General features: G+C 38.8%; 2 protein-coding genes across 2 annotated transcripts; both read left to right on the forward strand.

Annotated features, from left to right (window-relative positions):
* Positions 1 to 11,701: 11,701 nt before the first annotated feature.
* LOC140787174 (aspartate--tRNA ligase, chloroplastic/mitochondrial) lies at positions 11,702 to 41,248 on the forward strand. The gene is made up of 15 exons (XM_073135960.1): positions 11,702 to 12,129; positions 12,212 to 12,355; positions 13,176 to 13,285; positions 14,532 to 14,643; positions 15,365 to 15,436; positions 18,216 to 18,307; positions 18,511 to 18,631; positions 19,430 to 19,552; positions 20,865 to 21,060; positions 21,157 to 21,344; positions 23,455 to 23,526; positions 24,260 to 24,358; positions 29,271 to 29,351; positions 39,850 to 39,907; positions 40,712 to 41,248. Exons 1-15 carry the CDS (start codon positions 11,749 to 11,751, stop codon positions 40,879 to 40,881), a joined length of 2,019 nt encoding a protein of 672 aa, XP_072992061.1. The 5' UTR covers positions 11,702 to 11,748; the 3' UTR covers positions 40,882 to 41,248.
* A 5,856-nt stretch (positions 41,249 to 47,104) lies between these two features.
* LOC140785536 (uncharacterized) lies at positions 47,105 to 47,536 on the forward strand. Its single transcript, XM_073133411.1, has one exon. The coding sequence runs from the start codon at positions 47,105 to 47,107 to the stop codon at positions 47,534 to 47,536; it is 432 nt and encodes a 143-aa protein (XP_072989512.1).
* The last annotated feature ends 24,553 nt before the right edge of the window (positions 47,537 to 72,089 follow it).

Genomic DNA, 72,089 nt, shown 5'->3' on the forward strand with positions numbered 1-72,089 from the left:
GAGCACGTGCACACCCATGCGCCCACGCGTCCACACGGCACGTGCGGCTCACACGATAGCATAGACTGGGACCATCACACACAGATACACTCTTGTGCACATATAATCATCACATCATCAAACAATATCTGCTAACATATTCATGCTCACATAATCCAACAATAAATAAATTATATTATCAATCAAATAAACTTGTTAACATATGAATATCTAAGTCCACAATAATATATATTAAACCACTACATAATTTGGCAGGACCCACACAGGCCACGACAAACCATCAAGATACAACTAAACAACTGATACACAAGTACACTATAATCTGACATGTACTATACAAATTATCATTTGATATAATAAAGTATAAATATAACAAACAACAATACAACTCAAATTATATAGAAATTATCATCTATACCATCTCGCACCTATAGCTCACCTCATCAATTTAAAATATATTCTCGGGATATCTCAAGTCGCTATCATGTACCACAGATCTAAGAGGGTTAGAAAAAAGAATAAAGAGAGTCATGAGCAAAAGGCTCAGTGAATAGACCTTACCTTGAATCAGTGATGCTAAATAGAGATTAAATCATGTACTCGATAATATGAATCAGAAATAGCATCATGTTATGAATGAGTATATGAATGTATTCTCAATAATATATAAATGAAAAGTAGATAACATGTCATAACTGATAAAAGTATATAATCCTCGACAATGAATAAATAAATCTCCATATTATACTATTATCACAACTCTTTCTCAAATATAACATATGATGCATGCCGATCATGACCATGCTATGATATCAAATGCAACTATATGTGATGTATATTGATCACTTGATAATCAAGTAATCAGAAGATAATGAAATCATACGCATTCCTCAACATCTCAATCATTAACGTCATCTTTATATGTCATCATACTAGACCACTATGTATAGTCAACACCCCGTACTTGATCTCAACATTATGCCTAAAGGCTCACAGCATACTCTACCACTCACAAGGAGTATCTCAAATATAACTATACCCTGCCACCCACTAGGGTATCAATATCCATCCAAACCGGGCACCCTTCTAGCTAAAAGAAACCTCGTGAGGATAACTCGCCACATATGCCCTAGCGAACGGCATATGTCCGAATGTCTGCTGCGCACATAGATTAATGACCTCGGACATAAGGCCAACACAATTAAGACTATGTCGAGCAATCAATCATTCACCAAGCGTGTCCTAACCCTCGCACCCACTTGGATATCCTCACGCTTTCCATCAACTATCCTATTAATCATATTTCATGCTTTCCTTCTAAATGACAGATTATATACATATATCTAGTATAATAACAAGTCAATGCATAACAAGAATTTAGGTGGAATAGGAATCAAGAGAAAAATGATGCAATATAGTCTCCAAGCATGTAGTCAACACATGTATACACATGCTAATCTATCACAACATGCATACTCATGCTATAGATCACCTGGACATAAAATTATAATATTATAATCATCTCTAATCATCTCTATATATCATCATCATACTCATATCTAAGATCAGCCTAATTGCATGCATGATAAAATATGGTCAACTTTAATCATCTTTAGATAAAGTATTATAATCGTGCTAGAAGTCAAAACATGCATATACATAATATATAATTATAACGCCCCTGCCCGGCATGGCCATGTGCACGCCCACACGGCACGCGCAACAAGTTGGGCGTAGCCCGTCACGCACAGATACTCTCCAGTGCACATATAATCATGACATCATCAAATAAAACCTACTAACATATCCATGATCACACAATCCATCACCAGATAAATTCTACTATTAACCAAATAAACCTGTTAACATATGAATATCCCAGTCCACAAAAATTTATACTAGACCACTACATAATCTGCCATGACCAACATAGGCTATAACAAACCATCAAGATACAACTAAACAACTAATAGAAAAATACGCCATGATTCGACCTGTATCATACAAATCATCATTTAATACAAAAGAGTACAAATATCAAAATACTAGTGCAACTCAATTTCTATATAAACTACCATCTATATCGTCACGCATCTATAGCTTACCTCATCTTTGCTCTAAAATATCTCATCAGGTTATCTCAAGGCAGTATCACGTACCATAATATCTGTGGGGGTTAAAAAAAAAGAAATAAAGAGAGTCATGAGCAAAAGACTTAGTGAATTACCCCGAATCAGTGATGCCAAATAGAGAGTAAATCATGTACTCGATAATATGAATCAGCAAGAGCATCATGTCATGAATGAATATATGGATGTATCATCAATAATATATAAATAAAAAGTAGATAATATGTCATAACTGATAAAATTATATAATCCTCGACAATGAGTAAACAGATCTCCATATTATACTATCATCACAACTCTCTCTCAAATATGACACATGATGCATGCCGACCATGACCATGCTATGATATCAAATGCAACCATATATGATGTATATTGATCACTCGATAATCAGGTAATCAAATGATAATGAAATCATATGCATTTCTCAACATTACAGTCATCACCAACATCTCGGTATAATATCATCATACTAGACTACTATGCATAGTCAACACCCGGTACCCGGTCTCAACATTATGTCCGAAAGCTCAGAGCATACTCCGCGACCCCAAGAGTATTTCAAATATAATCATATCCCGCCATCCGCTAGGGTATCAACATCCATTCAGACCGGGCACCCACATAGTTGATAGAAACCTCGTGAGGATAACTCGCCAAATATGCCCTAGCGAATGGCATGTGTCTGATTGTCTATGCGCACAGACTCAATTGACCTCGAACATGGACCACGAGATATCGCATATCAGCGACCATAATCATCACTCCAGACACCCCTAACCCTAGCGCCTACTCAAGTATTTTCACGCTTCCTATCAACTATCCTATCAATCACATTTCATGCTTTCATTCTAAATGCCAGATCACATGTATATATCTAGTACAATAACGAGTCAATGCATAATAGAAATTTAGGTGGTAAGTAAGTCAAGAGGAAAATAATGTAATGTAGTCTCCAACCATATATCTAACACATGCATACTCTTGCTAGTCTGTAACATTCACACTCATACTAGAAGATCATCTTCATATAAAATCATAATAATATAGTCATCTCTAATCATTTGTATTTATCATTATCATACTCATATCCAAGATCAGCCTAATTCTATGCATGATAAAAATATGCTCGACTGTAATCATCTCTAGATAAAGTCATATAATCATGCTAGAGACCAAAGCATGCATGTATATAATATATAATATAACCAAATTTGAGAAAGACGTCTATAGGATAATATATAATACTACTCACATCTAATCAGAAGACACCACTCATGTATCCCTCACATCCGACAACCCAGCGACAACTCGTCTTAACAAGGTCCACAGGGCCTCACATAAGGGGTTCGGGATCTAAAAATATTTAAGTAGTATGAAGTTAGCCGTTCATCTAATTAAAATCTATTCATGTAATATATGATGATTTAGTAGGTTTTAGAATTTCTATTTATCTTTATAACTAGCTAGATTTTTAATTATAAATATAAATATAAATATAGATAAAAAAACTATTTATAATCATATCTTGATTAATTAGGGACAATGTAATCATTACTTTATAAAATAATAAATAAATACATAAGCCTAGTATTTTATTTGTTACAAAATAATAATGTATAACAAATTATTAGAATTACTTAAAATGTATCTCATAAGAATATTAGTATATAAATTTGATAATTATAATTTACAAATCTATATATTAATCTAATAGAGATATAAATAATAAATATAAGTATTACCTATATTTATACCTAATTAATCATTAATTATACAAATTATAATTAATAATAATCATATTGGAGAATATATAATATTATTAAAATAGTTGTCTAAATAATCTATTTGCATTAATTAAGAAGGAAATACCTAAATAAATAACATAACATAAATAAATAATAAATCACTACCATTAGTGCTGGGCTCGACCCAGCACTGCCTGCTACAGTGTTGGGCCGAGCCCAACACTGTGCAGAAAGAGAAGGAGAAGAAGCCGAAGGAGAAGAAGAAGAAAGGAAAAAAAGGAAAAGAAAGAAGAAGAAGAAGAAGAAGAAGTAGAAGAAGAAGAAGAGGAGAAGAAGCGAGGAGAGGACCCGACGGCGGGGAGGGGCTTAGCCGCTGTTGGCCAGCCAGCGGCTAGCCCCTTGCCGACGACTCTATTCTGACGAACCCGAGAGAGAGAGAAAGAGAGAGAGAGAGAGAGAGAGAGAGAGAGAGATTGGGAGAGAGAGATAGAGGGAGAGAAGAGAAGGAGGGGATGAGGGAGCACCGATCGCTTCTCAGCGACAGGTCGAGTGATCGAAGAAGATAGTAGTAGAGAAAAAGAGAGAGAGGGAGAGAAATAGATAGAAACAGAGAAAGAGAGAGGGAGAGAGAGAAGAAGGAAGAGGAGGAATGAGGAGGAGGAGGCTCACCAGTGATGGTAGCACGGCGGTGGAAACGACAGCGATGGTCCGAAGTGGCCGGCGTCAGCATACCGAGATGGGGAAGTTTAAGAGAGAGGAACGAGAGAGAGAGAGCATTTGAGAAGAAGAGAGAGAAGGAGAGAGAAATAAATAGAGAGAGAGAGAGGCGGTGGCGGAGACGAGCAGCGGCGACGGGGGGCCCCGCCTCGGCAAGCTGGCCGCAGCCGGGCACGAGGCCGGCCACATTGTGCCCAAAATTAATCATTAATTTTTTTAAGGTTGGGTTGTTACAATAATATAACCTAATTTGAGAAAGGCATCTAGGGGGATAAGACTACTCATATATGATTAGAAGACCCAAACCATGTATCCCTCACATCCGTTAATCAAACTTAACTCATCGATAGGGTCCACGGGGTTTCAAATAAGAGGGTTCGGGATCTAAAAATATTTAAATAGCATAAAGTTAGTCGTTTATCTATTTAGAATTAATTCGAGTAAAATATAAAGGTTTATTAGGTTCAGAATCACTTCTTTTTATTTTTGATTATATAACTAGATCAATATTATAGATACGATTCAAATACTATAATTATACTATTATCATAAAATGCTAATTATAGTATAAGGAGAAGATGTTTGTTTTCTTTTATATAAGAATATTTCTAAATATATATAATTATAAAATAACATAAAAGGCTAAATAACTATAAGTATAGACAAGGTATAATTATAATTAATTTTATAATTTATACTCTATCTTGATTAATTAGGGACTATGTAGTCTTTACTCGATAAAATAATAAATAAATAACTAAATAAGCCTAGTATTTTATTTGTTGCAGAATAATAATATATAAGAAATTAATAGAATTACTTAAAATGTATATCATAAGAATATTAGAATATAAATCTAATAATTATAATTTACAAATCTATCTATTAATCTAATAGACATATAAGTAAATAAATAAATAATTATAAGTATTACCTATATTTATGTGTAATAGTTTATAACCTAATTAATCATTAATTAATTATAATTAATAATAATCATATTGATGAATATATATTATTATTAAAATAATTAATGTCTAAATTTATGTGTACTAATTAAGAAAGAAATACCTAAATAAATAAATAATAAAATAAAAATAAGGAGTACTGGCACTAGTGCTTGGCTGGGCCTGGCACTAGTGCTTGGCTTACCCTAGCACTAGTGCTGGGCTTGGCCTAGGATTGTTGCATAAAAGAAAAGATAGAGGAGAAAGGTAGAAAAAGAAGAAAGGAAGAAGAAGAAGAAGAAGAAGAAGAAGAAGAAGAAGAAGAAGAAGAAGAAGAAGAAGGAGAGAGAGAGAGAGACAAGGAGTAGGAAAGAGGCTCACCGGTGTTAGTGGAGGTGGTGGCGATGGCGGCAAGTCGGCGGAGTGGCGACGATACTAGAGAGAGAGAGAAAAAGTGTTTGAGAGAGAGAGAGAGGAGAGTGAGAGAAAGACCGAAAGAGAGGAGGGAGGTCGCCGCGGCGGCGGGGCCCACTGCACCAGCCGGCCCGGCCAGGTTGGTCAGGCCGGTGGTTGGGGCGCGTGGCACCCTCCCCTCCTGCCACTACATGGTAGAGGCCGCCCACGTCGTGCCATGCAATAAATTAAGTTTTTTTTAAGGTTGGGTTGTTATATAAGCGATTTATTATCCGAACTGATCAAAGAAGCCTTCCATACTTTATGAGACAGCATATTCATACTCTAGCACAATAGAGATATGTCACAAAATAATACACCTTGTTAGAGTCTTTTTTTATTGCATTAGTTAATTATTTTTATTAAAATAAATTGTTTGAAGGTCAAGTTCGAACGCAGTTGGGGGCACGTTTGAATGGCTTTGCAAACGTCTACATTAGGTTTGCAAAAACAAAAAATGCAAAATTTGCATTTGAACGCGGTCGGGCACGTTCGAACGCCTGCATCGCGTTCGCATCAACAGAGAACGTCTTTTGTGCCTTCGAACGCGATCAGGCGCGTTCGAACATGATCCGTGGGAGTCCACTATAAAGGTGTGGATGGCAGCCAAAATTATTATGCTATTAGACTATTGGTTTCTTGCCTCTCTATCTTCTCTCTTCCCTAATATCTCTCCTCCCTCTTCACCAACCTACCACCTCTACAGTTTGCAAAGTCTCTCCTAACTTCTAATCTCCCTCATTTGTCGAGTCCTCCCTCTTCTTTGAGATCCCGACCACTTCTTTTCCGTCATCTTTATTCCTCAAACAACATCAATCATCCACCATCATTTCCATTATCATCCAAAACTCTAACATCTACTCCACTCGTCACCACCACCATCATCTGCATTATATCATGCTTTCGTCCTAGTTTTAGTTTGAATCTATGAAGAGTGTAAAAATAGAAAAGATCAGGGAGTTATGGATCGATTCCACTTAGTCTTGTAATTTTCTGATTACCGAAGAATATTTGGTGAATATTTTTCCTCGGTTGTGTAGACTTAGCTTTGATGGATAGAGATGCCAGATTGAGGAGGTTGCATGTCTATCTTAAACTTGCTCAAAATCTCATGAAGCAAGTTTATGATCACAACCATAGGGAGCAGGAGTTCAACATTGGCAGTTGGGTGTTAGTGAGTGTAACGCCCCCGCCCGGCATGGGCACGTGCACGCCCACGCACCCACATGGCACGCGCGGTGCATGCGTCAGGTCGGGCGAGGCCCATCACGCATAGATACACTCCTGTGCACATATAATCATCACATCATCAAATAATACCTACTAGCATATTCATGCTCACATAATCCAACACCAAATATATCATACTATCAACCAAATAAACATGTTAACATATGAATATCCAAGTCCACAATAATATACACTAGACCACTACCTAATCTCGCAAGACCCATATAGGCCACAACAAACCATCAAGATACAACTATACAACTGATACACGAGTGTACTATAATCTGACATGTACTATACAAATCATCATCTAATATAATAAAGTACAAATATAACAAACAACCATACAACTCAATTTCTATACAAACTATCCTTTATACCATCTCGCACATATAGCTCACCTCATCAATCTAAAATATATTTTCGAGATATCTCAAGTCGCTATCACATACCACATATCTGAGAGGGTTAGAAAAAAGAATAAAGAGAGTCATGAGCAAAAGGCTCACTGAATAAACCTTACCCCAAATTAGTGATGTCAAACAGAAAGTAAATCATATACTACATAATATAAATCGAAAAGAGCATCATGTCATGAATGAGTATATGAATGTGTCCTCAATAATACATAAATGAAAAGTAAATAATATGTCATAACTAATAAAAGTATATAATCCTCGACAATGAATAAATAAATCTTCATGTTATACTATCATCATAAGTCTCTCTCAAATATGACACATGATACATACCGACTACGACCATGTTATGATATCAAATGCAACCATATATGATGTATATTGACCATTCGATAATCAGGTAATTCGACGATAATAAAATCATATGCATTTCTCAACATCTCAATCATCAATGTCACCTCTATATGTCATCATCATACTAGATCACTATACATAGTCAACACCTAGTACCCGGTCCCAATATCATGCCCGAAGGCTCAGAGCATACTTTGCTACTCACAAGGAGTATCTTAAATATAACCATATCCTGCCACCCGCTAGGGTATCAACATCCATCCAGACCGGGCACCCTTCTAGCTGATAGAAACTTCGTGAGGATAACTCGCCACATATGCTTTAGCGAACGGCATGTGTCCGAATGTCTGCTGCATACACATACTAACGACTTTGGACGTAAGGCCAACAAAATCGCGACTATGTCAAGTGATCAATCATCCACCAAGCGCGTCCTAACCCTCACACCTACTTAGATATCCTCATGTTTTTTATCAACTATCCTATCAATCACATTTTATGCTTTTCTTCTAAATGACAGATCATATGCATATATCTAGTACAATAACAAGTCAATGCATAACATGAATTTAGGTGGAACATGAATCAAGAGAAAAATAATACAATATAGTCTCCAACCATATAGTCAACACATGCATACCCATGCTAATCTATTATATGCATACTCATACTACAGATCAATTAGACATAAAATTATAATAGTATAATAATCTCTCATCATCTCTATTTATCATCATCATACTCATATCTAAGATCAACCTAATTATATGCATGATAAAAATATGCTCAACTATAATCATCTCTATATAAAGTCATATAATCATGCTAGAGGCGTGCACGTCCGTCAGTCAAATTGAGAAAGGTGTATATAGGATAAGACTACTCATAGTCTGATCAGAAGACACGAACCATATATCTCTTACGTCCGTCAGTCAAATATCAACTCATCGTCAAGGTCAACGGGGTCTCACATAAGGAGGTTCGGGGTCTGAAAATACTTAAGTACCATGAAGTTAGTCGTTTATCTAATTAGAATTAATTCAAGTAAATATAACTGTTTATTAGGTTTAGAATCACTTCTCTTTTATTTTTGATTACATAACTAAATCTATATTATAGATACGGTTAAAATACTATAATTATATTATTATCATAAAATGCTAGTTATAACATAAGGAGAAAGATTTGTTTCTTTTATTTATAATATTTTAAATATATAATTATAAAGTAAAAGCTAAATAATTATAAATAAGATATAAATATAGATAAGATCTATTTTATAATAAATTTATAATTCTTAGTCTATTTTGATTAATCAGAAATTATATATAGTATTTACTTAATTATGCAAAATAATAAATAAATTAATTAATTAATTAACAAGACTAAGTATCTTATTCTACACACAATAGTATACAATAAGTTGTTAAAATTACTTAGAATGCATAAATCTAATATAAATAAATAAATATAAGTATTACCTATATTTATGCGCAATAGTTATAACCTAATTAATTATTAATTATACTAATTAATATTAATAGTCATAATGTTGAATATATATATATATTATTATGAACATAATTAATGTCTAAATAATTTATCTGCATTAAATAAGAAAGTAATACCTAATTAAATAAATGAACAAACATAAAATAAAGTAGATAATAAAAACAATGTCACCAGTGCTGGCCTGCTGGGCTGAGCCCAACACTATTGCAGAAGCAGAAGAAGAAGCTAAGAGAGAAGAAAAATGGAAGAAGCAGGAAGAAGAAGGAAGAAAGAAAAAGAAGAAAGAAAAAGAATAAAGAAGAAAGAAGTAAGAAGAGGAGAGGAAGAAAGGAAGGGAGGCAGAGGACTTGGCGCTGGTGGGAAGAGCACCAGCCGCTAGTGGCTAGCCCACGATCGGCCTCTCGCCAGCGGCTCGGCTCCAGTGAGCTTGAGCCCAAGGGTGCAAGCGAGCGAGCGAGAGAGAGAGAGAGAGAGGGAGAAAGGAGAAGGCCCATCGCGTTAGTGGAAGTGGCGACGGCGACGACTGCAGGCCGACGTTGGTAGGGGGAAAGAGATAGAGAGAGATCAAAAAAGAGAGAGAGAGAGAGGCGGTGGGGGTTGGTGGCGTCTACGGCGGCGCTAGGTCCACCGCGGCTAGCTGGCCGCAACCATCCCGGCTACGGCAATGCTAAGGGGTGCGTGGCACCCCCATGCTGCGCCTAGTTGCATGGGCACGAGGTCGGCCACGTCGTGCCCATAACAAAATTTAATTAATTAATTAATTAATTTTATATTTTATATTTTTTATTTTTTTAAGGATAGGTTGTTATAGTGAGCGTGCAACCGTATCGACAGGTGACCTTGCATTCGATGCGAAACCAAAAGTTAGCACATCACTACTTCGATCCGTTTCAGGTGTTAGAGCGTATTGGTCCGGTTGCATATTGTTTGGATCATGAGGTCGTTGGATCAATTTTACCAAAGCTATTGTAGGAGACAAAGATCGTAGAGCCAGTTCATGTACTTGCTAAGCGCCGATGACGTCATGGTACCAAATTAGAGATGGAGATTCCAGTCGAGTGACTTAGCAAGCCATCCGATGAGATGACATGGGAGTTGGAGACAGATATTTTGAGTGTTTTCCCAATTTTTCACCTTGAGAAGAAGGTGGGGGAAGCGTTAATACACTTAGTTAGAATCTTTTCTTATTGCATTGGTTATTTGTTTTCATTAAAATAAATTTTCTATAGATCGTGTTCGAACGCAGTTGGGGGCGTGTTTGAACACCTTTGTGAACGGCTGTATCATGTTCATAAAAATAGAGAATGTGAAATGCTTGTTCGAACGTGGTCGGCAGGAGTCCACTAGAATTAGGGTTAATAATTATTATTTTTGTTTGTTGGCTAATCTCTATAAAGGCGTGGATGGTAGCTAAAATTATTATACTATTAGACAATTAATTTCTTGCCTCTCTATCTTCTCTCTACCCTAATCTTTCTCCTCCCTCTTCACCAACTTACCACTTCTATCATTTGCAAGGTCTCTTCTAACTTCTAATCTCCCTCGTTTGTCAAGTCTTCCCTCTTCTTTGGGATCTCGACCACTTCTTCGCCATCGTCTTTATCCTTTAAACAACATCAACCATCCACCCTCATTTTTATTATCATTCATAACCCTAACATTCACTCCACCCATCACCACCACCATCATCTATAGTATATCGTGTTTTTGTTCCAGTTGCAGTACGAATTTGCGAAGGGCGTAAATATAAAAAACGTAGATCAGGGAGTTACATATCGATCTCATTTAGTTTCGTAAATTTTTAACTATGGGAGAATATTTAGAGAATATTTTTTCTCGATTGCGTGGACTGCTTTGTGCCATAAATTTAAATCTCGAAGGAATCATTCCGTAACCTATCAAAAGAATTTACTAAGTTTAGTTTTCTTCTAGGTTAGGGTTGGGATAGAGAGTGGGGAAGAGAGAGCGAGCATTTACTTCAGCCAGTATATTTTAGTCGTCAAAAGACATTAAAATATTCAACGTGTATAAAGACGTTGAAACATTCAGCTTCTCTAGTATCAAAATAATATTTTTATATTAAAATATTATTAAATAAAAAGTCAATCTTTGACATGCCAAGCCTCGTGCATTGCACGTGACTGAGTCATGTGCCCTTATAAACGTCTGCGGAACGAGACGCTACCACTCTGTCGCTTCCGACTACCGAGTGTACCGAGCTATCCACTTCGAAAGGCCGATGTCTTCGCTCCTTCGCGCCTCTCCCCTCTTCCTCTCTCCTCGCCTTTCTCGTCTCGCTCGCTTCTCTCCCAAGTCCATTCCAAGATGTTCCAAACGCAATCATCTCTTCACCGCCTCCTCTTCTTCTCCTTCGATCTCGTCGTCTCCTTCTCCTTCTCCTCCTCCCCCTCCTCTCGAAACCCTAGCTCCCAACAATCCGGTACCGGTACCCGGAAATTCGAAGTCTCCCCTGAGATGGATCTCGAGAACCGCCTTCTGCGGAGATTTGGGGGTCGAGGACGTCGGTAGACGTGTTCGGCTCTGCGGCTGGGTCGCTCTACATAGGGTTCATGGCGGCCTCACCTTCCTCAACCTCCGGGATCAGTCTGGGATTGTGCAGGTGAGGGTTGGTTGGTAGCAGTGGTTAGATGGTGAAATTGGAGCTGATTGATTGTTTTATTTATGCTTTTGCTTTTGAGTAGATAACTACGCTGCCGGATGAATTCCCGGATGCGTATTCTGTTGTGAATAAGCTGAGGTTGGAGTATGTGGTCGCTGTGGAGGGGGTTGTCAGGTCTCGGCCAGGCGAATCTTTGAATGTGAAGATGAAGACTGGGGCTGTGGAGGTATGGAATCACCGCCACACATTTTAGTAGTTTTATGTGGGTTTGACAATATTGATTGTTTTTGGAATAAAGTTGCATTTTGGGCGTCGTTCTAAAAAGAAGAAAACTTGCTGTTTTGTACTGATTTGGGCTGGAAAGCCATAAAAGTTCAAAATTTGGTGATCCCCTGAACCAAAATGAGTGCAGCACGGCTCTGAGCTTGCTTTGGTTGGGCTCACTAAATTTTCTCAATTAAATAAGTCACTTTTGCTCGATTAAGGTTGAAAATGTAGAATATTAATGAACATTGCATATTTGCAGGCTGTTGCGATAATGTTCATTTGACTAAGTTCTTAGTCAAATGTCTATTTTGAAGAGAAAAGTAGGTACTCCTATAGTAGGTAACAGGAAATTGATGTTCTATCTTTTAATAGCTTTAGTACTAAATAGGCAGGTGATTGGTTTCCTTGCTGGGCTTCAGGAGACGTTGCTGTTGAGTCTATAAATCTAGAAGTACAAAAAATTATCTGAGGGACCCTCCTTGTTAACATGTAATTCCAAGATTCTAAGTATCGTTTTTGGGATCAGAATCGGATTCTTGAAAAATTGATATGCATTGATCATGTCAGCTGTATTGGCCTTCTGTTTCGGCGATATGAATCGGGATCGACCGATACTCCAATCCATGTGTAATTCAGTATGAAAAGATTTACTGAACTTTTGGAAACAAATATCACTGACAGTTTCATAAGATGTAGGAAAAGTCTTGGTTTTGTCAGTCAGGAAAATCAATTAGTCCTCACCCCCTAACTACAACTTTGTTCTATTGATGCAATTCTAGGTTGCTGCAGAGCATGTTGTAGTATTGAGTTCTGTAAATCGTCCGTTGCCTTTTCCTGTTACAACTGCTGATGATGTAAAAGACGTCGTTACAGAAGAGATACGTCTAAGGTGACATTTATGTTTTACATTTTTTGCATAAGAATTGTTCTTTTAGCATCAAATTTAATTTAATCACTTTTAATCACAATTCTTACTTTATTTAATCAAAATCAATGCCCATTTGTAATTTTGTATGTATCTATGTACTGTAACATGACAGTTAGGGGTGGGTTGTTCTGTTTTCTCTATTGCTCAGATTACAGTATACACATTTCTGATGCGAAATCTTTTGGAAGCTAAAAGAGTTGAAACATATAATTGTAGTTTTTAAATGTTCTGCTGCAAAACGTGTGAAGCTTGTCTATGCATCCTTTTGAACTTACAAAGTGTTAATTTTTAGACCTCTATTATAAAACTAGTGGATGATATATGTTCAATGAAAGTCTAGCTTAACTCAAGAATAAAGCATATGTTAATTTTTACCATATACTTGCACAGAAGTCGGATAACCATTAAAACTAAAACTAAAGGTCCTTCAGCAATATAACACTGAATAGAGAGCGAAAAGTTACTTCCGATGTATTATTTGTTAAGGATACGAAGTAAGATGAAATCTTGAATTTGCTGCATATTGGAGAAAGCAATGCTGAAGGAATTCTCCAAAACACGGATGATTGATGGGTGGCTCTTCAGGAAGTGCATTTTAGTTGATTTGGTTAGTTCAATAATTTCTACATGGAATGGTAATAACTTCTGACAAGTGACAACTTTGAGTAACCCTAAGAAAAGAAACCTTCCTAACTTTAGACGGGTACATGAGGCAACCTATGTCAGATGTGAAAACTTCTTGTGACATTCCGATCTGAAAACTAAGTAAAATTTGCGGAACTCCCCTTACAGTCCAGACTTTTTGATGTTAGATCTCTTAGTTACACTCAATCAAATTGAAAGCATATGCGTCTCAGCTAAAGAGTTATCTATTGTTTATGCACATACTTTTTAAATTTCAATTGTAGCACTTCAAATCATGCGCAATTAGAATTGATTGCCTCATCATTGTTTTGCACTTTTGATAATTAGACATGATCCTCTGGTTTATGACTTGAAATGGATCTTTTGAAAAGTTTAGCGCTACAACTAGATGTCAATTTCCAATTTTTAATACATAAAAGCTTCCACAATTGTTGCATTCTTCATATGTTGTGTCGAAGTTGGTTGCTTTTGCTGAGTTTATTGGATTTCATTTTAGCCTATTACTTAAGCAATGTACCATCTATCAGGGTTTTCAAAATTAAGACTTGTCAAAATGTTCTAGATTTCGAGTACTCGATTTACGGCGAGCTCAGATGCAATCAAACTTGAGGTTGCGTCATAGGGTGGTTAAGCTCATTCGGCGTTACTTAGAGGATAATCATGATTTTGTGGAGGTATGACTTTCTTAATCCATCTAACATCTATGTTCCATGGTCTTGTTCTCCTGAGTTTCCTATGCTAGGAAATAAACTGAGTAGGTGTTGTAATATGTTGCATTTTAGATTATATATCCATTTGATACAGAAGCTTGTCCTAGAAATGCACGGGTGTCAGATGCATCTTTGTGGATATCATGAGTATCAGATCCATCTTTGTGGATCTTTGTTGCCCTTCAATAGGATGTCATTTCTGGTTCAATAATTACATGTATTTTTTTCACTCTAATAAATGACAAATTCAATACTTTAATAACCTCTAAGAAGTAAGGAAAAATATCTGATTTCTGTTCTATTTAAAATCATATCCAAGACTTATTTTTTAATTCTGTTGTTTAGCTACTGTCTGATCATGGTTGAAGACCACCCATCATCATATTGATGATGATAAAACATTGATATAGTACGTGAAATCCCATGCAGTTGGCACACCCATCACAAGATTGTTGTCCATGTCGTTTGGCATGACTTTACTGAGTTATTGTTTGTCAATATGCCAATCACTTGTTGAGCTTTGATTTAATTTCTGGTCCTCTGCGATGGACCACATAGTTGTCATTGAGTGGCTAGCTATTATGCTGTCTCGTTCATGTTTTCTTGTTTATGTTCCTCATGTTTATTTTCTATGTATCTACTGTTTCTTGAATTTGATCAGAATTTATTATGCACCATAAGGTAGATTGAGACTCCAATATTATCTAAGTCTACACCAGAAGGTGCTCGAGACTATCTTGTGCCATCAAGAGTTCAGGTAATCAATCTTCTGTATATATACATAAAGTCATATACTTATTCACATGTCTGGGGCATTCATTGTTGTCTCATCATGTTTATCATATTGCTTAATTCCAGAATATGATTTTGTTTTTTATTTGTTGGCAGTTTACTGGCAAAAAGTGACTTAGTTAGTATGGAAAGGGTGAATTATTACAGAAATTAGCATTGCAAAAATTAAATATGGGTTTTGGAGTCAAAAGAGAAAATCAGTATATTTGCTCATAACTATGGGAGTATGGGTGTGAAGAAAATTTGTTTCATAGGCATGTAAGTATTCATATACTGGCCAAGCACAATATGTATGGCTACTAAAAGTAGATAGTCCGAGTTTAAGACTTTTTACAAGTTTAGCTATAACTCGGTGGTCTAATTTTGCACCATGGATCTCATGTCAATGCTGTTATAGATTTATAGGTACTTTTTTCTTGACCCTATGTGGGCATGTGGCTATGGTTGAAGATTCTTACATGCTTATTTGTGGATGTTGATTCACTATTCTTTCTAGGATAAATATATGTCTTATTTTACTGTGTGGGCGTGTGGGAATGAAATTGAGTAGCAACAAAATTCAATGATTTAAAGAAACATAAGGTTGAGACTTGAGAATTCTTTTCTTTTTTGAAAATGCTAATTAATCAATAAAGCTGGATTGAAGATGTTAAATGGGATAATCAGAGTCGGAACAATAACAAGTAAAAAATGAAAATGAAAGCAAAGCACAATGAAATAAGAAAATAAATGTGTGTACTACACGAGGCTCTCACCAGTGCGAACACTAGAAGACAAGATTTACATAGGAATATGCTATTGCTTGAGAGGTTCATCCCATGGATTGAATATGCCAACTACATGGGGCCAAGTGTCAACTTATATTAATAGACCAAGTACAATTTCTATCAATGTTTTGAAAGATGATTGCAGGTTACGGTTGGTCATCTTGTTGCATAGCGCCAAGGTAGAAGGTGGGTGCTAAGGCGATGTTACATTTTTAATATATAAATAATTATATATGATATGAAATAATACTAATATAGCATATGCAAAATTTTAATAATTTATAACCATAACAATAAAAGATCACAATTCAAAAATATGTATATATATCTATGTATATATGTTATACATACATACATATATATGCGTATGTATTTTATTAATGCATCTAAAATAAATTAATAATAGTGGGTGCATGTCAGCTAGTGAGGAGGTGAAGCGATGGTTCGCAAATAAAATAATAGAAGTGGTGGTCACTAATGTGAGAGAGAAACTAAAATTGTTACGAATTAGATCTGGATCGATTTGGATGAAGGAAATTATGAAAATTTATAAGGTGGTAGCCTAACGAGTTAGTGTTCCAATGGTTATGGTTTCACATGAATTCGACGTTGCGGTAGTTATTGGAGGGCGGCGGACGACTAAGAGTGGTGATGGACGGCTTTAGAGGTTCGACGGCTACGATCTACTCCTACGAAGATAAAGACGATCTAATGGCTATATTAAAAGATAAAAATGATAAAAAATATTTAGCTAAACTGAGATTCATTTAATGATAAACATATATCCACTTCTATTTATAGAAGTAAAAGCTCTAGCGGATCGGATCCACATAAGATGATTCGCTTTATTTAAAATTTCAAATAATAAGATAATTAACTAACTGACTCAATTTGACTTGACTCGACGCAACCGATTCGACTAACTTAATCCATGTGGTTGGATTGTAATAAAAATGAAGGCAGTGGTGGTTTCCAAAGAAAATAATGGAAATGGTGGTTTCTAGTACGAGAAAGATAAAGAAAAGGAGAAAAAGAAGAAGAGGAGGAGGAGAATAAGAAGAAGAGGAGGAGAAGAAGGAAGTTGGCCACCAATAGTCCTCCAAAGTGGGCTGTCAGCCCGCCAAGGCTGCCTTGTTGGCCTAACCACCTCCCTACTCCCTTTGAGGGGTGACCAGTGCTTTGCTCCCCCCAAGGCTGCTGCCTTTGTCGCTTTTCAAAACACTGTAAGAGAAGACATGATTGGTAAAAAATAAGGGTAAGGACTGGCAGCATGCCCATTGGGATACAAATTGTATGGACACCTCAATGAAAATCTGATTACTCTCCTTTCTTTGCCTTCCTTGCATATGGAAAAGGTACAACAGGTCTAAAGGTTGGCTGCATGCCCCTTAAGGACTGGCTACATGCTCTTTAAACTGCTCCACCTCATCCTCATAATAGGAGAAAGTTATTAGAAAGTGGGTTCCCCCACTTTACCATTAACCTCATAGCTTTCTTATTTTGCCCCAATCGTCTCCCTCCAAATGAGAGAATGCGATACTTATCAACCACATTTATAGTGCATGTGACAATAATTATTCATGACTACGTCCTGCCACACATTTTCAATTTCCACAAAACACTAAGAAGTAATAAAAATTTAATAGAAAGTAATTTCTCTAGAAACTCTCTTCAGAAGTTGAGGTTTTTTTTCCCACTTTTCAACCAAATACGCCTTAAAAAGGGAGCTCTTGCTAACTCATGCTGCACTATAAGTCTTGGTACTTGTCTTTGATTCTCCTCATAAGGACCAATATCATCACTCAATAATCTAACTTGACTCTCATTCTGCAATAGTTTTCTCACAAACATTATTTCTTATATGAAGTTACTTCAGCTAGATATTGTACCGTTAACAGCTCTTTACTGAAGATATGTAAGCTTCTTTCTTCTATAGCTTGCATAGTCTCTTGATTATCTTCGGTTTTGTTTTTGAAGGCAGGGACATTTTATGCTTTGCCTCAAAGCCCTCAATTGTTCAAGCAAATGCTGATGGTCTCTGGATTTGAGAAATATTATCAAATTGCAAGGTAAGGTTCTTTCATATATGTTTCATTTAGCATGCTTTGACTGGAAATTTTAATGATTGGATGCTTGGGCATTATTATCTTCGAGGAATAAATTTCGATCTGGATGTTTATCTAGCCATTTCTACACTGGATAGAGATATAATGGTGTCATATCATCATTTTTCTTTTTCATGTCAATTTGATATTTTTTTTGTATACCACAGGTGCTTTCGGGATGAAGATTTGAGAGCTGATAGGCAACCTGAGTTCACACAATTAGATATGGAATTAGCTTTTACACCATTGGAAGATATGCTGGAACTCAATGAAGACTTAGTGAGACATGTATGTTGTTTTTCATTTGATGGACATTTTTTATGGAGACCATTGGTTGCTACATATAAATGAACTTGGATTTTATTAATTGAAAAAAGAACATGAATCTTATGCTTAAATGGTTTTCTGTGCATACCCTTGAAATTTCTTATCTGCATGTCTACTTTTTAGAATGCTACATATGCATAGACCCCCTCCAAAACTCTGCTACTTCGGTAGTTCAATGCAGAAGTCTGGAACCTGCTTATATGCTCTTTAGTGTTTAAAATTACGAGCAGATGATAATGTCTATAATGTCTATATGGAAGAGCTTATATGTAACTTCCAATTTTGAGGATTAGATATGCGAATAAACAGTTTGTCAATTATATATGTAAAAAATAAATCTTTATTTATTAGGTATGACTATGAAGATTGGCGGAAGCTAAGTGCACATATCATGGGGCTTTTATACCTAAACCCCATTATGGCTTTATGGAAGGAAATCCCACATGCTTACCATTTGACATGTTTAATAAGCATACAACCAAGAGTTAGTGGACCTAGCTTTTTCTAGGCTTTGATTATTTTTTATTTCCAATCATCCCATTCCCCTTGATAGATATTAAATGAAAATGGTGCACCTGCAAATATTTTATTGTGATAATAAATTTCAGAAAGAAGAATGTAGATGATGACCAACTATTTGTTCCTGTTTTACATGATATGCTGTTGATATGTTCATCTTGATGGGTTCTAGACAATTGCAATTTTTAGTCATTTGAGTATATTTCAGCTGATTCTGATAAATGAACTGTCTTGTATCAGGTGTTTCAAGAGATTCTAGGCGTCCAGCTTCCTAACCCATTTCCAAGACTCACGTATGCTGAAGCAATGGTTCGTTATGGAACAGATAGACCAGATCTTCGGTTTGAGTTGGAATTGAAAGATGTGAGTGTCTTTTGTGGATATGCATGTGCACTTAGAAGAAACTTAATTTGTTGGCTGTCTTGTTTCTGTTTCCTTGTTAAATTAGTTGTTTAGAAGAAACATGCAGCATTTGCACCAAGATGATCCAAGTGTAGTGTTTGGTCATTACATCAATAATTTTTGGAAGAAATCAACTCTTCATACGATGCCAAATACATTAGAAAACTTGGCATTGTACAAAACTTTATTTATACACAACAAAGATAAGCACTTTTTTGTTTTCTTTGTTCTGCACATCTGTGATTATTTTGCTTGTGGATTATGATGCAGTTAATCTAGTTCTCTATTAGCTTGTTAGTCTTGTGTAAGTATGCTTTGCTGATAATTTTAACTTATTCACCTGTCTGAGAGGGTGCATAGTGTCGAGGATTGTCATGTGACAGGTGGGCTTCTTGGCCAGCACATTCCGTGCCAGTGAAGTGCCGGCATGTGGTATGGTGGTGCCCGCAGCACCTTCCCTTCCTTCTCCAAGCATCAATCTCCGGTGATGCAGAAGTTATTTGGAGGTGGAAGAGGGTTGAGGTAGCTATTTGGGGTGACATAGGGGTGTCAGAGATAGAATCATGCGTAGCAAAGAGAAGAGTTTTGGTTGCTAGGTTTGAGTAGTCAAATCACTGACGAAGAAGAACAAATGAAGTGGATTATTTTCTTTTTTTCCTTTTTTCTAAGAGTTAGATATTTGGAACCATTCATAGAGGATCTTTCACTTAAGTTAGATCTGGAATGATTTCTAGCGGATCTTTTACTTACGTTATATCTGCTAAGGAATATAAAGAATGTTTTAAACCTTGCCCTTCTCTTCCCCATAAGCAGAGTGTAGACAGCTACGATTTTGCAGTGCCGCTCCGATGATGGTTTGACTGCGACGATCTAGTAATCCGGAAGTGTTCTGTCTCTTCCTTTCTTTCCCTCCATCACTCTATATTACTCTCACCCATTGATTTGGCACTTTCTTAGTGTCGATACTATGTGTCGGTATGGTGCATTGGCATGAGGTGTGCGGCGATATGTGCCGTGTCATCAACATGTCAGCATGGTGCATGCCAACAGCAAGGAAATCCTTGTATAGCAAACTTTTATGTGGTTAGTTTCTCTATCCCAGAGCCTCAGGCCTCAAAAAATTAATTAGGTTGGTTAAACACAGAAAGATGTTAAATGTGCTTATTTTGTTCAATTTGTTAACTATCTGCGTTGATCGATCAGCACTGATATATTTCTGTCTTCACTGCTAGTTCTGTGTTAATGAGTGCATTTTATTGTTCTGTAATTACAGGTCAGTGATATATTTCTGGGATGTAGCTTCAAGGTTTTTGCAGATTCATTAGGAAATGGAGGGATCATAAAAGCCTTATGTGTGCCTTCAGGTGCCCAAAAGTTTTCCAATACTGCTCTTAAGAAAGGTGATATCTATAATGAGGCAATTAAAGCTGGAGCGAAGGGTTTGCCTTTTCTCAAGGTTCTGGAAATTGGTAAGCTACCTATCAAATTCTCTACTCAATCATCATTTCTTTATTCATCACATATGGATGCAATTATTTGCTCATTTCCTTTGCTGGAGAACATAGGGGAACTTGAAGGTATTCCTTCATTGGTATCTAGTCTGGAACCTGGAAAAAGGAAACATCTGCTGAATGCTCTTGGTGCAAAGGCAGGTGATCTTATCTTGTTTGCCCTTGGTCACCATGCAACTGTTAACAAGACTCTTGACAGACTCAGATTATTTACTGCCCATGAACTTGGGTTGATAAATCATGTAAGTTTTTTTGAACCTTTGAAGTCCATGACAATATATATACAATTCTAGAGACTAGAAATATTTTATTTAGGAGGACTTTCTATTGTTATTCATGGTCCTTAAGTCATCACGGAGAAAACCTGTGATAAACAAAAAATTGATTTGAAGGATTGACTAATCCAGGGACCTAATTATGAATTTAGATTGGCTGTTCACTTATGTTTCGTAATGCTGTTATTCTTCTTTAAGATTCATTCTTACCTTGAGCATGACTTCATTGAATTAATTTGCTTTGTGTTGTATATGTTGTTGAACTTTATGCACTTAATTTTGTGAGTTTGTTTTGAATGCTTTCACTTATTTGTTCGTAATGTGGACTTTTGTCTGTCTTAAGGCTCACGAGGTAGACTTATAATGGGGAATGTCCATATCAGATAAAAAGGATTATGTGATTTTCACACTTTTCGACTGACATTTGGATGTTATAATCTCGTCCACATATAGCTTGCATTATTCCGAAGTTGGTGTAAAAGGGATAGATAACTCTTGGGCAGGATTATTCTCTTTGGACTCCAATGATTTTATGCATGAACAAGTTTGACATTGCAACTGGTATATTTGGTAGACCTTGCATCAGATATTGTAAACAGTAAACGCCTGAATTCCACTACAAGATTTTTGTTGATCTATAGCCCCTATGATTTTGTTAAGATAATTTTGGATGCTAATGCCTGACTCAATCTCTCGGATCATTTCCACTATTATCTTTCTGTCTATTGCCTATTTAATTCTTTGGTGTATAAAGCAAAAAATAAATGTAGGTACTTCACCATTTGTAAGAAATAGGAAAGATCCGTTAAAATGTCATCAATTCATCATCTTTCAGTTGAGGTGAATTGAAGAAAAACACGATTAAGAATTGAAATCTTATTTTGTCAGTGCAAGGGAGAAATTGGATGAAAATTATGTGTAAATATTTGTAGAACATAATTTGGTTAATATTTCAAATTTTTTTGAGTAAACAATGATAGTTTATCCAATTGGCATAAAATGCTTCGTTTAAGCCATATGTTAGTGGGTTATCAATATTAGCTTGCCAATAGTATTGCATTTACCTTAACATTGTCACATTTTCTTTTGCTTAAGAATGGTAGTGTTAATCGACACCCCTTGTGCCGACCGGCACATGCCATGCTAGTAGTGACATGGCAATTGGCACGCACACCCTTGTGCCAAACCGTGTTGTGCTGGTCCGGCATGAGTGCGTGTTGATATGGAGCTAATTTTTTTTAACTATTTCTTATTTCCATTAATCACGTCAAACAACGTTAGTGTTATTTTTGTGTCAACAAATAAAGTCATCATTATCAATATGACTTAAGATTATCAACATTTCAATAATATTTAAGGTAATATAACATTCTCTTATTATTATTGTGCCAGCAAATAAAATATTTGATCCTCTCTATCATTCTACGCTCAACTAGATATTAATTTATAATTATTTAACTATTATTAATTAATATTATGTGTTCAATTATATTTTGGGGTGTTTAATCATTAGTATAATAATCAATGTATTTAGTCATATTATGTATTGAATAATATTTATATTTGACTATCGTTATATATTTAATAAAATAGGTCACTTACAAAAATAATCTAAAGATAAAAGACTATAATGTAGGTTTTAATACCTATATTTAAACCGAAAACCAAAGATTGATGTGTCGAAGACCCAAAAACATATTTAAATATTCTTTTTTTTTATTAAAATTATGATAAATGCATGCTAGTAGTACGTAGGGGCATGCTATGCCAATGGTGGCATAGCACAGCGATTGATGCTTTTGCTTAATCAAGAACACATTAAACAGCCAACATGAAGATGCCAAACACCCAAATGATTATACATCTTGAGAAATGTAACACAAATTCCTAAATGTTCTATGTTAGCAGTAGCTTTACTGGGGAAAATAAATTCTATCTTTTTGTTTATAGCTTTATTCTTCTGATGCTACCATTTTATTAGTCTCAGTTTTCATTTTTGAATAACATCTCTAAGTCAGCAATTTTGTTATTTAACTATGCATTCTCATCTTTGATATTTACCTTATGGTCTTGCTAGTTATCACATTCAATACTTTGGGTGACTGATTTCCCACTGTTTGAATGGAATGATGCAGAGCAGAGATATGAGGTCAGTTTTCTTTATATATGTTTCAGATGTTCAAGGATTGATTTGTGCTGCATATAAAGTTGAACGTTCTCATATTATATCTGATTCATAAGCTCATTTAAGTGTTTTTGGCCAAGGAACTTTGACATTTACTAGCAGGCACTTTTCTGGCTGCCTTTTCTAAGATCTCTCCCTGATACTGCTCAATTTTAATGATGTTGCATTAAATAGGTAATCATATTTGTATGGTTCGCCGTGTTTTGTGCTTGACTACTGACTAGATATCAAGTACTTGTTTTAAATTTCATGCATCTTGCTCCATTTTGAGAATAAGAGTTACTAGTGCTCTGTGCTTTCTGTCTCTATTATATATATTTTTCTACTATTTGTGGAAATATGTCAAATTTCTTATTTGATCTGAAGTATAAATGTCTTGTATAGATTCCAAGTTTTTCATGTTAAGACCAGAAGAAGGTTAGAGTACACAAAATTAGTAGAAGGTATGATTATTTGATATAACTTATGGGGACAATTCACCTGAGCCTATGCAGCCAATTTATCGATCCGAAAAGAATTTGGGCGATGAAAACCTTTTTATTGTCCAATCCTACATTTCAGCATTGAACAGACTTTTGGCAGTTTGGTTGATTCAGTCTACTTGATTTAGCTATTACAGATCAGCAATTTTTAAAGCCATTATTTCTTGCAACTGACTGCCTAGTAAAGCGGTTACCTGTTAACTTTGTTTGTACAGGCCCTTCATCACCCTTTTACTGCACCAAATCCTGAAGACATGAATGACCTATCTTCTGCTCGTGCTCTTGCTTATGACATGGTCTACAATGGAGTTGAGGTACTATCCATTTCTTTTGTTTATTCAAGTATGTTTCTCTGCAAACTTGTAGGAGTGCATTACTAGAAGCTCCTATCAATGCATTGTCCTTGGTGGGGGCAATATTTGTTGAGCCTTAATCTAATACTGGAACATTTTCTATGATTTGCACTGGCACTAGCATATGCTACATGGGATGAGCTGAGAGTCTTAATTGTTCAACCAAGTGATACCAATAGAACTTTTGATTGATTTGCTAATTTACTTGCTTCATTTTTTAACCTCTTACAAGATTTGCTGTTGCTGTTGTACCCACTGCAAGATGTGTTGAGGTTAGGAGTGAAACTGGGTCTGATTTAATCCAACCCGATCCCGTTTCATATTTGAGTTTTGTTTGACATTGGTTGAGATTTTTCTATTCGAATTCATGTCCGTATCCAAATAGTACATGCGTGTGTGTGTGTTTGTGTATATATCTGAATCGGTATTCCCCATGGATTGCCGTGATAGCTATCAGCACGGTACGGCATGGTATGACACGTGCCGCTTAATTGTGCCTTGAGAAAAGAGGCTCCACCTCCGGCCCAGAGAGAAAAAAGAGAAGACGGGGACACTACTTACTATGCCATGCTTGCCCTCACATTCGCTCTCGCCTTCACCCGACAAGAGAAATGTGTGCCTAGCATTGCATCTTCTTGCAGGAAGAAGACTGCCCAAACATCTGATACTTAAGTTAGATAGGGATACTGTTACGACCCAAAATAGGAATCATGACCGGCCATGCATCTCAATATGCTTGAGATGCACGAAGCCTTATTAATGCTCTTTATGTGTATGATGGCAAAATAAATAAATAAAATGAGAATGCGCCTTATTAAATTTTATAAATAATTACAATAGGCATGCTCTCTAAATAATAACAATGATAACAATAGAGAGATGTCACAACTTGTAACTTTGCACGTTTTCAATATATTAACATCTTTTGATATTTATACTGTCATATGTCTCAATGGGTCTAAACTCTGTGGATCCACATCAACTAGAAGTCACATCGAAATGACGCTCGTGACTTTTCTTCATAGCTGATCCGGTTAGGGTCATCAGATGGTATCACCCTGTGATCAACACACTCTGTCTTTTCCTCTAACCGTTGAGAGAAGTTAGTCACCTAGGAAATTTTCTTATTCATCCTAGGACTGTTCTGTAACCCCGCCAGAGTCACCCAAGAAAGTCACCGCAGTGATCTAATTTAGGACTTTCCACTGGACTTCCAGATAGACTTGAGTCACCACGAAAAATCGCAAGCGATTTATACCGGGACTGTTCTCTAAGTTGTACCAATACTAATCTCATTTTTCTTTTCACAAATTTTAATATTTGCACGAAGTATGGTGATGCACTGAGTATAGTAATTAAATGCACGCAGAAAATATAATAATTAAATTTTCGTACATACGAATGAAATAAATAAATTTGCACATAGAAATTGCAACAATTAAATTTTTACACGGAAGGGTGAAATAAATAATTTGCACACAGAAAATTTACATGGTCTAACAAAGATACGAAATATAATAAAATAAATATGTGAGTGAACCTACTCACCTAAGTCTAGGCAAGACAACTGAAATCTCAAATCTCTAGCTCACGTATTAAAAATCACCACCTTAAATAATAAATAATAATCAAAATTTTAATTTGAATAATAACAATATTTTTAAAAATAAAAAAGAACTAAAATGAGTTTAAATTTACCCATTGGATTGGGCTGGGCTACTGCTGGTCCGGCCCATTCCAGAAAAGGAGCTAATTGGGCTGGGCCAAGGCCCAACCAAAATAATGGATTGGGCTACGAGTCAACCTGCAGCCCATCCCAAAACTAACTACTTCGGGTCGGGTCTGTGGATTCGAAATCCAAACCTGACCCAAACCCGAACTTAATTAAAAAAAGGGGTTGGCTCGGGTTAAACCCGAGCCCAGCCAACCCCTTCTCTCCTTTCTCGCGACCGACGCGAGAAGAGGACTGAGGGAGAGGGTGACCGCCGACGACCCCTCGCCGGCGACCCTTCACGACCACCTTCAACCTCTCCTCTCCCTCTCTCTCTCTCACTCTTTCTCTGTTGTCCTCACGAGGTGGAGAACTCACCACCGACGGCCTACGCGGAAGCCAACGCCGATCGGAGCCACGAGGGCTCCGTAGAAGACATCACCGACACCGGGCTTGGAGCACGAAGCTTCCGGTGACGATGCGGTTGCGACCCGAAGCCGCCTGTCGGCGAGAGTTGCCGGCAAAGCCGAAATCCCCAATTTAGGTATTTCTAATTTACTTTATTAAATTGAAATTAAACTTGAGGGGTGGGAGAGGGCTTACCAAGGAGTCACGTGGTGGTCTCTGCTGGATCCGGCGGCGCTCCGGCAGGCCGATTCCACGGCGTGACTCCGACGGTGAGTAAAAGATAAGAAAACGAAGGAGGAGAAGAAGAAGAGAGAGAAGGGGAGGGGGCTGAGATGGTTAAGCAGAGAGAGGGGATTAGGGTTTTTAATTTATAGATTAGGGATAAAAAAAATCCTAATATACTCCGATCCGGATTAGGCGCGATTCTGCCTTACGCCTCGTCGCGTGCCAGAGAGGGAGAGGGGAGGGGCTGCACGTGCAGAGCACGTGCACCCTCCTCTCTCAACCCCAATATTTTTTTTTTTTTTTGATTCTGACAGATACTACTTACCCAAATAACTTTTACATACTCTCTTGCTTGTGTTAGCATGGTCAGACTGAATAATTCTTTCTACAACAAGAAATTATCAAATGTTTGTAACAGATTTTGTTAATCTGACATATTAGAAATTGATTGTGGTATGATGCACAAGATACTGACTATATGCAGTGGACTGATGGTTAAGCAGATGTATATTTAATCATTAAGATTGAGACAAGGAGTGAATTATATTTATTCTAGATTTCTAAAACTGTTTGACGTATTTAATTGTGCTGTTCAGCCAGTACATCTAGTACAGTTAGGTCCAGAATGATAATTTGTATGCATCACCTTTCTGCATATTGGCCCTAAATCTTTAGGGTCTCAAGGGGATAGTTACAGTTTCAAGGCAATCCTTATGCTTAAATGCAAATATTCCTTGAGATGTTTTGAATGCATTTATCTGTATTTTCTTCTGAATAATTTGAACTTTCAGAATCAAGTAATTTATAGAACCAAATGTTTGGAATCAAGGATGGTTGCAAAATACAAGTAAACTATTAATTTTTTGGAAGATAAGAGAACTCTCAATGGCCTATATGGATGTACTAAAATAAGAAATTATTACGAACCGACTAGAGTCGATTTGCAATAAGGGTTTGCTCTGATACTAAGTTGATATGAACCGTTTTAAGGATCCGAATCACAAATTTAGAATTACGACACGAAACTAGGGAAGATCGTAACTTTTGATTCCAAGGTGGAATTGGATGTGTAAATAGTCAAAATCTATGAGAACGAGGGGAAGATGGTGGTGGTTTGATGAAAAGAGGTGATTTGGTAGATAAAAACTAGGGATAAAGGTTACATGGTTAAGATGGCAGATTGTGAAAGATGTGCATATAAATGTAATGGGTTGTTGTGAGGGTGAATGGATGAAGAAGGTGAAGTGGGTTGGCCTCTGGGATGAGGGGAACAACTAGACGAAGGAGATTTAGAAGTTAGATAAGAAAATTGAGGGAGAATAGAACTCTAGAGGGTTGGAGGAATATAGAGACTTGAGAGATAGGTTTTTAACCAAAACTATTCATACATTCCTGTATTCCTATATATAGAGACTAGTCCTAAATTGACTCATACTAGGATTTGCCTTAAGGACTTACATCAGGTAGAAACATAAAGTAGAGATAAATATGACTTAGCTAAATTAGTTTTTCTTATTTAGCTCGGATTAGTTTTTCATTCTGCTACAGATAGAGGCCGAATCTGAGGGAGCTCTGAATATAAAAATTCTAGAGCAGGACATCATTGATCTTCTCCAACTGATTTCATAATATTCGGATATCTGATGAATTTCGTATGAATATCTTTTCAAAACTGCGCAGAAGTTACTGAACTGAACTTAACTAATTAAATAAACTCTGACCTATTTAGACTCTAACAAGGCCAAATAAGAAGATAAGATAATTTGACTTGATCCATCGAGCCCAATATTCCTATGGTGTGATCCGATCTGACTCAGATCGCATTAGAAATCATTTTGAAAACCTAAAAAAAGTACTAATTTCTGAACCATTTAAGAATCAAATGACAATAAATAAAAAGTTCTATGGATCAGCATATATTGTGTCATGTTTTATGCTATGTTAATTACTTAATTTATATATCCTTTTTCAGTATCTTTCTTTCATGTGCAAATCATCAGCACATAGTAATCACTGTTGGTACAATTTTCCTTGTGTTGTTGTACCAGTACACTAAATATCCATCATGATATCTTTAACTAAACTAAAAAGGCTAGAATTAAATTAAATTATGAAAAATAATATTTGGTAAATTCCAGATCATTCTTGAGCATTAAGTTACATTCTAATTTCAACCTGTTGACACACATGACAGTATGGACAAGATACTGTCTATTCCTTGTATCTGTTTGTCTTGTATTATGCATTAGGTTGCACCTCCTTGTGTGATTTTTCTTTTTTGTACTTATGTAGGTGGGTATTTATCCACATGTTTATGTATGTTGTTAGTGTTCCTTTAATCCATGCTTCTGTGCTCCTTGCATCATGGAATGATAAGTGTGCAAATCGAACTAATCTATTGGCTCAATCATTCATTAGCACAAACTGAGTTATTTGCGTAGCATCAATATTCACTTTCTCTATCTTTTCCACTGAAGTGTCTAACATTGTCTTTCTTTTTCTATTTGAATTTGATTTTTGGTGGACTAGATTGGTGGAGGGAGTTTAAGAATTTATAACCGTGAAGTACAAGAAAAGATTTTGGAAATTGTTGGTATCACGGCTAAGCAGGTAAAGCTCTCAACTAAGAACTTTTGTCCATGTGATCAACTTGATATTTGATTGGTTTGGTTAGAAAAAAGATTTAATTGGTTTTGATAGTGAGGCAGGTTTGGGTATTAATTGTGTTTGAGAATGATTTGATTTGGAGAGCCAGAACATTACCAGTTAGCTTTTGTTACCATGATTATGCATTCATGTTTATGGGTTTGCTCCAAACTTAGGGGCTCCAACTAATTTAGAGTAGCTCATAACACAAGCTTTCAATAAAATAGATTTCATATTTTCCTTAAATGATGGCAACTTTGTTGATTTTTCTGACTAAAACTACCTTGTTTCATGGTGATATGGTATGCCTCCGATTAGCCATCTGTAGGAATTTTTCTTCTCCCATGAATGATGCGAATCTGAATATGGTTTCAGATTCACGATCCAACCTCCGGTTTGAAAGTTATGTCTTCTATGAACCTTCAAGGTTAAGAGGGACCTTGGTATTCAACAGATAGATTAGAATAATATTTAGGGGTTTGATAGATTCGAGATGAAGGATCAAATCTATTAGAACCGATTGGCAAAATGGTGACCAAGTGGTGGATGTAGTGGAGCTCGGCTAGGGTTGGTGAATGTGGAGTAATGGTGGTGTGTGGTAACTCGAGTGCTTCACAAGGTAGAGAAGAGGGAGAGAGTGGGTCGTTTCTCTGGGAGGAGAGGGGCGACCAGACAAAAGGGTAAGGAGCTTGGCGAACAATGGTGGTAGGCTGGATTTAGAGAAGATTGAGGGAGAAGAGAAGAGACAAGGGGAAGAATCAATTAATTTTAAAGGTGACTACTCAAGTGCGCACCACGTCTATTTATAGGTGGCTCTCTAACTTGACTTGATTAGATGGATCGAACAGGCTCGAGTCTAACTAACCCACATCGGACTGACCTTTAAACAAAAGACTAGAAAACAAATACTCCAAGCATGGTCTCTTTGTCAGGATTTCGAATCCTAAAACTCATCTTTTGCTCTTAGGCTGAGGCGTTCGAACGCCGAAACCCGAGACATGAATTTCTGACTAGCAAGGAATCTTATTCTTCAGCAAACAAACAAATAGCTATTACAACCCATAAGTAAAAGAACTACTAACTAAGGAGTTGTTTCTTATTACATGGCCTCCTTTTAAGACGTCCAAAACACATTCAACCTGAAATAGACAAACATCTTTAGACTAAGGGATATTTACATAATTGTCAGTGGAAAGTTTTAAAATATTATAATAGCCACTACTTTCTTCAAAATATAATAGTTGCCACAAAAATCATTAAATCTTTTCAAAAGTTCCATCACTGTGCATTTTGATATATTTGTTCATTTTGACAAGTATCTAGTAAAAATATTCCATGAATATCTGTTTAAAACTAATTAGGATGGCGATTCTCAAAGAGTTACAAGATTTTAGTGGCAATTATGATATTTTAAAGAATGTAGCGGCAAAAATGATAGTTTAAAAGTTTTCAATAGCAATTGTGTAAAAAAACCCTTAAAACTAAATATGATTCTCTAACGAATTCTGACGACAAGATTCAAACATAGAATCAAAGTAATCAGAGAACATTTCTGTGAAAATAATGAGTGGGTAAATTTTTTTGCCCATAGCAATAAAATAGTACATGCATAGAACTTTTTTTGGGATAAAAGTAGAAGCATCACTATTACATGTTAGTGCTCAAAGCAGAATAATACCAAGTGAGTCAAAGTGTGATGTGCTTAAGGTTAGATTGGATCATCTCGTGGATATTAAGCTCATAGCTTGAGTCATTTTTCTAGCTAGTTGTTTAATTTAGCACTATTTAGTTTAATTTCAGCTTGTGTTAGTCGATTTAATTGGATGTTGGACTCAATATGAACGTGGTTTAATTAAGTGGTTTGGGTCATCCAGTTAGCCTCCAATATATATATATTCTGGAGTGCAATTAGGATTAGTGATGATTTGAGAAAATATCCTCCTTGGTCTCGCTTCTCCTCTTTTCGACCTACCTACCTTCCTCCTATCACCTCTTTCAACTCTAGCCACAAGCCATTCTTGGCCGTTAGATCCTCCTTTCCCTTCCTACCTTCTCCTTGGGCACTAACCACCTTGTCTCCCTTCTTTATCTCCCTGGCTGATACGATCCGAGTCTAATCTGATCGAATCATAAGGACATTGAGCTCGATAAATCGAGTTTATTTATCTTTTAATTGATCTATGTTTTTCTCTTATGTAAGCCCTTAAGACAAGTCTAGTTAAGTCATATAAGTAATTAAGGCAAGTTCAATTTAATCTTGTAAATCTCTAAGATAAGTTTAATTAAATCATGTAAACCTCTAAGGTAAGTCCTAGTTCGAGTCATATAAGCCTTTAGGCTAAGTTCGAGTAGGACTCATTATACCCAATCTCTATATATAGAGGGGCTGAGCTTTTTAATCATCCAAATATCCAAGCATTGAGAATTAATTAAGTTTAGTTATTTTCTTATTCTTGTATTTACTACTTTTATAATAGCTGTTAGATCGTTTGTATTTTCGTAAGAGTAGATCTAAGTTAGAAACCCAAATTCTATCTCCAACCCATAGCCACCATCACCTCCAGCAGCCGCCTTACCCTATGATTGTTCGCTACCACACTTGGCCGTCCGCCACTCTTTGACGATGATACGATCTCCCCTTAGGCTAAGGCTCGATCTCTTCCGATTTTCAGATCTGGACAGGATCTGACACAGAACTTTGAAAATAGACCCCGAAAGATGCAGCCTTTGGATCGATGTGAAATTTTGATATGTTGTAGCCTCGAAAAAGAGCTTTTTAACAAATCTAGTTTCAAGCAAATCAGACGGTGGGATCTTGAGATATTGTCTGATTAGTAGATGAATGTCAGGAAATCTGTCTTTGGATTCGTGGATGGAGGCACGAGATCCTTGGTGATGGTGGAAGGTGGTGGACCGGCGATAATGGATTGTCACCGGTGAATACGTGGAGGCGGAAGGGTTATGGGTGATGATAGGGGTTAGGGCAAAGTGAGATTGGAATAAGGGGGAGGAGTGGGCCGCCCCTAAGGGACTAGGGTGAGTGGTCGGTCGAGGAGGGTTAGAAGCGGCGTTGCCGTGGAACGAGAGAACGAGAGAGAAAAAGACGAAGGAGACAAGGGCAAAACTCAATTCATTCAATAATGAGTTCATGGTTGCGATCCACACCTTTAGAGGCTAACCAAACAACTCAAAAATGACAATTATTAACCCTAAAACAATAGATTTTCGCCGACTGCGTTCGAACGTGCCCAATTGCGTTCAAACGCACATTTTGCGTTCTCTGTATGTGCGAACGTGATGCAGCCGTTCGCAGGTGCGTTCAAATGCGGTGTTCAAACCTATTTTTGCTCTCCTGTATTTGCAAACTTGATGCAGGTGTTTACAAGCGCGTTTGAACGCACTCCACTCGCGTTCGAACACGACATACAAAAAACTTATTTTTCTATGAATTAAACACTAAAATAAGAATAAAAGACACCCTTAAAGTGTATCCATGCTCGAGACGATATTGACGAAGTCCGAATCGTATCAATCCACCACGCTTCCGCAACCTTGTCCTCAAGGTGTGAAATTGGGAAAGCGATCTATGATATCTGACTCTAACCCGCAGGTAGACTTGTCAGTGGGCTTGCCTAGCCACTCGATCAGCACTTCTGTTTTCAATCTGGATCCATGGCGATTTTTCCTACGGTCTAAGACTTGGACCAGTTCAGCTGAGCCATCTTCTTCCATTGGTGACACATGGAAAACCAGATGGATCCTGGTCCTCTCAGGTAGGTCCAACCGGTAAGCTACTAGACTGATTCGTTGTAGCACTCAGTATGGACCATAGTATTTGTGACCCAACTTTTGGTTCAAAATTGGCCTTAATGTGGATTGCCGTTACGGTTGAGCTCGATCAAACTATCGCTCACGTCGGCCTTTGTCATGAGTCTGCTTCATGCGGTTTTGGGCTGTTGCTAGGTGAATCTTGAGCTGTCTTAAGGTTTCATCCCAATCAACAAGTTCTAACTCGAGCTCAGTCCTATTCGCCGCCGCGAGTCTATTATAGGTACGCAAGACAGGGAGAGTGCGCCCATAAACTGCCTCAAAGGGGTTCATGCCGTTGCTAGAATGATGAACTGTATTGTATGACCACCCGACCCATGGAAGGAATTTGACTCAATCCTTTGGTCGGTCTGTCACAAAGCATCGCAAGTATTGCTCTAATCCACGGTTCACCACCTCGGTTTGGCCATCCGTCTCGGGGTGATAAGCTGAACTAAGGTTGACTCGAGTCCCTTGCAATCTGAAGAATTCGGACCAAAACTTACTGATGAAGATGCGATCCCGGTCTGACACGATCGTTCTAGGCATCCCATGCAAGTGCGCCATTTCCCGAACAAAAATTTCACCAACCTTTTTCACTGAAAACGAGTGCGTCAATGCTATGAAATGAGCATATTTGCTTAGCCTATCCATCACAACGAACACAACCGATTGTCCTCGAACCTTCGGCAGCCCCTCGATGAAGTCTATGGAGATGTCCTCCCAAATATGCTCCGGTATAGGCAGTGGTTGCAACAGCCCGCTGGGCTTGAGTGTCTCCGATTTGACTTATTGGTAGATTTGGCATTCACGCACATACTTCTTCACATCCGACTTCATCGCTGTCCATGTACAGTTTTGGGCCAGCCGCTTGTAGGTACGTAAGACCTCTTCATGGCCTACTATAGGAGTATCATGGAAGTGTGCTATCAATAGTCTCCGTAGCTCTTCGTCCGCGGGTACCTTGATCCGCCCGCGCTTGAGTACCAACCCGTCGCACTCCTCGTGCTCGGGGTGGTGATACGATCTCCCCTTAGGCCATGGTTCGTTCCTTTTCGATTTTTAGATCTGGACAAGATCTAACCTGAAACTTTGGGAATAGATCTCGAAAGATTCTGCCGTCGGATTGATGTGAGATTTTGATATGTTGTAGCCCCGAAAAAGAGCTTTCCAACAAATCAAGTTTTAGACGAATCATATGTCGGGATATCGAGATATCGTCCGATTAGTGGACGAACATCGGGGGGTCTATCTTAGAATCCGTAGATGGAGGCACGAGATCCTAGATGATGGTGGATAGTGGTGGACCGGCGTTAATGGGGTGGCATCGGTGAGTAAGTGGTGGTGGAAGGGTTATGGGTGATGGAAGGATTAGGGCAAGTGATGGATAGATTGGAATAAGGGGGAGGAGAGGGTCGCCCCTAAGGGATTAGGGTGATTGGCCGGTCAAGGGAGGTTAGAAGCGGTGTTGCTGGGGAACGAGAGAACGGGAGAGAAGAAGACGGAGGCAGGGCAAAAACTCAATTCATCAATAATGACTCCATGGTTGCCATCCACATCTTTAGAGGCTAACCAATAATTCAAAAATAACCCTAAACAATGCATTTTCGCCGATCGCTTTCGAATGCACACATTTCTCATTTCTCTGGATTTGCGAATGCGATGCAGGCGTTTGCAGGCGCATTTAAACGTGGCGTTCGAACGCACAATTCACACTCTCTGGATGTGTGAACCTGATGCAGGTGTTCGAACGCACTTCACCCGTGTTCGAACGCGACATACAAAAAAGTTATTTTTCTACAATTAAACACTAAAACAAAAGACAAAGACATCCCTTAAGTGTATCCATGTTCGAGACGACATCGGTGAAGTCTGAATCGTATCAGGTGGCTTGATGGATTCTCCTTCAGCTTCTCCATGAGTCGGACCAGATCACTATCATCTACGTTGGCTCTCCGCAGATTTGAGAAAAAAAGGAAAGGTGGGTGTCGAGAAAGAAGTGAGCTCACTTGCGTCCCCTACGCTTGGAAGTTCAAAGAGCGGATGATTTCCATCCAGCAATACTCCGGTCATTCCTCCAAAATGTCAATGTAAGGTTTGTAAAGTCAAATATCACGGACCTCAGGCTTCGAAGCTATTGAGTCCTTAAGACAATGTTGGCACCTCGCAAGGCCAACGGATAAAGATCCAATGTGAAAGTTTGGCCTTGCATCTTCAATACCACACCTCTACAAATAAAATTTGCCCGCAATGTGGTGCCATTTCCAATCGTCACATCGAACCCGTCCGTGGGTTCTGACTTGAGCCCAATCTTCCTACGAAGCCTCTTGTCAATGAAGTTGTGGGTGGACCTGGTGTTGATCAACATTCTCACAGTGATTTTTTTGACTACACCGTTCACCTGCAAAGTCTTTGGTGCAACTGTCCCTGAATATGCGTGGAGGGAGATTTCGGCTATCATGTCTTTCACGGGATGCTCCTCAGCTACTCGTTGTCCAACCACACCTTCATCTTCAACGGCAATCTCATCCTCTACCTCCTCCAATCCGTCTATTAGCATCACCGATCCCATCGGCTTAGCGCAGTGATGTTCGGGTACAAACTTCTCATCACAGCGAAAGCATAGGCCTTTTGACTCTTCGTTTCTCCACTTAAGCAGGTGTGAGTGCTTGTCCCGGACCTTTAGGTGCGTACTTCACATCTTGGGAAGGCTTTAGGGGTGCTCGAGGAGGCACCATTGCAACAACGGTTTTTGGTACGTCAGTAACACTTTCTGCCGCTATGGTTGGTTGAGCTAGATTGTGGCTTTCTTGGCTCGCTCAATTTTGTTTGAGGTGTAACTTTATAGCTCAATGTTTGTCTTCCATGAGTACTGCATCTTCAAAGGCCTCCTTTAAGGTTCTAGGTCTTAAAGCCCTAACGTCGGCTTGTATATCTCCCCGCAGCCCAGAGATGAAGGTGCTGCGAAGTTGTTGATCTGTCCATGGAGGTTGGCATCGGCTACTTATCATCTCAAATTCTTCTTAGCATGCCCCAACCGTGGTCCTTTGCACCGTCTTTGAGAGGAGAGCATCGAAGTCTTCATACCCTGACGCTCCAAATCGCTGCGTGATATCGGCGCAAAAGTCGGCCCAAGCTTCAATTGTCTCATAGGCATTAGCTGTTCGAAACCAATGAAGCGCTGCATCTTCAAGGTGGAAGCTCGCAAGCGTTACCTTATAAACTTCCACTGTACCCTTGTACGCGAAGAATTGTTCTGCCCTATACAACCAATTGATCAGATCACTACTGTTGAACTTTAGAAATTCGAGACGCACGATTTGCCCATGAATACCTTTGTCTCGATCTGGATCATATCCCAGTCCCTGTCTAACTGGAGGAGGGTGCACCATGAATGGTTGATGATCCCTCCTTCGATTTTGGTTAACTCGATGCGGTTTCGGTTCGTATTGCCCCGCCCACGGATCTAGATCTCCAAGACGATCTCCATAATGGTTCGCTCGTCGGATGGGCTCACTTGCAACTGGGCTTGGTGGAACTATCCTTGTCTCTGCCCATAGGGTGGTGGCAGCAAAAAGGCTCTTATGGGTGCAAATTCTGAACCGGTGGCGGCGGGTTCATGGGGGTGGATTCGCGTCGTGGGGTCGATGGTGCATTTCCGTTTGCCATGGCTTCCTTTGTCGCTCGTAATTCCTGCATCATCTCCATCATCATCTGGCTGTTAATGGCCATTTGTTCGGAAAGAGACCTAAACATGGCTTGAACGCTAGGCTTTTTTGGATTCAGATTTGGTCGGGCGGTTTCGCGGGTGGAAGTTCTCGCCGTGTAGCCATGGCTCTAGTTGTTGTCATAGGAAGCGCGTGTCCGAGGAACGGTGGCTTTGATACTAACTTGATACGATCTCCCCTTAGACCAAGGCTCGATCTCACTCGATTTTCAGATCTGGACAGGATCTGACTCGAAACTTTGAAGATAGATCCCGAAAGATGCAACAATCGGATCGATTTAAAATTTTGATATGTTGTAGCCTCGGAAAAGAGCTTTTCAACAAATCTAGTTTTAGGCGAATCGGATGGTGGGATCTCAAGATATCGTTCGATTTGTAGACCAACGTCAGTAAGTTTGTTTTTGGATTCGTGGATGGAGGCACGAGATCCTTGGTGATGGTGGAGGGTGGTGGACCGGCGATAATGCGGTGGCACCGGTGAATACGTGGAGATGGAAGGGTTTTGGGTGATGTTAGGGGTTAGGGCAAAGTGATAGATATAGTGGAAGAAAAGGGGAGGAGTGGGCTGCCCTGCCCCTAAGGGACTAGGGTGAGTGGCTGGTTGAAGGGGGTTAAAAGCGGCGTCGTCGGGGAACGAGAGAGAAGAAGACGAAAGAGACAAGGGCAAAACTCAATTCATTCAATAATGATTCCATGGTTGCCATCCACACCTTTAGAAGCTAACCAAATAATTAAAAAATGATAATTATTAATCCTAAAACAATAGATTTTCGGTGACCACATTCTAACGCGCCGGATCGTGTTCGAATGCACATTTTGCATTCTCTGTATGTGCGAACGTGATGCAGGCGTTCGCAGGCGCGTTCGAACGTGGCGTTCGGACACACTTTTTGTGCTCTTTGTATTTGCAAACTTGATGCAGGCGTTTACAAGCGCGTTCGAACACGACATACATAAAACTTATTTTTCTATGAATTAAACACTAAAACAAGAATAAAAGACACTCCTAAAGTGTATCCATGCTCGAGACGACATCGGTGAAGTTCGAATCGTATTAGACGACCGCTATAACTTTGAGGATTTACCATTTTTCTCTATTCTGACTTTGCTCCACTATTTTAATTAAATCTTTTCATCCATATATTTGATTGATGTGAAATTAGAGTCACTAGAATCCCATCTTGTGAGGCTATTGCCATCTAAATTTTCATAATTTTTTTACCTCTGAATCGGTACAGATTTGGTCTGTAACAACTGGTATCAGAGTTGACCCTCCGACCTTCATCGACTTTTTTGAAGATATCTTCTAATCCAGACGTCTGATCTGTGCGAAATTAGATTTATTAGAAAGATTTTTTCTAGGGCTACAACCATCAAAATTTCATATTGATCCAATGACTAAATCTACTGAAAATTCCTTTAAAGTTCTGTATAAATTTTATCCAAAAATTGATTCGAATCAGGTCATGCGGGTTCATATCACTTGGCATGTCCAGCTACCACCTATCTAGTCCTTACCTTGCCCTTGATCACCATCATTCCGTCAGCCCTGTACATCTCGTGCTCTTTGACCTTCAATCGCTATTTGGATATAACTCTTGATCTATCTCGCCAAACATCAATATCTTGGATCTATTGGATTCCTCTCTTTTAGAGGAACAACATATCCAAATTTTACGATATCCAAATTCCGTCTTGGGATTTGCATTCAACAAGCCGCAAATCACCATGGCCACCCCCAATGCCTTACCTAGTCTCTCCTTCATCAATTACCACCATTTCTCACATCCTAGACACCATCCCTACCCATTGCAACATTAACCACACCTCCACCACGTCCTGGAGCTCATTAAAGACCTGCAACAAACACTGATCTAGAAATCCACCTCACTACCGTTTTAACGATATCGTTGGATTCTAAACCTTATCCCTGCCCTTACAGCCTGCAAACCCTACAATCACCATCTTCCTATACCTTTCTCCTACATTCTAGATCAACCCTAACCATCCTCCCCATGTCCACTCTCCATTATAAGCCTACAAGTCCACCTCTAGCCTTCTAACTCGAAATCATCTTCACCGGCCAGCAACACCATCAACGGAACTTTGTTGAGATTAGACCCATATACGGTTTGAATCTGAGAAATCCATGAATATCAACATCGAGGATCTGGAGGTTACTGAACTAACCCATTTGGTTTTGCAATTTTCTGGCACCAAAAGAATATTTTGTGAATATTCTACTCCGACTGTGCAGATTACCTTCCTGCACCCAACCTTGAGCCGGCAGCCCGAGAATGCTCCATAACAAAGTTTTTGATATATCCGATTTCACCGTTCCTCATTTCCAGATAACCACAGATCCATCTGACTCCTTTTTCAAGAGAAAGCACATGTATTGTTGGCGAAGGCTGTGTTTTGACTTTTAACACAACAAACTTTTGATGGATAGGAGTAGAGGTATCACTATTAGGGTTTGATGCCCAACAAAAATACTGCCAAAGCAAGTCAAGTGCTTGATACATCCAAAATCGCCGCTTGTTATTTCAGGGTGAGAACCACACTTGTGGATCTGTCGGATTTCTTTATTGATAGAGAAAATATTTGACTCTGATCTGGAATTATCAAAACAAAGAACTTGTTGTTGGCTGGAACTATTTGTTTTACCAGTTTTAGGGTGATCTGCAATTTTCTGTGGAATTTGGTGAAAGACAAATGAATATCTGATTGTTTGTGATAAAACATGTATAGATTTGGAACGTTTAGTTCAGATAACCTCAATTGTTTTTCAATCCAAGATGAGAAAAACCATGTGTAAGTAGTGCTGGTAATAATACTCTGTTTATTTGCTCTTGTTAGTTTGAATGTTTTTGTAATAGTTTCTATGAACTAATATTCCTGCACTTCTGGTGCAATTTGTGTATGCAGGCTGAAGAGAAATTTGGATACCTTTTGGAATGTCTTGATATGGGAGCCCCTCCACATGGTACTTAAAGATTGTCTTACGAATTTTATTCTTGACGACCCTGATTATTCAACTTGATCTTCGGAGTTTTTTCTCCTTTTCTTGATAGTGATATTAATTATTTCGGCTGCATTTTTGGCTATGTTTTGTATGCCCTGTTTTTAGAGACTGAAGGAGATCACTCATTAGATGACAATATATGTAGACTCCTTTTTCTTGTTGAAATCATTCTCAATAATGGCTAAAATTGAAGATAGAGAACAGTTGAGTTTCTTTACAAGCTATTCATGGGAGACATTCTGGCTTGGAATAAGAAGAGATTTATTGTTCACTCCTCTTTTCTTGATGAACTAGCTGATAATGCCCAACTATTAAGTGCTAGTGGGCTAGCCAATAGAATATTTTCCCTAGATAATTCAAAATAATGATCCTCCTTTTTTTTTCCCCTTAGGAAATTGGGAGAAATCAATTGGAAAGCAACAATACATGTTTAGATGAAATGACACTGACAATCATATGGAAAAATTGAGTCTTTGCCATATTATGCATTGCTACTTGAAATTTCACTAATATTAGGACAACAAATTTGGCAGAGCTGGTTATTCATTAAAATTACCGTGTGGTGTGCTGGTTGAGAACTGTTGCGTTATCTTTTGGATTGGCACTTATTTCTGAATGTTCTTGGTATTGGCTACTATTTTCTTCATCTGGAGTCATTACCAAGTACTCTTTGGTCTTTATTGATGTGTTCTAGCTAAACACTATCATATCTGTTGTATTGGATAATTGATCATGGGTGTCATGCTAATTAAATAATTTCGGCAGGTGGTATTGCGTATGGCTTGGATCGGATAGTAATGCTTTTGGCTGGTGCAAGTTCCATTCGAGATGTCATAGCTTTTCCGAAGACTACAACTGCACAATGTGCCCTCACCAAAACTCCATCGCAGGTCGACCCTCAGCAATTAAAGGATCTTTCCATCTCCACTTCGTAGATCATTCCATCGACCCTCAGCAATTAAAGGATCTTCCCATCTCCACTTCCTAGAGCATTCCATTATTTGGCGGTGTTAAAATTATTTCCCAGAGATAGCAGATCTATTTATCTGTTGATGTCTAAATCAAGTCGTTTTAAGGTTCAGCACATTCTCTTATTTTCCATGTCTAGAGAATGTGTGCTATTTCCAATGGGAATGCTGATCTCTTGGTAACGTCAGCTGTAAGATGTGAGGCAGTGCTACCAATAATGTTGTCAATTCTGTCTGCCTGCAATATCAGTAGAAATATTGATCTAACAGAGTGCTGAATGTAAATCTGGGAGAAAGTTTGCTTAAATCCTAATTCTAAGTTATATTTGTCTTAGTCATGTACATTAAATCAATGGGTGTACACATGAGTTGAATGTTCTTTATTGTTCATGAATTTTACCATACAACATACAAAACACTAATAATTTTAGGGTTAAATATCTTTTTTCCTTTTTATTTATGCGTAAAATTATTTTACACTTGTACAAGTTTTGTGCCAAATTAATTTTTATATTTCTGACTTAAATAAAATGTTAGATTTTCTGTTAAACTTAATAGAATTTGTATGCGCAAAACTATATTATGGCTAAGTTTGTGGACACAAAACATTAAAATATAATTTTTAATTTAATTTTTGTGAGGTGAACATATGATTTATGAAGAATATTTGTCTGGATAAGAAAAATTAAGTCGAAATCATAAAACCGAAAGTTCAGTTTCAGCAGGTTATCTTCGTACTAAAGTACGAAAGTGACGATGTCACTATGTAATTCGTAACAAGCTGCCCATCAAGTACCACACGAAATGGGAAACCTGAAACGGTTTAAAACTTAGTGTTTCCACAAATTAAGAACGTTTTGGTACACTTACAAAAGGATGCCAAAAATCACATTAACACAAAGAACTCAAGCGAGTTCAAAATTTAAGAGATTTAAAGTTCTTTTTTCAAAAGAGTTTACTTTCTACTTCTACCTAAGTTGAAGAGTGCCGCGTCAATTTTGGCAACACGATGGTTGCAAATCTTTAGAATAAAATTTGAAGAAACACTAAAGCCCAAATAGTAATTAGATCCTACAAATAAATTGATACAACGGAAATGATATTCATTCATTCAGTAATCGGCTTCTTAAATTATTATAAAATAATACGTCCTCGTGAGCTAGATGCTAAGCAAATAACCTACTATACTAAGAATTTGTCTAATGATAAATATCAACACGATATATATAGTAGCAAAAATGGGGCATAAGAATCTGGGTTATTTGCACTAAAAATCCACTTGGTTTTTGATTTGGCGAAACAAGGTCATTCTTGGTTTATCTTACACTTAAGGTTTTTTTTTTCATATTTTTCTTCCAACTTTGCCCTTTTAGTTATTTAATGCATCATTAAATACTAATGGGACACTATAAGAGAGAAATAGCCATGTACTCATTTTCTTTATCATCTTCTTTATTTTCTACTTCATATGTTAGTATTAATTTTTCTTCTTCTTCTTCTTCTTCTTTTCTTCCTGCTACTACTGTTTTTTCTTCTTTTCGTACTTAAACTATAAAATTTCAATTTAGCATAGTTTTAGAAAAAATATTTAGAAGATAAATTATTGGACGTCTAAATATTATGAAATTAGTTGGATAAAATCGGTGACATCATGATCTTTAACTTCTAATTCCTAGTTTAAATATAAAATTATGAATTATAATCAGAATTTCGTACTTAAACGCAGAATTTCAATTCTGCAAAGTTTTGGAAAAATATTCGAAAGATAATTATCTGACGTACAAAAATTATGAAACTAATTGGGTAAAATCGGTGACATCATGATCTCCAATAAAATGAATAATTCCTAGTTTAAGTATGAAAATCTATGTTTAAGTACAAAATTCTAATTATAATTCATAAGTTTTTTAAATAGATACCGTAATTTATTTCCGTCATAGATTAAGTTTTTTTTTTGAAACATTGATTAAACATTGATTCTAACTGTAATTCATAAGTTTTTAAAACATTTCTTCTTCTTCTACTGCTACTTCTTTTTCTATCTCTTAATTCTTCTTCTTTTTTATACAACTCTTTCTAATCGCTCTTTAATTAATAAAATAAGAGATTAATTGAGATAGCGGTGAGATAATTAGGATTAGTTAGATGACCAAAAATATGACTCTGCATAATTATTATTTGTCTCTATGTAAAATTATAATGGTAAAATATATAAATTTTGTAATATATAGAAAGTGTATAGAAAAAATAATGAAAGCTGTTACAAAACAACGAATTTTTTTTTTCTTCTTGTGCTGTTGTTGGTTTTTTTTTCTTATTTTTTGTCTTCTTTTTTGTTATTGTTTCTTTTTCTTATTTTGCTACTGCTATTAGTTTTCTAATTTTAATTTTTTTCTATACGAGTCTCTCTAATCGTTTTGATATGACTCGATCGGATTGGATCCATTCGTGGCATATTGGGTTCATTAGGATGAGTCTTTTTCTCCAGTTTGATTTCTTGCATTTCCTTTTGGCAGCTGCCCTGTTAGTTGAGTCATAAACTCAAGTATTTGCTAAATATGATCTCAACTTATTAATTGGTTAATTGCGTATAGACTAGTCAATAAATCATTTTAGTTGAGTCATGAGATGCATGATGAAACTGAGTTTGACTTGGGCTAGTTGAGTTGACTTGGTTGATCAAGTCCTGTTCAAAGGCGGTCTAGGGTGAGCCTCTATAAATATGTGGAGAAAATCCTAATTTGATCTTAATTTGATAATTGCATTGGTATTGGTGCTCCTATCCCCTGCTCTTTGCTCTAGCTGTTAGCGCCCTCTCCCACCTCCTTTCTTCCACCATCCAAGTCCTTGGTCGGTCTCCTTTAACTCCTAAACCCCCTCTTCTGCCATGACTTCTCCCTCTTCACTCTAAAAGAGTTCTCTTGGCACTTATTGTAATAACCCAAGCCAAAGTAAAAAAAAAAACTGCACTGCATGGCACAACAGCTCGTGCCATGCAGTGGTAGCAAAGTTGGGCGCCACGCGCCCCAAGCGCCGGCCCGGCCAACCTGGCCGAGCCAGCTGGCGTGGTGGGCCCCTGCCGCCGCCGCCGCAGCCCCCTCCCCACCGCTTCTCTCTCTCTTTCTCTCTCTCTTTCTCTCTCTCTCTCTGATTCATTTTCACCCCCCTCTCTTTCTCTCTCTTTCTCTCTCAAACACCCCTTCTCTCTCACTCTACCCGCTACTACCGCCACCTCCACTAACACCGCTGAGCTTTCCTCCTCCTCCTTCTCTCTCTCTCTCTCTCTCTCTCTCTCTCTCTCTCTCTCTCTCTCTCTCTACCTCTCTACCTCTCTTTCTCTCTTTGTCGGCTTTCTCTCGGACCGCCGGAGGGTTGAGCCGTCGGCGAGAGGCTGGCCGCTGAGTGGCCACTAGCGGCCGCACCCCTCCCCCAAGGCCCAACCTTCTTCTTCTTCTTCCTCTTCTTCTTTCTTCTTCTTCTCCTTCTCCTCCTTCTCTTTCTTCTTCCTCACCTCCTCCTTCTTCCCTTCTCTCCCTAGCTGCACTCTACAAGGGGTGCTGGGCTTAGCCAAGCGCCCTTGCAGCCCAGTGCCTTGCTGTGCATGGTGCTGGGCTGAGCCAAGCACTATATACATTTATATATATTATATATATATATATATATATATATATATATATATGCACAATTAGTTTAGCTTAGTTAATTTAATGTATTTAAGTTATACAAATTAAATATAATTGTATCATAGTTAGTAGATAATTCTAATTATATCATGTTTAGCAAAATACCTGCAATATAAATTATTATTTTAATCCTAAGTAGGTAATAGTAATTATTAGGGTTATGTATGTATATTCTTACATAATTAATTGCAGTAACTTAATTCTTATTTTCCTAATTATCAAAGAGAATAATAGATAGATAAAATATATTCTAAATACACAATTAAATAATATAATTATGATTAATAAATAATAAAAACAAATATAGAAATGAAGAGTACATAATTACAATAAGAAACTATTCTTTTGTCGGGTTAATTTTAATTAATAGAAAGACTGACATATTTGTTATAAATAATTTTAGGTCCCGACCCCCCTGTTCAAGACCCTGTGGACCTGGCTATTGAGGCCAGATCATTATCGTAACAGCGTGAACGAGTGGTGGTTTGGTATTTTCAGTGAAGTGAGTAATCTTATCCCTTAGACGCCTTTCTTAAATTATGTTATATTATATTTATGTACATGCATGTTTTGGCCTCCAGCATGATTATATGATTTTATCTAGAGATGATTATAGTTGAGCATATTTTATCATGCATTCGATTATGCTGATTTGGAATATGAGTACATTGATGATATATATAGAGATGATCAGAGATGATTCTACTGTTATGATTGTTTACCGAGTTGATCTGTAGCATGAGTATGCATGTATTAACGATATAGTTGGAGACTACATTGCATCATTTTTTCTTGATTCCTATTCCACCTAAATTTCGGTTATACATTGACTCGTTATCGTACTGGATATATGCATATGATCTGACAATAAAAGAAAGCATGAAATGTGATTAATAGGATAGCTGATAGAAAGCATGAGGATACCCGAGTAGGCGCCAGGGTTAGGGGTGCCTAGAGTGATGATTATGGTCGCTGATATGCGATATCTCATGGCCAATGTCCGAGGTCAGTTGAGTCTGTGCGCACAGACAATCAGACACATGCCGTTCGCTAGGGCATATGTGGCGAGTTATCCTCACGAGGTTTCTATCAACTATGTGGGGTGCCCGGTCTAGATGGAGGTTGATACCATTAGCGGATGGCAGGGTATGGTTATATTTGAGATACTCCTTGCCGGTGGCAGATTATGCTCGGAGCCTTCGGGCATGATGTTGAGACCGGGTACCGGGTGTTGACTGTGCACAGTGGTCTAGTATGATGATATTATACCGGGATGTCGGTGATGATTGTGATGTTAAGAAATGCATATGATTTCATTATTATCTAATATACATCATATATGATTGCATTTGATATCATAACGTGGTCATGGTCGACATGCATCATGTGTCATATTAGAAAGAGAGTTATGATGATCATATGACGTGGTGACCTGTTTATTCATTGCCGAGGATTATGTATTTTTATCAGTTATGACATTGTTATATATATTCCATTTATGTATTATTGAGGACATATTTATTTACTCATTCATGACATGATGTTCTTTCTGATTCATATTATTCAGTACTTGATTTACTCTCTGTTTGGCATCACTGATTCGGGGTAAGGTCTATTTACTAAGCCTTTAGCTCATGACTCTCTTTGTTTTCTCCTTTTCCAAAAACCCAGGTGAACGAGAGGAGCAGGATTTTCCCTTAGAGGTCTTGCCGGTGAGTGAGGAGTAGAGTGTGATTAGTGTTATATGCCAGATGAGGTATCTTATCTAATGTATTAGTAGACCTTCTCCAAAGTGTATCTATATCTTTGTCTTATATTTTAGCAGGTGACATTGTACTTGTATAACTATGCATATACTTTTGTTGTGTATATGTAGTTGTGAAAAGCTTTTGATGATGTGTTGTGGCCTGTGTGGGGCCTAGGTAGGGTTATCTGTATGATGTTGACAGTTAGATTTGAGTTATTCTCGGTCTAGATATTATGGATAAAATTATGATGTTGCTACAGGTTTATTTGATTGTTAGTATCCAACCAAATGGTCTCGTGCTACGCACATGCCGTATGGGCTCGTGCCATGCACGTGTTTAGGGTTTGGGTGTCACATTTTAGAGTGGTATCAAAGCTTATGTTTGTTAAGTATCCGGCATATCATCAAGAGCTTTTGTACATTATCACCTTGAGTCTAGGAAAATGCTACGGTCTTAGGGTTACGCAAGAGATAAATTTTAGAATTTTACTTGATCACTAATCAGTTGATGAATTTGATCATTTCTACAGAAAAATGCCACCCCGTCGTAGAGGTTCACAGTCTAGGGTGACCTCCACAGCTAAGGCCCCTACTGAGACCCCTTGAAGTTCCTCCATCTGTGGAGGAGCGTGATCCTATTTCGCACATTTTGGACAGTCAAGAAAGACTTATTGAAAAAATCCTTCGAGGTAGAGGAGCTGGCATATCAGTAGAGAGTTCTAAGCCGCCTCCTACAGCGGGCATCACCTTGAATAAGTTTATGCAGTTGAACCCCCCAACTTACAGTGGAGGTGTTGATCCATTGGAGGCCAGTGGATGGTTATCGGATGTAGAGAAAATGTTGGACAGTCTAGGATGTAATGATCAGCAGAAGGTAGCCTTTGCTGCCTTTATGCTTAGAGGTGAGGCAGAACAATGGTGGAAAGCCACAGAGAGACTGATAAAATCAAGGATAGGGGATGCAGTCATAACTTGTGAGTTATTTCTTGATGCTTTTGATGAAAAGCATTTTCCGGCTTGGAGGAAAGAAAAGATGGAGGAAGAATTTTTGCATTTACGTCAGGGTCCTATGACGGTGGTAGAGTACGAGGTCAAATTTAATGCTTTAGCCCATTTTATACCCCACCAAGTTCCAAATGAAGCAGCTAGAGCTCGACGTTTCAAACATGGGCTAAATTATGCTATACGTTAGAGCTTGGAGGCAGCAAGCCTCATTCCTTATGCTGATACAGTAGAGCGGGCTATGGCCCTTGAAGGGGTGATTTAGGAAAAGAGAGTGATGGATGCTCGGAGATCTGGGACACAGTCTGGGCGAGGCGGGAGTTCTAGAGCTCTTTCTGCTAGTCAAAGCTTACCGTCTTCGCAGGCACAGCGTCGCCCTTCCTATCATCCTTATTGAGGGAGTTACAGTGCTGGTTCATCTATTAATTGATCTGATTCACGAGGATCTGGGGGACTCAGCCAAGCAGTATCACAGATTAGTGTGACTGGGCGATCATCCGGTGGTAGAGGAGGTGGGATGGCTAAGGGATCATTAGGGCATAGTTGGCCTTGTTATGGATGTGGCAAGTTTGGCCATCAGCTTCGAGAGTGTCGCAAACCTTTCTTATGCTTCGGGTGTGGACAGCCAGGTCATATCCGTCGTGATTGTCCACACGTCGCCACTGCCCCGATTTTCGCCGCTACAGCATCTTCTAGAACTGCACCTCTTGGGGTTTCTGCTACGGCTGGCCGAGGTAGAGGAGTTATTGGAGCCGGTTCCTCTTAGCCTGGGCGAAAGTCTAGAGGTGGCCGGATCTTCGCTATGACGGAGCACGACGCTTTGGCATCTAATGATGTGGCCACAGGTACTCTGAATTTATTTTCTCATACAGCAAGAGTTTTATTTGATCCGGGTGCCACACACTCCTTTATTTCAAGTTCTTTTGCTTGCCATGCTGATATGCTAATGGAACTTTTAGAGAACATTCTGTTGATTGCCACACCAGTAGGAGAGACAGTTGTTATTGATTTGGCTTATAAATCTTGCATAGTTAGTTTTGGTGATAGAGAGTTCAAAGTAGATCTTTTGCCACTAGAGCTGACAGATTTTGATGTTATCTTGGGGATGGATTGGTTAGCTGCATATCATGCCAACATAGATTGCTATAGAAAGGAAATTGTGATGAATTTAGCTGATGGAGCAGAATATAGAATTAAGGGCAATAAATCCAGTAACCCTATGAAGATAATCTCTGCATTTGAAGCTTGTAGGTTACTAAAGAAAGGATGTACAGGTGTCTTAGCTAGTCTGTCAGGGGATACTGATAAACAAATTAAATTAGAAGATGTTCGTGTTGTTAGAGAGTTTTCTGATGTTTTCCCAGATGATCTCCCCGGATTACCCCCGGATAGGGAAGTAAACTTTTCAATTGATTTAGCTCCTGATACTTCACCTATTTCTAAAGCTCCCTATAGAATGGCACCAATAGAATTGAAGGAACTTAAGGTACAGTTGGAAGAACTATTACTGAAAGGCTTCATAAGACCTAGTGTCTCTCCTTGGGGAGCACCTGTTCTTTTTGTTAAGAAGAAGGATGGGACACTCAGGCTGTGTATAGACTATAGACAACTGAATCAAGTGACAATAAAAAATAAATATCCTCTACCTCGCATTGATGATTTGTTTGATCAGTTAAAGGAAGCTAGAGTATTCTCTAAAATAGACTTGAGGACTAGTTACCATCAGTTAAAAGTCCGTGAGGAGGATATTTCCAAAACTGCTTTCCGTACTAGATACGGGCATTATGAGTTTTTGGTCATGCCATTTGGATTGACCAATGCTCCAGCTGTCTTCATGGATCTGATGAATAGAGTTTTTCAACCTTATTTGGATCAGTTTGTAATAGTTTTCATTGATGATATACTAATATATTCAGCTAGTGAGGAAGAACATGAATATCACTTGAGGTTAATTCTCCAGATTTTGAGAGAAAAGAAGTTATTTGCCAAATTTTCAAAATGTGAGTTCTGGCTAGATCACGTGGTCTTCCTAGGACATGTAGTATCACAGGAAGGGATTAGTGTGGATCAGTCCAAAATAGATGCTGTATTGAAATGGAGTCAACCAACTAATATCACGGAAGTACGTAGTTTTCTGGGTCTGGCTGGATATTATAGGAGGTTTGTAGAAGGATATGCAAAGATAGCTATGCCTCTTACTAGGTTGACTCGGAAGAATCAAAGGTTTGAGTGGAATGAAGAGTGTGAAAATAGTTTTCAAGAATTAAAAAGAAGATTGACTTGTGCACCAATTCTGATTATTCCTTCCAGTGGAATAGGATTTCAAGTGTATTGTGATGCCTCACGTAAAGGATTAGGTTGTGTTTTAATGCAGAATGGTAATGTAGTGGCTTATGCATCTAGGCAGTTAAAAGATTATGAACAGAATTATCCTACTCATGATTTGGAGTTGGCTGCTGTAGTGTTTGCTTTAAAGATTTGGCGACACTATCTATATGGGGAAAAATGTGAAATTTTTACAGATCATAAAAGTCTTAAATATTTGTTTACTCAGAAAGAACTTAATTTGCGACAAAGGAGATGGTTGAAATTAGTGAAGGATTATGATTGTACCATAAATTATCATCCAGGTAAAGTAAATGTTGTTGCAGATGCCTTAAGTAGGAAGTCAGCTGGGAGTCTAGCATTTTTAATTAACCAACAAACTATGATACTTAAGGATCTGCAAAGGTTAGAAGTTTCAATTGTGGCCAAGGGTGGTGGAGTTGGCTTACTTGCACAATTTTTAGTCAAACCTACATTGATAGATAGAATTAGTGCATCTCAGAAGATTGATATTAAGGCTATGCAAATTGTGAAAGAAGTACAGAATTCCAGTAAAGCAGATTTCTCTATAGACTCTATCGGGATACTACATTTTAGAGGCAGATTATATGTTCCCAATTGTGAAGGACTTAGAAAAGAAATTTTAAATAAAGCGCATACTTCTTCTTATGCTATGCACCCCGGGGGAACAAAAATGTATCATGAGTTAAAGAAGAAATTCTGGTGTGAAGGAATGAAAAGAAATATTGGATAATTTGTGGCTAAGTGTTTGACTTGTCAGCAAGTCAAGATTGAACATCGGAGGCCTGCAGGCGCATTACAACCTTTGCAGATTCCTGAATGGAAATGGGAACATATTAATATGGATTTTGTGACAGGATTACCAAAGACACAGAAAGGGAAGAATGCAATTTGGGTGGTTATTGATAGACTAACCAAATCAACACACTTTTTACCAGTTAGTACTACTGATTCAATGGAAAAGTTAGCTATCTTGTTTAGAGATAAAATTTTTGCTCACCATGGGATTCCTGTTAGTATCACTTCAGATAGAGATCATCGTTTTGTGTCCAGATTTTGGAAACAATTTCATCAATCTTTTGGAACAAAACTGCAGTTTAGTACAGCTTATCATCCTCAGACAGATGGTCAATCTGAGCGTACTACTCGATCATTAGAGGATATGTTGAGAGCATGTGTAATTGATTTTGGATTGGGATGGGACAACTATTTACCCTTGATAGAGTTTGCTTATAATAACAGCTATCATACTAGTATTGGTATGCCTCCGTATGAAGCATTATATGGCAGGAAATGCAGATCACCAATCGATTGGGAAGAAGTTGGAGAAAAGAAGGTTGAAAACTCAATACTAGTGCAAGCTACAGTTGAGAAGATAAAGACAATTAGAGAACATATGAAGGTGGCACAAAGTAGACAGAAAAGTTATGCTGATAATAGGAGGCGCGATTTGGAGTTTCAGGTTGGGGACAAAGTATTCATAAGAGTTTCACCTTGGAAGGGTGTGTTTTGCTTTGGAAAGAAAGGAAAGTTAAGTCCTAGGTATATATGACCTTATGAGATTCTTGGACGAGTGGGGCTTGTAGCTTATAGAGTAGCTTTACTCCTTGACTTTACTCCCTGACTTAGCACAAATTCATAATGTGTTTCATGTGTCAGTATTAAGGAAATATATATCAGATCCTTCGCATGTGATTCATTATGAACCAGTCCAGCTGCAGCAAAATTTATCATACGAAGAGCAGCCTGTGAAAGTCCTTGCTAGAAGAGATAAAGTACTACGAACAAAAGTTATACCTTTAGTAAAAATCCTGTGGAGAAACCATGCAGTAGAAGAGGCTTCTTGGGAACGTGAAAATGAAATATGATCCAAATATCCAGAATTGGTTAAAGGTATGTAAATTTTAAGGTCGAAATTTTTATAAGGGGGGAAGGAAAATGTAATAACCCAAGCCCAAGTAAAAAAAACTGCACTGCATGGCACGACAGCTCGTGCCATGCAATGGCAGCAGAGTTGGGCGCTACGCGCCCCAAGTGCCGGCCCGGCCAACCTGGCCGAGCCAGCTGGCGCGGTGGGCCCCTGCCGCCGCCGTAGCCCCCTCCCCACCGCTTCTCTCTCTCTCTCTTTCTCTCTCTCTCTCTTTCTCTCTCTCTCTGATTCATTTTCACCCCCTCTCTTTCTCTTTCTTTCCCTCTCAAACACCCCTTCTCTCTCACTCTAGTCGCTATCGCCACTAATGCCGGTGAGTTTTCCTCCTCCTCCTTCTCTCTCTCTCTCTCTCTCTCTACCTCTCTTTCTCTCTTTGTCGGCTTTCTCTCGGACTGCCGGAGGGTTGAGCCGTCGGCGAGAGGCCGGCCGCTGAGTGGCCACCAGCGGCCGCACCCCTCCCCCATGGCCCAACCTTCTTCTTCTTCTTCCTCTTCTTCTTTCTTCTTCTTCTCCTTCTTCTCCTTCTTCTTCTCTTTCTTCTTCCTCTCCTCCTCCTTCTTCCCTTCTCTCCCTGGCTGCACTCTGCAAGGGGTGTTGGGCTCGGCCCAGCGCCCATGCAGCGCCAGGCGTTGGGCTCGGCCCAGCGCCAGGCGTTGGGCTCGGCCCAGCGCCTTGCTGTGCATGGTGCTGGGCTGAGCCCAGCACTATATACATTTATATTATATATATATATACATATATATATATGCACAATTAGTTTAGCTTAGTTAATTTAATGTATTTAAGTTATACAAATTAAATATAATTATATCATAGTTAGTAGATAATTCTAATTATATCATGTTTAGCAAAATACCTGCATATAAATTATTATTTTAATCCTAAGTAGGTAATAGTAATTATTAGGGTTATGTACGTATATTCTTACATAATTAATTGCAGTAACTTAATTCTTATTTTCTTAATTATCAAAGAGAATAATAGACAGATAAAATATATTCTAAATACACAATTAAATAATATAATTATGATTAATAAATAAAAAAAGCAAATATAGAAATGAAGAGTACATAATTACAATAAGAAACTATTCTTTTGTCGGGTTAATTTTAATTAATAGAAAGACTGACATATTTGTTATAAATAATTTCAGATCCCGACCCCCCTGTTCAAGACCCTGTGGACCTAGCTATTGAGGCATGATCGTTATCGTAGTAGCGTAAACGAGTGGTGGTTTGGTATTTTTAGTGGAGTGAGTAGTCTTATCTTTTAGACGACTTTCTCAAATTAGGTTATATTATGTATTTATATACATGCATGTTTTGACCTCTAGCATGATTATATGATTTTATCTAAAGATGATTATAGTCGAGCATATTTTATCATGCATTCGATTATGCTGATTTAGAATATGAGTACATTGGTGATATATATAGAGATGATCAGAGATGATTGTACTGTTATGATTGTTTACCGAGTTGATCTGTAGCATGAGTATGCATGTATTAACGATATAGTTGGAGACTACATTGCATCATTTTCTCTTGATTCCTATTCCATCTAAATTCCTGTTATACATTGACTCGTTATCGTATTGGATATATGCATGTGATCTGACATTAGAAGGAAAGCATGAAATGTGATTAATAGGATAGCTGATAGAAAGCATGAGGATACCCGAGTAGGCGCCAGGGTTAGGGGTGCCTGGAGTGATGATTATGGTCGCTGATATGCGATATCTCGTGGCCCATGTCCGAGGTCAGTTGAGTCTGTGCGCACAGACAATCGGACACATGCCGTTCGCCAGGGCATATGTGGCGAGTTATCCGCACGAGGTTTCTATCAACTATGTGGGTTGCCCGGTCTAGATGGAGGTTGATACCCTTAGCAGATGGCAGGGTATGGTTATATTTGAGATACTCCTTGCCAATGGCAGAGTATGCTCGGAGCCTTCGGGCATGATGTTGAGACCGGGTACCGGGTGTTGACTGTGCACAGTGGTTTAGTATGATGATATTATACCGGGATGTCGGTGATGATCGTGATGTTAAGAAATGCATATGATTTCATTATTATCTGACATACCTGATTATCGAGTGGTCAATATACATCATATATGATTGCATTTGATATCATAACGTGGTCATGGTCGGCATGCATCATGTGTCATATTAGAAAGAGAGTTATGATGATCATATGACGTGGTGACCTGTTTATTCATTGTCGAGGATTATGTATTTTTATCAGTTATGACATTGTTATATATATTCTATTTATGTATTATTGAGGACATATTTATTTACTCATTCATGACATGATGCTCTTTCTGATTCATATTATCCAGTACTTGATTTACTCTTTGTTTGACATCACTGATTCGGGGTAAGGTCTATTCACTATGCCTTTAGCTCATGACTCTCTTTGTTTTCTCCTTTCTCAGAAACCCAGGTGAACGAGAGGAGCAGGAAACTCTCTTAGAGGTCTTGCCGGTGAGTGAGGAGTAGAGTGTGATTAGTGTTATATGCCAGATGAGGTATCTTATCTAATGTATTAGTAGACCTTCTCCAAAGTGTATCTGTATCCTTGTCTTATATTTTAGCAGGTGACTTTGTACTTGTATAACTATGCATATACCTTTGTTATGTATATGTAGTTGTGAAAAACTCTTGATGATATGTTGTGGCCTGTGTGGGGCCTAGGTAGGGTTATCTGTATGATGTTGACAGTTAGATTTGAGTTATTCTCAGTTTTGATATTATGGATAAAATTATGATGTTGTTACAAGTTTATTTGATTGTTAGTATCCAACCAAATGGTCTGGTGCTATGCATGTGCCGTATGGGCTCATGCAGTCGTAGCATAGAAAAGTCAGGTGCCTGATGAAATAGTCTATGAAAGGGGATGTCTTTCACTTTTTTATTTATCGCCTAGTATCACACTTATCTTGCTATTGAAGTGCTAACAAGCCAGTATTCATCCTAACCTTCGGCTACTGTTTGGTCGATATTTCGAGATCTAGCGACAACATATCTAAATTTTAGTAGGATCCAATGGTGAGATTGACCGCAGTAACCTTCAAAAGTTCCGTGCAAAACTCTATCCAGAACCATTACAAATTGGGTCAAGCTAGTTCGTAACACGCTCTTTAATTAATATAGTAATTGTTTAATTACTGATAGTTTAGATAAATAAAAACCCCTTAATTAATGTTTTACAAAAGAACTTAATCTATGTTGCAAATAAGTTACAGTATATACTTAAAACTATGAATTACTGTCAGAATTTTATATTTAAACTATGAATTTTGTACTTAAACTATGAATTTTTTGTTTCGTTGTAGGTAGATTTTAAATCTGAAAAATATTGAATATAAAAATTCTATATCATGATCTGAAAAAACACTGAATTTTTTGTTTCATAATTTTTGAATGTTAGATGATTATCTTTTGCCCTTTCTGTTAGTTAAATAACATAAAATATAACTCTGTAATGGCAAAATATGTAAATTCTGTAGTGTATAGAAAGTGTATAGAAAAACAACTAAGGTTATTATATTTGCGAAAGTTGTTAATATATTTTCTTTTTTTTATCTTTTGTTTCTTTTTTTTTCTTTTTTTTGTTGTTGCCTCTTTTTCTTAATTTATTTCGCCACTGAAGTTATTAGAAGACAATAAAATATGTATAGAAAAAAAATAAAAGTTGTTAAAAGAAAAGGAAATGTAAATTCTCATTACTATCTCTAGTTAATCTCTTACTTTATTAATTAAAGAGTGATTAGAGAAACTTGTATAGAAAAAAAAAGAGAATAACTAAGGCATAGAAGAAGAAGAAGAAGGAAGAAGAAGCAATAGCAGAAAAGTAGTAGTAGAAGAAGAAAAAATATATTAACAACTTTCATAAATATAATAACAATTTTCATTGATTTTTAACAACTTTCATTGTTTTTCCAATATAGTGCAGAATTTATATACTTCACCATTATAATTTACATATAAACAAATAATAATCATACAGAGTCATGCTTTTGGTTATTTAACTAATCATAATTATCTCAATACTATTTTTGATTAATCTCTTACTTTATTAATTAAAGAATGATTAGATAAACTTGTATAGAAAAAAAAGAAAGAATGGTTATGGGATAGAAGAAGAAGAAATAATAATAGAAAAAAAGAAGTAGAAGAAAAAGAATAAAAAGTATTAACAACTTTTGCAAATATAATAACAACTTTCATTGATTTTAAACAACTTTCATTATTTTTTCTATACATTGCAGAATTTACATACTTGACAATTACAATTTACATAAAAATAAATAATAATCATGTAGAGTTATGCTTTAGGTTATTTAACTAATCATAATTATCTCACCGCTATCTCCAATTAATCTTTTACTTTGTTAATTAAAGAGTGATCAGATAAACTTGTATAGAAAAAAGAAAGAATGATTAAGAGATAGAAGAAGAAGAAGAAAAGAAGAAGAAGAAGAATAAATATTAGAAAAAAAAGAAGTAGAAGAAAAAGAAGAAGAAAAAGAAAAAGAAAATATTAACAACTTTCGCAAATATAATAATAACATTTATTTTTTTCCTATATATTGCATAATTGACATAATTCACTATTATAATTTACATAGCAGCAAATAATAATCTTATGGAGTCATACTTTTGGATATTTAAGTAATCATGATTATCTTACCACTATTTGTGATTAATCTCTTACTTTATTAGATAAATTGTATAGAAAAAAACGGAAAATGACTAAGGGATAGAAGAAGAAGAAGAAGCATAAGAAGAATAATTAGAAGAATTTAACAAGAAGGAGAAGAAAGAGAAAGAGAAGGTGGAGGACGAGGAGGAGAAGAAGAAAGGGAACAAAGAAGAGGAAGAAGAAGAAGAGGAGGAAGAAGAAGAAACAATAATAGAAAAGAAGAAGTTAGAGGAAAATAAGAAAATATATTAAAAACTTTCACAAATTTTTAACAACTTTCAAAAAATTCTTCTTCTTCTTCTTCTTCTTCTTCTTCTTCTTCTTCTTCTTCTTCCTCCTCCTAGTTTTTCTTCTTATGCTTCTTCTTCTTCTATCCCTTAAATATTCACTTTCTTTTTTCTATACAAGTTTATCTAATCATTCTTTAATTAATAAAGTAATAGATTAATCAGAGATAGTTGTGAGATAATTAAGATTAGTTAAACAACCAAAAGCATGACTCTACATGATTATTATTTATTTTTATGTAAATTATAATTGTAAAGTATGTAAAACTGCAATGTATAGAAAAAATAATAAAATATTTAAAATTAATAAAAGTTGTTATTATATTTATGAAAGTTGTTAATATTTTTGTTGCGGTTCTTGATTTAGTTGCATAATGGACATGTTTAAATTGCTTCAAATTATATCAATTTCTATTTATGCTTTAGGAAAATAAGATAATTTCTCGCAGGTTTGTTCGAACACAAATGGACAACAATTGAACGCATGATTCACGTTCGCACATATAGAGAACAGTTTTTGGCCATTCGAACTCTTGACTTCGCGTTCGCACATCTAGAGACTTGTTTTGAGGCAGTCGAACGCGATGGGGGTGCCTTCAAACACGTGGCGAGTAAGTTGAGTTGTAATAGGATTTGTTTAAGATTTTTGGATGATTGGCTAGCCTCCAAATATGTGGAAAAGCAGTCTCTTTGAATTATTGATTTTTGAAACTTGTTTTGCATTTAAGCTTGAGCCAACTTCTCCCTCCTCCTTCCTTTCCCTCGGTATTCAACCTAAGCTCTCATCTACAACCGAGGTTATGATATGATCTCCCATTTTGGCCAAGTTTCGATCTATTTAGATTTTCAGATCAGGACAGGATCTGACACGGAACTTTGTAAATAGATTTCGAAAAATGTTGTAGTCGGATCGATGTGAGATTTTGATATCTTGTAGCAATGGAAAAGTTCTTTCCGACAAAGTGATGGTGGTGGAAGGGTTATGGGTGATGGAAGGGTTAGGGCAAAGTGATGGATAGATTGGAAGAAGGGGGAGGAGTGGGCCACCCCTAAGGGACTTAGGTGATTTGCCGGTCTAGGGAGGCTAGAAGCGGTGACGCCGGGGAATGAGAGAACGGGAGAGAAGAAGACGAAGGAGACAAGACAAAACCCAATTCATTCAATAATGATTCTATGGTTGCCATCCACACTTTTAGAGGCTAACCAAACAATTCAAAAATGACAATTATTAACCCTAAAACAGTAGATTTTCACCGACCGCATTCAAACGCGCCTGATCACGTTCGAATGCACATTTTGCGTTCTTTGTATGTGCGAACCTGATGTAGGCGTTCACAAGCACGTTCGAATGCACTCCACTCGCATTCAAACGCGAAATACATAAAACTTATTTTTTTAAGAATTAAACACTAAAACAAGAAACAAAGACATTCCTAAAGTGTATCCACGCTCGAGACGACATTGGTGAAGCACGAATCGTATCAATCCACCACGCTTCCGCAACCTTGTCCTTAAGGTGTGAAATTGGGAAACCAATCCATGATATCTGACTCTAACTCCCAAGTAGACTCATTAGTGGGCTTGCCTAGCCACTCAATCAGCACTTCCGTCTCCAATTTGGATCCATGGCATCTTCTTCAACGACCTAAGACTCGGACCGATTCAGCTGAGCCATCTTCTTCCATTGGTTCGGGCAAGGCCCGATTTGGGCCTTCAATGCCGACACATGGAAAACTGGATAGATCCTGGTCCCCTAAGGTAGGTCCAATCGGTAAGCTACTGGACTAATTCATTGTGACCCAACTTCTGGTTCAAAATTGGCCTCAATGTGGATTGCCGGTACGGTTGATCTCGAACGAACACCAATTGATCCACCTCAAACTCTCTCTCACGTCGGCCTTTGTCATGAGTCTGCTTCATGCGGTTTTGGGTTGTTGCTAGGTGAATCTTGAGCCGTCTCAAGGTTTCATCCCGATCAGCAAGTTCCATGTCGAGCTCGGTCCTATCCGCTGTCGCGAGTCTATCATAGGTACGCAAGACAAGGGAGTGCGCCCATTAAACCGCCTCAAAGGGATCATGCCGATGCTAGAATGATGAACTTTATTGTATGACCACTCAGCCCATGAAAGGAATTTGACCCAGTCCTTTGGTTGGTCTGCCATAAAGCATCACAAGTATTGCTCTAGTCTGCGGTTCACCACCTCGGTTTGGCCATCCGTCTCGGGGTGATAAGCTGAACTAAGGTTAACTCGAGTCCCTTGCAATCTAAAGAATTCGGACCAAAACTCACTGATGAAGATGCGATCCCGGTCTGACACGATCATTCTAGGCATCCCATGCAAGTGCACCATTTCCCGAACAAAAATTTCACCAACCTTTTTCACTGAAAACGAGTGCGTCAATGCTATGAAATGAGCATATTTGCTTAGCCTATCCATCACAACGAACACCACCGATTGTCCTCGAACCTCCGGCAACCCCTCGATGAAGTCCATGGAGATGTCCTCCCAAATATGCTCCGGTGTAGGTAGTAGTTGCAACAGCCCGCTGGGCTTGAGTGTCTCCGATTTGACTCATTGGCAGATTTGGCATTCACGCACATACTTCTTCACGTCTGACTTCATCGCTGTCCATGTGCAGTTTTGGGCCAGCCGCTTGTAGCTACGTAAGACCCCTTCATGGCTTGCTATAGGAGTATCATGGAAGTGTGCTATCAATAGTCTTCATAGCTCTTCGTCCGCGGGTATCTTGATCTGCTAGCGCTCGAGTACTAACATGCTGCGCTCCTCGTGCTCGGGGTGGCTTGATGGGTTCTCTCTCAACTCCTCCATGAGTCGGACCAGATCACTATCCTCTGCACTGGCTCTCCACAGATTTAAGAAGAAAGGAAAGGTGGGTGCAGAGAAAGAAGCGAGCTCCCTTGCGTCCCCTACGTTTGGAAGTTCCAGCAGTGGTTGACTTCCATCCAGCAGCACTCTCCGGTCATTCCTCCAAAATGTCAATGTGAGGGTTGTAAAATAAAATGTCACGGGCCCCAAGCTTTGAAGCCTGATACGATCTCCCCTTTTTGGCTAAGGTTCGATCTCTTCCGATTCTCAGATCTAGACTAGATCTGGCGCGGAAATTTGTAAATAGATCCCTAAAGATGTCACTATCAGATCGACTTAGATTTGATATAATGTAGCCTTGGAAAAGATTTTTCCAACGAATCTAGTTTTAGGCGAATCAGATGTAGGGATCTCGAGATATCGTTCGATTAGTGGATGAACGTTAGGAGGTCTAATCAGGATCCGTGGATGGAGGTACGAGATCTTCGATGATGGTGGATGGTGGTGGACCAGCATTAATGGGGTGGCACCGGTGAAAAGTTGTGGTGGAATGGTTATGGGTGATGGAGAGGTTAGGGCAAGTGTTGGATTGATTGGAAGAAGAGGGAGGAGAGGGCCACCCCTAAGGGACTAGGGTGATTGGCTGGTCGAGGGAGGTTAGAAGCAGCGTCGCCGGGGATCAAGAGAATGGGAGCGAAGAAGACGAAGGAGGCAAGGCAAAAGCTCAATTCATCAATAATGACTCTATGGTTGCCATCCACATCCCTTAGAGGCTAACTAAATAATTCAAAATTAACCCTAAATAATACATTATCGCCGACCGCATTCGAACGCACCTAGTTCATTCTTCTTTGGATTTGCGAACGCGATGCAGGTGTTCCAACGTGTGACCGTACGCACCTATTTCCCACTTCTCTGGATTTGCGAACACGATATAGGCATTCACAGCGCGTTTGAACGCGGCATTCGAACACACAACTCACACTTTCTGGACGTGATACAGGCGTTCACAACCGCATTCACAACCACATTTGAATGCACTCCATCCACGTTCGAACGCGACTTACAAAAAACTTATTTTCTTAGGAATTAAACATTAAAACAAGAAACAAACACACCCTTAAAGTGAATCCATGCTTGAGATGACATCGGTGAAGTCTGAATCATATCAAAGCCATTGAGTCCTCAAAACAATGTTGGCACCTCACAACGCCAACGAATAAAGATCTAATGTGAAAGTTTGGCCTTGCACCTTCAATTCCACAATTCTACAAATGAAATCTGCTCGCAATGTGGTGCCATCTCCAATCGTCACATCAAACCCTTCCGTGGGTTCCAACTCGAGCCCAATCTTCCTAAGGTGCCTCTTGTCAATGAAGTTCTGGGTGGACCCGGTGTCAATCAAGATTCTCACTCTGGTTTTCTTGACTATACCGTTCACCCGCAAAGTCTTTGGCACAGCAGTCCCAGAATTGGCATGGAGGGAGATCTTGGCCATCATGTCCTCCATATGTCGCTCCTTAGCTACTCCTCCTTGCTGTCTAGCCACTTCTTCATCTCCATCTATAATCTCATCCTCAGCCTCCTCCAATCCGTCGATTAGCATCACCGATCCCATCAGTTTAGCGCAGCGATGCCTGGGTATAAACTTCTCATCGCAAAAAAAGCATAGGCCTTTGGCTCTTCGTTCCTCTACTTGAGTAGGTGTGAGTGCTCATCACGGACCTCTAGGCGTTACTTCACATCTTGAGGGGGCTTCAGGGGTGCTCGAGGAGGCACTATTGTAGTAGCAGTTCTTGGTATGCTGGTAACATTTCTTGTCGTTATGGTTGGTTGAGCTTGATTGCAACTTCCTTGGCTCTTCCAGTTTTGTTTCAGGTATAACTTTATGGCTCAATGTTTGTTTTCCATGAGAACCGCATTTTCGAAGGCCTCCTTTAAGGTTCTAGGCTTTAAAGCCCTCACGTCAGCTTGTATGGCTCCCCGCAGCTCGGAGATGAAGGTGCTGCGAAATTGCCGATCCGTCCATTGGGTTGGCATCGGCTACTTATCCTCTCAAATTCTTCTTGGTATGCCCCAATCGTGGTCCTTTGCACCATCTTTGAGAGGAGAGCATCGAAGTCTTCGTACCCTGATGCTCTAAATTGCCACATGATATCGACGCAAAAGTCAACCCAAGTTTCAATCGTCTCGTGGGCATTGGCTGCTCGAAACTGGTGAAGCGCCACATCTTCAAGGTTGAAGTTCGCAAGCGTCACCTTATATTCTTTCGCTGTACCCTCGTACGTGAAGAATTGTTCCGCCCTATATATTCAATCGATTGGATCGCCACCTTGGAACTTGGGGAATTTGAGATGCACAATTTGCCAAGGGATACCATTGTCTTGATCCGGATCATATCCAAGTCCTTGTCCAACCGGAGGAGGATGCACCATGAATAGTTGATGATCCCTCTTTCGATTTTGACTAACTCGATGCGGTTCTAGTTCGTATTGCCCCGCCCATGGATCTAGATCTCCAAGGCGATCTCCATAGTGGTTCGCTCGTCAAATGGGCTCACCCACAATTGGGCCTAGTGGAACCATCCTTGCTTGCCTTTGCCCATAGGGTGGTGGCATCAAAGGCTCTTGTGGGTGCAAATTATGAACCGGTGGTAGCGGGTTCATGGGGGTGGACTCACGTCATGGGGTCGATGGTGCATTCCCGTTCGCCATGGCTTCCCTTGTCGCTCGTAATTCCCACATCATCTCCATCATCATCTGGTTGTTGATGGCCATTTGTTCGAAAAGAGACCCAAACATGGCTTGAACGCTAGGCTCTTCCGTATTCCGATTGGTCGGTAGGTTCCGCGGGTGGAAGTCCCCGCAATCGTTTCCCCCTCCTCTGTTGGGAGAATCTATTCTTCCTCATCTCGCTGTGCAGCCATGGCTCTGGTTGTCGTCATAGGAAGCGCGTGTCTAAGGAACGGTGGCTCTGATACTAGCTTGATACGATCTCCCCTTTTGGTCATGGTTTGATCTATTCTGATTTTCAGATCTAGATAGGATCTAACACGGAACTTTGGAAATAGATCCCGAAAGATGCCACTGTTGGATCAACGTATATTTGATCCCCAGAAAAGAGCTTTCCAACAAATCAAGTTTAAGGCGAATCGGATGTTGGGATTTCGAGATATCGTCCGATTAGTGGATGAACGTCAGGGAGTCTGTCTTAGGATCGGTGGATGGAGGCACGAAATCCATGAAGTAGGGTAAGCTATGCTGGTCCATGTGGATAGTAACCCATTGGCCAATCAAGTAGGGTCGCCATTTGGTGATGGCGTGCAGAATTGCTAGCATTTCGTGCTCGAAGCTGGATAGCTGTCACTACTGGTTCGACAATGCCTTGCTCATATATGCCACGAGCCTGCCCTCTTGCATCAAAATAGCTCCAATGCCCTCACCCGAAGCGTCGCATTCCACCAGAAAGGGCTAGTTGAAATCCGGTAGTGCTAGAACCGGTGCGGTAGACATGGCTGTCTTCAACGCTTCGAAGGCCTCCATCGCCTTGCCCGCCCATTGAAACCCTCCTTTTCTAAGTAAGGAGGTCAGCGGGGCAGCAATCTTATGGTAGCTGGCAACGAATCGCCGGTAGTACCCCGTCAACCCATGGAACCCTCTCAATTCCCGCTGATTAGTGGGAATCGGCCCGTCCACCATATTCTTGATCTTGCTTGGATCGACTTCCAGTCCTCTCGCTGAGATTATATGTCCTTACTCCACTCGTGGCTCACTCCAAAGGCACTTGCTCATCTTGATTTTTAACTGGTTTTGTCGCAAGATATTCAACACCTCACGCACATGCTGCAAGTGCTCTCCCCAATTCCTGCTATACACTAGAATATCGTCAAAGAAGACGAGCATGTACCGATGCAAGAGTGGGCAAAAAAGGTCATTCATCAGCCGTTGGAAAGTAGCCGGTGCATTGATAAGCCCAAACGGCATGACTCGAAACTCATAGTAGCCATCGTGACTTTGAAATGCCATTTTGTGAACATCTTCCGGGTATACATGGATTTGATGGTAGCCCGCTCTTAATTCACGTTTGCTAAAGTAAGCCGACCTTGTTAGTTCATCCAGCAACTCCTCGATCACCGGTATTGGGTACCAGTCTTTGATGGTGATCACATTCAAGGCTCGGTAGTTGACGCAAAATCACCAACTCCCTTCTTTCTTCCGAACCAGTAGCACCGACGACGAGTAGGCACTTCTACTCGATTGAATAATCCCTTGCTCTAGCATTTGCACCACCAATTTGTTGATCTCCTCCTTCTGGACATGTGGGTATCGATATGGATGAACATTTGCTGGTTCAGCCCTTGGAATGATCTGAATGCGATGGTCATGCTAACGGGTCGGTGGTAGTCCTCGGGGCTCCTCGAAGAAATCCTAGAATTCCTGCAGCAGTTCTTGCATGTCAACTGGTATTTCCCTCGATGGTAGATGTTTTGGTTCATCAACAGCCATTTGTAAGAGTAGAGCTTGGTCCCCTGCACATGGAAGTCCCAATAGTGGTTGCAACATCAGCCCTTACTGTGGTTGGTTCCCATCCAGCAGCACTCTTCGACCATTCGTCCGAAATGTAAGTGTGAGGTTTGAAAAATCAAATGTTACGGGACCTAAGCTATGAAGCCATTGGGTCCCCAAAACAATGTCGGCACCTCGCAAGGCCAACAGATACAGATCTAATGTGAAAGTTTGGCCTTGCACCTTCAATTCCACATCTCCACAAATGAAATCTGCCCGCAATGTGGTGCCATCTGCAATCGTCACATGGAACCCTTTCATGGGTTCCGACTCGAGCCCAATCTTCCTAAGGTGCCTCTTGTCAATGAAGTTATGGATGGACCCGGTGTCAATCAAGATTCTCACTGTGGTTTTCTTGACTACACTGTTCACCTACAAAGTCTTTCGCGCGGCTGTCCCAGAATAGGCGTGGAGGGAGATCTTGGCCATCATGTCCTCCACAGGTCGCTCCTCAGCTGCTCCTCCTTGCTGTCCAGCCACACCCTCATCTCCATCTGCAATCTCATCCTCAGCCTCCTCCAATCCATCGATTAGCATCACCAATCCCATTGGTTTAGCACAGCGATGCCCGGGTATAAACTTCTCATTACAACGAAAGCATAGGCCTTTGGCTCTTCGTTCCTCCACTTGAGCAGGTGTGAGTGCTCATCCCGGACCTCTAGGCACGTACTTCACATCTTGGGATGGCTTTAGGGGCGCTCTAGGAGGCACCATTATAGCAACAATTCTTGGTACGCTGGTAACATTTCCGATCGCTATGGTTGGTTGAACTGGATTGTAGCTTCCTTGGCTCGTCCAGTTTTGTTTCAAGTGTAGCTTCATGGCTCGATGTTTGTCTTCCATGAGCACCGCATCTTCGAAGGCCTCCTTTAAGGTTCTAGGCCTTAAAGTGTTAGCTTGTATATCTCCTTACAGCCCGGAGATGAAGGTGCTGCGAAGTTGCTGATCCATCCATAGGGGTTGGTATTGGCTACTTATTCTCTCAAGTTCTTCTTGGTATGCCCCAATCATGGTCCTTTGCACTGTCTTTGAGAGAAGAGCATCGAAGTCTTCATACCTCGACGCTCCAAATTGCCGCGTGATATTAGCGCAAAAGTCGGCCCAAGTTTCAATCGTCTCCTGGGCATTGGCTGCTCGAATCCAATGAAGCGCCACATCTTCAAGGTGGAAGCTTGCAAGCATCACCTTATATTCTTATGCTGTACCCTGGTATGCGAAGAATTGTTCTGCCCAGCCAATCGATTGGATCGCCACCTTTGAACGTGGGGAATTCAAGATGCACGATTTGCCCACGGATACCGTTGTCTTGATTCGGATCATATCCTAGTCCTTGTCTAACCGGAGGAGGATGCACCATGAATGGTTGATGATCCCTCCTTCGATTTTGGTTAACTCGACGCGGTTCTGGTTCGTATTGCCCCGCCCACGAATCTAGATCTCTAAGATGATCTCCATAATGGTTCGCTCGTCGGATGGGCTCACTTGCAACTGGGCCAGGTGGAACCATTCTTGCTTGTCTCTACCCACAGGGTGGTGGCAATAGAGGCTCTTTTGGTTGCAAGTTATGAACCGGTGGCGGCGGGTTCGTGGGGGTGGACTCGCGTCGTTGGGTCGATGGTGCATTCCCGTTTGCCATGGCATCCTTTGTCGCCCATAATTCTTGCATCATCTCCATCATCATCTGGTTGTTGATGGCCATTTGTTCGGAAAGAGACCCAAACATGGCTTGAACGCTAGGCTCTTCCGTATTCCGATTTGGTCAGGCGGTTCCGCAGGTGGAAGTCCCCACAATAGTTTCCCCCTCCTCTATTAGGCAAATCTCTTCTTCCTCATCTCGCCATGCAGCCATGGCTCTGGTTGTCATCATAGGAAGTGCATGTCCGAGGAACGGTAGCTCTGATACCAGCTTGATACGATCTCCATTTTTGGGCCAAGGCTCGATCTATTTCGATTTTTAGATCTAGACATAATTAGACATGGGAATTTGAAAATAGATCTTGAACGATTCAGCCATCGGAGCTATGTGAAATTTTGATATGTTTTTTCCTCGGAAAAGTGCTTTCCAACAAATCAAGTTTCAGGCATATCGGATGGTAGGATCTCGAGATATCGTCTGATTAGTGGACGAACGTCAGGGAGTCCATCTTAGGATCCATAGATGGAGGCAGAAGATCCTTGGTGATGGTGGAGGTTGGTGGACCAGAGTTAATGGGGTGGCACCGATGAGTACGTGGAGATGGAAGAGTTATGGGTGATGGTAGGTGTTGTGACAAATTAAGTAACAATCACAAGTGCACGAATCTATGGAGTAGATCGGCAAATAAGGTATCGATCCCATAAGGACTTATTTGAAAACTTGAAGTGTTTGAAAATCTTAAAACTAATTTTAATATAGTTGGAAAATAGGTTTATGAGATTTATGGAGAAAGAAAATGTAACACCCGTGTATAAAAAAAAATAAAATAAAATAAAATCAGCGCACGCGCTTGGCACGTGCGCTGACTTCTTCTTCCTCCTCCCCCACCTCGCGTAGTTAGTTACAAGAGGTGGGAGAGAAGTGCGCCGGAGTGGAGCTAACTCCACTCCGCTGCCCTCTCTGCCTCATCTCTATTTAAACCCATCACCCCTCCCCTTCAAGGTTTTGTTTACTCTTCACAATTCCTCTTTCTTGCTCTTCCTTCCTCTCTTTCTCTCTCGAGTCACCGGAGCGCCGACAGCCAACCAAAACCCCTCATCTCAATCTTCGGGTTAGTCTCCATCCCCTCTTTAGTTTAATTTGAATATTGCCTAGTTAATCATGATTAATTATGAATTTATTTATATCTACCTTCACCAAAGAAATTCGACGGCTGGTGACCTCGAGTAGACTACCCACCGGTCTGGGGAGTTTCCCGCTCCAACCCCTTGCCGTGGGTACCCAATTTGGGTACCTACAGGCTGTGGGGGAGGCAATGCCATGTTGCCTCCCACCGTTAGGTTACTTGGACTTAGGCGGCCCCCTCCGGCGGTGGTGGCCTCGCTCGCCAGCCTTGTGAAGAGGTGGGTACTCGAGATTAGGGGCTTCGAGCCCATCTTTCACTACACTTCGAAGCTCCATGGCCGTTGGCCATGGAGTTCCCCAACTTTCACCATCGGCCACACTGGCCGATGGTTCAAGCTCACCTGCAATCCAAGTTGACGAGGTCGACTTGGGGAGCCGATGGTGCTGGGCTACCAGCGACGGGCACGTGCATGCCCACGTGCCCACACGGCACGCGCGGCGCACGCGACAGGTCGGGCGGGGTCCGTCACACACAGATACTCTCGTATGCACATACAATCATGACATCATCAAATACTACCTACTAACATATCCATGCTCACATAATCCAACACCAAATAAAACATACTATCAACCAAATAAACCTGTTAACATGTGAATATCCAAGTGCACAATAATATATACTAGACCACTAATTAATCTGACAGGACCCACATAGGTCACAAGAAACCATCAAGGTACAACTAAACAACTGATACAAGAGTACACTATAATTTGACCTGTATTATACCAATTATCGTCTATATAATGAAGTACAAATATAAAATAATGGTACAACTAAATATCTGATTAAACTATCTTCTATACCATCTCGCGTCTATAGCTCACCTTATCTTTTCAAAATATCTCCTTACAATATCTCGAGTCGGTATCATGTACCATATTATCTGTGGGGGTTAGAAAATTAAAAATAAGGAGAGTCATGAGCAAAACGCTCAGTGAATAGACCTTACCCCGAATTAGTGATGCCAAACAAAGAGTAAATCATGTACTGGATAATATGAATTAGAAAGCAGCATGATGCTATCTATGAGCATGTATATATGTATCCTCAATGACATATATATGAATGAAATCAATTCTCATGAATGAGCATATTATATCCTCAACCAAAAAAATATATCACATGATGAAATTACCAAATAATATGATCGAATATAACAATATATCATGTATAACAATTATGATCCAATGATACTAGTCAAATTAATGATGATGCATGACGCATGCCAACCACAAGATAATCGTATATGTCATAGCCAGATATAATCCACATATCTCTTACTATCACAATCATCCGTCTCAACTCTGAATATCATCCATCATGCTGGACTACGGTACCCGGCCCCAAACTCGATACACATCATGTCACAAGCTCAGAGCATACCCTGTCATACGCTAAGAGTATCTCTATAGATAAATCATACCCTTCTATACGCTAATGGTATCTCTGTAGATAAATCATACCCTGCCATACGCTAAGGGTATCTCAGAAGAAAGTAATCATACCTTGCTATATGCTAAGGGTATATTAATGATAATTGTACCCTGTCATACGCTAAGAGTACAACCATCAGCCATCACCATATTCTATCATACGCTAAGAGTATGTCCAGTACCAGTCCGAACCATATACCGTTCCAGCCATCACATCATATCACATCACATCACATACACATGTACTTTTATGATTCTTATACATGATAAATCATACGCATTTATCCAGTACTGCAATAGATCATGCAACTCAGAAATTTAGGAGGTAAAAAAGCCAAGAGAAAAATGATGCAATGCCAACTCTAACCATGTATCTAACACATGTATACTTTTGCTAGTCTATCACATGCATACTAATGGTAGAGATCATCTCGACATAAAACCATAAAAGTATAATCATCTTTATATATCACCAATGTATTCATATCTCAGATCAGCTTAATCAAATGCATTATAAAAATATGTTTGACTGAAATCATCTTTATGTAAAGTCATATAATTATGCTGGAGACCGAAACATGCGTGTACATAAGATATAATATATCATAATTTGATAAAGGCGTCTAGAGGATAAGACTACTCACTGTCTGGATCGAAAACATAAACCACGTATCTCTCACGTCCGTCAGTCAAACATCAACTCATCGTCAGGGTCCATAGGGTCTCAGATAAGGGGTTTCAGGATTTGAAAATATTTAAGTAGTATGATGTTAGCCGTTTATCTAATTATAATTAATTCAATTAGAATATAAAAGTGTATTAGGTTTAGAATCACTTCTCTTTATTTTTTATTACATAACTAGGTCTATATTATAGATACGATTCAAATACTATAATTATATTATTATTATAAAATATTAGTTATAACATACGGAGAAGAGGTATGTTTCCTTTTATATAAGAGTATTTCTAAATATATAATTATAAAATAAAATAAAAGGCTAAATAACTATAAGTATAGACAAGGTCTAATTAATTTTATAATTCATACACTATCTTGATTAATTAGGGACAATGCAGTATTTACTCGATAAAATAATAAATAAATAACTAAATAAGCTTAGTATTTTATTTGTTGCAGAATAATCATAAAATTAATAGAAATACTTAAAATATATATGATGAGGGTATTAGAATATAAATCTAATAATTATAATTTACTAATCTATATATTAATCTAATAGATATATAAATAAATAAATAAATATAAGTATTACCTATATTTATACGTAATTAATCATTAATTATAAAAATTATCATTAATAAAATTATATTGAAGAATATATAATATTATTAAAATAGTTAATGTCTAAATAATCTATTTGCCTTAATTAAGAAGAAAAATACCTAAATAAATAACATAAATAAAATAATAAATTAATTAATTAATTAATTATGCCATGAGTGCTGGGCTCGGCCCAGCATTGTGTAGAAAGAACGAGAAGAAGTCGAGGAAGAAGGAGAAAAAGAAAGGAAGAAAGAAAGAAGACGAAGAAGAAGAAGAAGAGGAGAAGGGGAAGAGAAGAAAGAGAGAAGGTGAGGGAGGAGGTTGCGAACTCGGGCCGGTGGGGAGGGCATTGGTCGCTGCTGGCCAGCCATCGGCCGGCCTCTCACTGGCGGCTCAGCTCGAGCAAGAGAGAGAGAGAGAGAGAGAGAGAGAGAGAGAGAGAGAGAGAGAGAGAGAGAGAGAGAGAGAGAGAGAGGGGGGAGAGAAAGTGAGAGAGAGAGGAAGAAAAGGAAAGAGAGGGGGAATGAGGGATCTCACTGGTTGCGGCGGCTTTGGGAAGGTGGCGGCGGGCCGACGTCGGCAACGAGGAGAGGAAGGAGTGCGAGAGAGAGTAGAGTGAGAGAGTGACCGAGAGAGAGATAGAGAGAGGGAGAGAGAGATTTAAAGAGAGAGAGGGAAGGCAGTGGAGGAGGGGTTGCGGCAGCAGCAGTGGGCGCGTGGAGCCCCCACCATGCAAGCTGCATGAGCAGCTTGCATGGGCACGAGGCTGGCCACAGTGTGGCCGGCAATGTCGTGCCCAAATTTTTTTTTCTTTAGGGTTGGGTTGTTACACTGGCGAGCTACGATAGGCTCGCAGCCGACCTCCTCACCTTGTGTGACTGGGCTCTAGAGCCTAGTCACCTTGCTAGACTAGGCCCTTGAGTCCAGTCTAGCATACCTTAGAACCTAGTGGGCTGCGAAAGGCTGCCCACCTCCTCACCTTGCTGGACTGGGCCCTTGGGTCCAGTCTAGCACCTTTTAGAATATGGTTGGCTGCGGTTGGCCTACAACCCACCTCCTCACTTTGGCTACCTCTAGTCTAGTGGGCTGCAGGTAGGTCAGCAGCCCACTCTCTCTCTCTCACCTAAGCATGCTAAGCCTTGAGCCCAGCCCAACCTTAGACCATAGACTAATTTATTATTAGTATTTTTCTTAATTCTATTAGCTACATAAATTGTATTTATTTTATTTTTCTCAACCATGTTATTAATAAAATTAGGATTAATACATAATTAAAATAAGTATTTGAATTTATTAGTCTTTTCAATTATCTTCGACACTTGCAAAATGTGAACGACTCTAAATGACCTGTTTTTAAAAATTAATACAAAATAATATAATGGGACCTAGAAAATCAAACTTAATTTATACAACAAGGTAGTTAGACTTATAAGTTCATCAATCTTATGATTATTTTATTTATAAATTATTAGACCCATTATTGTGCGGGAAGGATCTCAAAATTCAGGAAGTGCCGACTGATTAGGAGAGTAAGATGGATTCCAAAGATATCCCAGGCGAGTAGAATTCTATAATAATCTACGAAAATGCATACTTATGTCATTTCTTACCTGCATTATTTAAATGTCATTTCTTACTTGTAAAAATTACATGTTATTCCATACTTGGATTAATTATATGTCAATTCTTTCTTGCATTATTTATCACTTAATTCACATGTATGATAGACTCTATGCATTGTTTATAATACCTGTTATTTTGATGATTATGTTAAATAAATAATAGAGGTCATGGCACCACGTGCACGTATCATTGTTAGTCAAGTCCCAGCTAGGTAGTGCCCTCTCACCCACTCAACCCGGGGTAAGGGTAAAGTGTATTATATAGTATTATATTAGCAGTATACACCTGAGGTCGATAGCTGGTGGAGCATTCAGGTGATTACACTGCCCTAGTTGGAGACTAGTCTAGTATGATATTATAAAAGATGATTGAGAGATAGGGATTGTAGTTCTAGTAGTACCCGAGGATGCAAGGTCAGGGCATCTATCGAGCTGTGTGCTCTTACGGCAATTCTTCTCTCTGCGATGATTTACTAGAGCGGTGTTGATTGGCCTATGATAGGGGTCCTTAGTCTGGTGGCCACAAACAACCGGTCATATGCAGCGTCGCCAAGCATGTACGGGCGATAATACCGCTAGATGACTAGTCTCTCTCGATTTTATGATGCTTTGTGAGACATGTCATTGTGACTCAGTTTTTGTGTGGATTTCTATGTAAATTGAGCTATAATGATGAAAGTTATTAAAAGTCATAATGTACACTTTCCCTGACATGTTATGGGTTTGCTTTTCTATTTATCATGCAATACAATATTCTTAGATTACTATTGGATTTTACTTGCTGGGCCCCGTGCTCACCGCCATTTTGGTGAAAATATTTCAGAGCTAATTATGGAGGATGCGAATATCGAGCAGTAGCAGATTCATTTCCATATTTTAGTATTATTTATTCTATTATTTCTAGTTGGT

This window comes from Typha latifolia, chromosome 4, assembly GCF_019914945.1.
Source record: "Typha latifolia isolate L0001 chromosome 4, TyphaL0001v2, whole genome shotgun sequence".
NCBI classification, from domain to species: domain Eukaryota; kingdom Viridiplantae; phylum Streptophyta; class Magnoliopsida; order Poales; family Typhaceae; genus Typha; species Typha latifolia.

Excerpts from the sequence above, each read along its gene's own strand:
- LOC140787174 (XM_073135960.1), top strand. The coding sequence starts at position 11,749 with ATGTCTTCGCTCCTTCGCGCCTCTCCCCTCTTCCTCTCTCCTCGCCTT. Across the intron at positions 21,345-23,454 it reads AACTTGGGTTGATAAATCAT|TTATCACATTCAATACTTTG; the intron begins GTAAGTTTTTTT and ends TGGTCTTGCTAG. Across the intron at positions 39,908-40,711 it reads TATGGGAGCCCCTCCACATG|GTGGTATTGCGTATGGCTTG; the intron begins GTACTTAAAGAT and ends TAATTTCGGCAG.
- LOC140785536 (XM_073133411.1), top strand. The coding sequence starts at position 47,105 with ATGCAGTTGAACCCCCCAACTTACAGTGGAGGTGTTGATCCATTGGAG.